The sequence below is a fragment of the Lynx rufus genome, unplaced genomic scaffold, assembly GCF_022079265.1.
Source record: "Lynx rufus isolate CCGP_SWC_20201006 ecotype Redwood Valley unplaced genomic scaffold, mLynRuf1.p SCAF_5, whole genome shotgun sequence".
NCBI lineage: Eukaryota > Metazoa > Chordata > Mammalia > Carnivora > Felidae > Lynx > Lynx rufus.
In genome coordinates, this window is record NW_025814867.1 from 65,243,268 (window position 1) to 65,304,215 (window position 60,948).

General features: G+C 41.1%; 1 protein-coding gene across 1 annotated transcript; it reads right to left on the reverse strand.

Moving 5' to 3' along the window:
- Nucleotides 1-1,907: 1,907 nt before the first annotated feature.
- On the reverse strand, nt 1,908-60,707 carry NCEH1 (neutral cholesterol ester hydrolase 1). Its single transcript, XM_047100092.1, has 5 exons — nt 60,512-60,707; nt 19,593-19,821; nt 17,632-17,701; nt 6,146-6,317; nt 1,908-4,277 (listed from the first exon to the last, which is right to left on the reverse strand). The coding sequence occupies exons 1-5, from the start codon at nt 60,647-60,649 to the stop codon at nt 3,660-3,662; spliced, it is 1,227 nt and encodes a 408-aa protein (XP_046956048.1). The 5' UTR covers nt 60,650-60,707; the 3' UTR covers nt 1,908-3,659.
- Between the last annotated feature and the right edge of the window lie 241 nt (nt 60,708-60,948).

Consider the following 60,948-nt stretch of genomic DNA (forward strand, 5'->3'; position numbering starts at 1 on the left):
TACTGATACATCTCCAGTGATATTGATACATCTGTGGATTGAATTCCAATCCAAATTCATCTGCCCTAAAATCATCCCTTTCTAATACGTGTATTGAAAGACCCAAAATAGCCCCAGGGTCTGCCTCACTTTTAAGAATATTCTAGCCAGACCAAGGCAGGTTTCCCCGATATGAGCAGCACATACTGTATCCAGACAAGAATCGATTGTCATCAAGGAGGCCACTGAACTACCTCTCAGTGATTGAAAGGCAGCTGGAGGATTCTGACCGGCAGGAGATTTGAGCAGAGCTGTGGCTAGGGATCTGAGATACAGAGACAGAGATGGGAACCAGAAAGGGAGACAAAAAGTGAAAGAGGCACATTCCCAGATGGAGCCATTTTATTTCCAGACTTGAGTCAAAACAGATACAGGCTTTCCTATCTCCACACTGGATTTTCGTCTTATAAAATAGATTTGCTACCAAAATCCTTCATAAAATCTGCCTTGCCCTTGGCAGTGGGAAATAAGCAAAAAGTCAAAAGTTAAAAGGTCATGCATAAAATATCATAGCCACCAAGAGAATGATACAATAGTCTCAATTTCTTCACAAATCAATGATAAAACATTAAGATCGATTTACACTTCACTATATTTGTAGCACTTCAAGATTTTTTTCTTCATATATTTATGTTCATATTTCACAAACAACATTACAAAAAGACTATCAACTTTTTCATAAAATAGAAAAACAAAACAAAGCCATCACTATAAAAAAAAATCAATCTGCAGAACATAAGCTTTTTTATTTAAGAACAAAAATTAAAAGAAAGCGAACTCACCCCAAACTAAAATATCTTCACCAAAAACTCTGTAGTCTTCCCAAAGGAGTTCTTAACGCTCAGATTTTTGGTTGGTTTAGCCTCTCTTGTATGTACTGGTTTTTGTGTATCCTGATTCCCAGATGTTATTCCAGGGAGAATTTCAAGAAAGAACTTCAAGCAAGGTCTGGGGTGGGATCCAGTGCAAGTCATTAGGCAAATCATTCACACATAAAAGCTTTAATGAAACTCACGTGTTTCATTAGAAACAGTGGTTGACCCTTTTTCTTTTACTCCCTTTTCATCCAAGAGAACCCTTTAAAGGTCTAGAATCATTTGTTGTCTGTACTTATGGCAGCATTTGGCTCACAATTCTGGGTGAAAAAATGCCATTTTAAGAAACTCTGCGCATGTATTATATTTTCTTTGCTTTCTTAGAGGTAGATAACCTCAAACTAAGGTCCAAACATTGGTCCCTTCAAATGATGTAAGAAAACAATAGTATTAAATGAGAGTAGCTGTCAAAGAGGAAGAACTAAAATCCTGTTGTTTTTTTTTTTTTTAGGAAAAAAAATCTTTAATGATGTTTGTGTCTGTGTATATATGGAAAAATGCCCTACCAACCCCCCCCCCCAAAAAAACAAAACAACCCAAAACACCGTAGAAGAAGCCAATACAATTTGTCAGTCCAACCAAATGGTTGGAATTGACTGTTGGAAGACACCTTGCAAATTAAGTAATTCAAATCTCTGACTTTAGAGGAAAGGGAAAAGAGGCTCAGAGACAGTTAATAACTTGTGTCTGTCCATTAGCATGTTAATTTGCATGATTATTTTTATACACATACAGGCACACACACATACACACACTGTTGCATTTACATCTGTTTTGTACATAACAATGCTACTGGCTTGTACAATAAATGAAAAATAAGGGGTGCCTGGGTGGCTCATCAGTTAAGCGTCCGACTTCAGCTCAGGTCACAATCTCCCGGTTAGCAAGTTCGAGCCCTGCATCGGTCTCTGTGCTGACAGCTCAAAGCCTGGAGCCTGCTTCAGATTCTGTGTGTCCCTCTCACTTTGCCCCTCCCCTGCTTGTGCTCTCTCTCAAAAATAAGTAAACATTTAAAACATTTTTAATAAAAAAAAAAGAAAAAGAAGGGTGTACACTTTCACTTATTTCTTTGCCAGAAGTAGGAAATGCCCATCTTTCAAATGAGTGAAAAGGTTCCTCTTCCTCTCCACTGATGAACTGGCTGTATCATGACCTGGCCTTGGCAGTCCCTGCAAAGAGCAGGGTGGGGGCAGTGGTAAAAGTGGCAGGAAGGAGGGCAGAGGCACTCAAACCACAACTGGAGTCCCTTGCTATGCTGAAGATGTTCCCACTGGCAGTGAAGGCTTTACACAAAGTCAAGCTTGGGCTATTGTAACTCCTAGACCAGGCTGGAAGGAGACAGAAAAGAGGTGAAGGAACCAGGTATGCATCACCCTGGAGAATATGAGCTAGCGTTCCTCTCACCACAGAGGGCAGAATTGAGCAGTGTGTGTCTTACCTAAATTCTCTGTCAACTTAGATGAATTTACTAAGTGTAGTCACAGTTTCTAATTACTTTAATTTGTATATGCATATAGACATCAAAATATTTAAGCCTAATGTACAGTAGTATTAATAGCTACTTTACCTCTTTCCATAAAATTACATGTGGATATAATTCTAAGGTAGTTTCTTAAAAAATATCGTTATTTTTAGTATTCATCATAGATGTTATTCTGAAAAATCTTAAGTTGAGCTGTATATATTAACATTAAATAACTTAAAAAAATAAACAATACATTTCATATATATATATGGTTATATATATACACCAAAATAGCCCCATTTTAAAGCCATGTAAGTGAAAAAGTTGAGTTTTCAAGAAAAAACTAGACCCTCTAAAGGTATTTTTTCATAATTTCAATATTAAATGTATCTTCTTTTCTGACTATGCCAAAAATATACACACTGCTCTTGGTAATTTATGTCAGAAGTATTCATTATGAAAATAAATAAGTTAGTTCATTTGTCTGTTTTCACTTGTTTCTGTAATGACAAATTTATCCTAAATCTAAATGAATTTGCTCCCAAAAGATCTCCCCTATGGAGACAGCATAACCAAAAAACTTTACAATGTACAGATATCCACTACATGCAATCGTATATTTTCTAATAATAGTGGTAGAAAGTAACCTTCAAGTATCGTCATCATCCAACTGGACTTACAGAGAGCTATCCCATAAAATTAACACTCTAAAGGAAGAAAGTTATTTGAGAAATTTGTCCTTGCTAGAACACCTTTGTTGAAATTCCCATAGGAAACAAAACCATCTATCCATAAAGCACAGAGGGCGCTTGGTATCTAGCACTGACCTTAATGTGCACACAAGTAACACTGCTCTGAATGTAAAGTAAACTCTACAAGCTAAAGAAGAGCCCACATATGCCACCCACAGCTGGAAGAATTTCTTCTGGAAAGAATTCCTTGACGAAGACAGAACGCAAAGCTATTTCAGCTCCTAGTCCTGCTTTCTGTAGCCATGAGTATTGGTGGTAGTTTGGCTAAAAACAAAACAAAACAAAACAAAACAAAACAAAACACAAAAAACAAACAAGAACAGAAAGACTGGTCCACTTGGAGAACCAGATTTAGACATTTTGTACTTACGTTAGTCAAACACATTTTTCAAAAATTAAATTAACATAAAGTCTGCAGGGAATGGAGATTCCATAACTCACAAGTAACAAGGGGAAAGTAATCAACTAAAAAGTGCATCTCTTTCCAAAGCAGGTGCAGGAGGTCAAGATTCTGGAAATTTTCCTCTTTTACAGGTTTTGATCCAGCCACTTGATGTAACTATTCCTAGTCCGGATTCCCACTGAGAAGTTGGTGGGCCAGCTGGTGAAAATCATGCATCCATGGAAGCCATCCTCAAAGTGATCCAGGGTCACCTCCACACCTGCGCTCTCCAGACGCTTTGCATACATGATCCCATCGTCTCTTAGGACATCATGCTCACACGTCAGAATGTAGGTCTTCGGGAGGTGCCGTAGGACTTCCTGGTCTGCAATGAGCGGGGCCGAGCGAGCATCCAACAGCTGAGGGATCTCCCTCAGAATCCTGGCATTGCCGGTGGTCTGCACCACAGGCTTGTAGTCCTTTGTGATGGATGCAGGCAAGAGGGACGTCCAGTTTAGACGGGCCCTGAGGGCAACTGCCTCTTCCACGTCCATCGAAGTGTGGTTGTTAACAATCATCGCCTGGACAAAGTCATAGTTGCCTTTGAAGTAGTCCACCCAGTACTTCACCATGACGTAGCGGGGCAGGATTGGGGTGTTCACATTTTGCTGGTAAGAGGGTGTGTTGAAATCTAAAGCTTGAAGAACTGGATAAATTAAAGCTTGCACTTTGAGCTTGTTTTTGAGGTTGGCATCTTGAGTAAACTGGAGAAGAGGAAGCAGACACATTATTTCCTGCTGCATGGCTCTTTGTATGGAAACCACACCTTTTAAAGTAGCTGAATGCATTACCTGGAATCAGTCAAAAGGTTCTAACTAGGAAATTTCTACCAGACATGGTATTAAGTAATACAGTTTATAAAATAAAAACTTCCCCACCACCAGCACCACTCCCCACACATGCATCAAGCTGCCGGATGTTTACTAAGAAAGTTATGATGTTTGCAACCCATGTTTTTAGTGAACACTGCAAATGCATGTGATCTCTTAGGTCTTTAACCCCCCGTGAACACTTCACTTGTATCTATCCTTCGGCACTAGCACACCTTGCTGGGTACTATGGATGGATAACATGAGAAATTTTCTTAGTTCAGTATTCTGTGCAAAGTGAAAAAAGGCAATGGCTTTCTAGGGAGAAACAAACTAGTCTAACTCTTCCAGAGGAGAAGGGTAGGAAAAGCTAAATGAACAGATGATGGGACTCCAAAGTGTTATAGCAGGACTTCAGGATATCTCCTCTGATGAGCATTTAGTCTTCATGCTGCATAAGTGAGAATTTAAATAGTGCTGGCAACATGCCCTCCATTCTCCTTAATGAGCATGTGCCCCAGAGTTGAGGTTAAATGGGAATGTGAACGCATCCTCTACCTCATCAGATCTCCATCCCCCCATGCCTTCACAAAATGTGAACACACTGCCTCATTTTCCAGTCCTAGGGTCCAAAATGGTACACATTTGCATGTAACATCTAAAAGGCAGCTAACTAGGTCACTGGGTTTTATAGGCAACTAAACAACCTTCAAGGTCACTTTAGCTGTACAATTTTGTTTCACATCAGAGTTTAGAACCCCATCCCCCAGGGAAGATGTAACTGCTCTGTAAAAGCAAAAGGAAATGATCAGTTAATAGTACTATTAATATGTGCCAGGAATTGCATATACATCATTTCACTAAGTCCCAGCAATAGTCCTGCAATTAGATGGCATTATCCTCATTTTCCTGAGAGTCAGAGATATTCAGGGGCTTGCCTGAAGCCCTGTAGCTTCCAAAGCAGGGAGACTGGATTCCATTCCACTGCTAATTTTAAAGCCCATGATCCTCTCCCCACTGCACCAGGACTTTCTTCTTACCACATCAGGACACATGTATAGCAAACCCATCAGTGCCCAACGAAGTTCTCTATGTACTGCAATTTGAGAATACCAAAAGAAATCTGGAGATGAGAAGACAGAGATGCTCTTCTAAACTTGTTTAATCCATCAGAGGAAGAAAATATACTTATCTTTGAATTTATACAGCCTCCCAAAATTTTGGGTGCTATTAGAGCTAGATAGTTTTAACCAGAGAATTTAACCAGGTAAGCTCAGGTTAACTGGTATTATAACACTCGAAGTGGCTGACCCATTTTAATTTTTTTTCTTTTAGATTTTAAAAAATATTGGGAAACACTTTTTAGCTTTTCAGTTTGACTCAAAGTTCTAAGGAAACAATCTTAGCAACTGGAATTTAAGCAAAAATATTTTGCAAGTCCAATATGGAAAAGAAGCTGGAGATACTTGATTTCCATGCATATTGCTGAGGAGCAAGAGAGCCCTATAAACTGTTAGCCCATCTTTCATATTAATTGTAATCAGGGACTTTCCAAGGACTCAGAGGTGGCATCTCTTTCAATTACCCCTTTTCCTACTTCAGAAAGATCTGAGAATTCTCCCAGCGCAGTCATCTGAATAACTTGGCCCCATACTGACCAGCCTACCTGCTAAGCCTTTGCCATACATAGCGAAGAATATGTTTGTAGGTCTGCAGGTTAGCAAGAATCCTCTTACCACCAGCATGTCAGGGCAATCTGTTACCTGTTGGCCCAGAGCAGCAGCCAAATTCCCACCAGCACTGTCACCAGAAATGCCAATTCTGCCCGGGTCAACCGAATACTTGTGTAAGACTTCTGGCTGCAGAAAATACTTCGTGGCACGTACAACATCATGAATTTGTGCAGGAAAATAAACCTTTGGAACTAGCCTGTATCTGTGAAGACAAAAGTTGTATTCATTTAAGGACTTCACCAAGTCTTTATAGGCCCTTTAAAGTTTATGGGGAAGCTGGTTCTTCTGACACAGAAGTAAACAGGTAAGGATTGAAATAAATCTAAAAATGAACCATTCCTTTTCTTTTTTAAAAAAAGTTTATTTTGAGAGAGAGAGAGGGTTGGGGGGGGAGCATGAGTGGGGGAGGGGCAGAGAGAGAGAGGGAAAGAGAATCCCAAGCAGGCTCTGAGCTGACAGCTCACGAACCGTGAGATCATGACCTGAGCCAAAATCAACAGTTGGATGCTTGACCAACTGAGCCACCCAAGCGCCCCTGAGCCATTCATTTTCTTGCAAATCAAATACTTAGTTTAAAAATGTAATGATTTGGGGGTATCTGGATGGCTCAGTCAGTTAAGCATCCGACTTTGGCTCAAGTCATGATCTCACAATTCGTAAGTTTGAGCTCTGCATCAGGCTCTGTGCTGACAGCTCAGGGCCTGGAGCCTGCTTCGGATTCTGTGTCTCCCTCTCTCTCTGCCCCTCCTCTGCTCACACTCTGTCTATCCCTCTCTCAAAAATAAATAAACATTAAAGAAAAAGGGATTAAAAATGTAATGATTTTGTATTAGCAATAATCTTTCCCCCCTTTTTTATCATCAGCCATGAAACACAACTTCAAAGTTAAAGGTGGATGTTGATTATTAAGATATGGGTAGAACCGTAACAGATTTGGGAATTTTATTTCTGGAAATCAGTGTTCAATTCACAACACTTATGGATTAGAAGGTGACTTGGCAACATCAACCACTTCATTGGTCTCCTGTTTAATGACTCCATATGGGATCCTTCATGATTTACTTGAGAAACATAGCAAAATTGTGTCAGATACCCCATCCATGATAACATCTTACAAATCCATAGTTGCTGGTAGTCTCTGCTTGGAGTGCCGTCTCGGCCTCCTCCTCCTTTCCCTATTAATTCTCACTCAGCCTTTAAGCCTTACTCATGGGTTTAGACTCCTCCAGGTAGATTTCCTTGACTATAATAACTCCACTTGCTTCTGGGGCTGAGCTGGATGCCTTTCCTTGATCCTTCTATGTGCTGGAGTATATTACTGTTCTTACTGCCTCATCTTAAAATGATTTATGTGTTTCCTCTGAAGAGTATGTTCTCTGAAATCAGGACTATGTTTTATTCATCGCTGTGTTCCCAGTGTCTATCAATGTGCTAGGCACATAATCATCCATCCAGTAAACCCTTTTATTAACATACCTTCCTTTTGCAGACAAAAGAAACTGGGGCACTAAAAAGTTACTTTATTTGTAAAATAAGTCAAACAGATAAAAACAAGGTGTAATAGAAACTAAGTACTTAATTAAAATCTAGTAATATTAAGAATTCAGGTCTCGGGGTGCTTGGGTGGCTCAGGCAGTTAAGCGTCCTACTCTTGACCTTGGCTCAGGTCATGATCTCACAGTTCATGGGTTCAAGCCCCATGTCGGACTCTGCACTGATGGTGTTGTGCCTGGTTGGAATTCTCTCTCCCTCTCTCTGCCCCTCCTCTGATCGTGCTCTCTCTCTTCAAAGAAATAAACAAACAAACAAAAAACTCAGGTCTTTTCATTTTCATTTTATAATTAACATACCTATTCTTAGAAACTTATTTTCTCCCATCTAAAATCCAGCTAATTATCTTGCCATTCAATGCAAATACAATCAAATGAACAAACATTTGTGAAATACTCTGAGAAGTAGTGAATATTGATTACTGCATTTTAAAAGTCCTAAATGTGACATTCCTTCAGTGGTTACCTTATAACAGATAAAATAATTTTTCTAATTTCTTTTTTATTTTCCTATCTGTGGTGATCATTTAATCATCCAAAATGTTTTTTGTCCCATTGAATTTCATTATGCCCTAAAGTGGCTGCTATGCTATATAGTACTACTATCCTACTGATCAATGAGTGAAAGGAGTAGGATTATACAATTGTGTCCACTAGATGGCGCCATCTTATATGATTCCATTTACCCCCAGTTTTAGGACTTGATCTCAATTTGAACTTCAGTTTACCAAGCTGAATTCTTAATTCTTTCAATGAAATAAAAACACATGTCCTTCATGAGTCAAGTTGTGAGAATAAGGGCTATTTTGTCTCAGCAAGATTCCATATATCATAATAAACTGTTTTCCTGGTAGCCCAATATGACAGAGCATATTCTACCAGTACACATACATGAATTGAATCTTCAGATGTTATTTCCCAAAAGGTCTAGTGACTTTGAATCAAGAAAAATTGGTAGGACACCTGAGTGGCTCAGCTGGTTAAGCATCTGACTCTTGATTTCAGCTCAGGTCATGATCTCACAATTCTCGAGTGCACACCTGCTTGAGATTCCCCCTCTTTCTCTTTGGCTCCCCTACTCACACTCTGTCTCTCTCAAAATAAATAAATAAACTTAAAAAAAAAAAAAAGAAATTTCTAATTAAGAAAAAAGATACCCTGCTACTGCTACAATCTTATCAGTTGATTAATAACTGGCTCAGATAACAGAGTAAACATACTTAAAAAAAAAAAACAAAACAGATTATAATACAAGCGTCTTCCTGGTGCCCTTAAAGATCTACCTCCTAAACCCTTCTCTTTGTTCAAGCTGAAAACTTTCTCTAATTTTATTCAATAAAAAGGGACATTATTTTCATAGATTTGAAAATATAGTGAAACTATACATTTCTGAGGTCACCTAGTTCAAGATAAGCCTTGAAAGTAACTTGAATTTGACCTGAGAAGTATAATAAAAGTTCTGTAATATTTTTGTAGCCACAGAACACTCAAGAGTCAGAAGAAAATTTATGAGTGCTATAGCCAAAGAAAGCAAGTATAAATGTATTTGTCTGCAGCTTTTGTTTAAAGATAGGTCTCTGCAAAGTACTGAAAGGATTCTGACTTTTTTTAATTTCACAATTATAGATCTTGAGTTAAAGCACCTGATGAATTTATGGCAGATATAGTCACAATTTGCCCAGCTCACTGCAGGGATAGATGACTCTGCAGTTCTGGCTTCTGCCTATCTGTTAACTGCACATGCCTCCTGCTATAGAAATACAAAATTTGCTTGTAAACTCAGGAATGAAGCTTAATCAGTTTAACAAATGTGTACACTCTATAAAAATTATCTTATTTCTGCTAGGTGAGGCACCTGCCAAATATGCTACAGATGTGTTTCACTCAAATTGCAGGGCAAACTCATGGATTTAAGAATGAGAACATGACGGGGCGCCTGGGCAGCTCAGTCTGTTAAGTGTCCAACTTCAGCTCAGGTCATGATCTCATGGTTCGTGGGTTCGAGCCCCGTGTTGGGCTCTGTGCTGACAGCTCAGAGCCTGGAGCCTGCTTCAGATTCTGTGTCTCCCTCTCTCTCTGCCCCTCCTCTGCTTACGCCCTGTCTCTCTCTCTCAAGAAATAAATAAACATTTAAAAAATAAAAAGAAAGAAAAGGATGAGAACATGAGGCTCCAGGAGGATGCATAACTTGTCTACAACAGCTGATAAGTGGCAAAGCTGCGTGGTGAATTCACCACTGACTTCAAAACCCACATGTAACCCCTGCCTTAAAAAATATTCTTATTCTTGAAAATCCACAGCCTTTTAAATGTGTGTGTGTGTTTTCTCATGACCTCATCAAAGCAGTAAATTCTCAGAACTATAGACTTCTGACATCCCAGGACACCCCTTATGATTTCAATGGTTTTGCAAAAATATTCTCAAACAAACCACCTAGCACAGTGCCTGACATGTGGTGCATCTTTATGAACATACTTTTATTTCTTCCAAACAAAACTTTAAAGATTTATTTTACACTTTTACATATAAAATATGTCATATGGCACCACCTGTGGCGAGGAAAGTGATAAGCCATATGGCTTTAAAAAAAACATAAAAAAAAGAAATTATTCCTAACCTACCTACTCTGGGGGCACATTGTCAAGGCCTCTACTTCCTGTATTCTATGCGTAGTTCAGGGTTTCTCAACTCAGCTTGCATCCTAGGATAATCCTGGGAGTTTTACAAAAACATTGAGGCCTGAGGCCATCTATGAAACATTCCAAAGTATTTGGTCTGGGGTGGAACCTAGCATGTCTATATTTGAAGGAAAATCCTCCCCACACCGCCCGCCCCCAATAATTCTAACGCACAGCCAAACTTGAGAAATATCACCGAGTCCAGCCCATACAGTCACTGTTCTCCGAACACATCTGCCGGTTGCCTTCCCCAGTGCTTTGGTCTCTATTCTCTCTTCCCTCCCCCCAGCAACTCATCAAATGTTCCGATCCTGTAAATTTAATCTCAAATGCCACTTCTTTCATGAAACCCTCTCCGAGTCCAGCCAAAAGTCACTCTCCTTCCTTGGAGCTCTCAAAGTCGAACAATAGGTCATAGCACAGACACCTCTATTTCCTCTAGAAGTAGATGGAAAGTCATAATTATGTACTAAAGACTCTGACGTACACGTACCTAAGATAAGCAGTATCATGCCTCTGGTCTGTTACTTTGTTACCTACTTTATTCACAGTACCAGGGAAATGGAGAGATGCTCAGAAAGACTTACAAGGTCTTTCTTAAGTCCAAAGCAGACATGCACACAAGCCCAGAGTGGGGGGAGTTGATCCAAACCCACTGAAGTTGAAGTCCTGAATGACACTAGCATTCTATGAGCATTGTGATACACGTTGTCCCTCAAAATAACCTCACCTGGCAACAGTGTGTACAAACTTGAGCTGTAGGCAAGGACACTGAGGTTCCTTCATCCAGTGCCACTTAGGTGAAAGATACAGGAGATATACTGGAATGAAATTATACTCCTTTAGATTCAGTAGGTTTAAAATAAAATCTCCTTCCTTTTTTTCTTTTTTGGCTTCCCCACGCTCCCTCTTACCAGCTCCTGAGAAGAGTCCAATAGATTCACCTTGAGAACATAAAAAGGTTAATTATGTTCCTCAGTCTTAAAGAATCCCTGTCTTCAGCAGGGGTTATCTGAAACAAATCAATTACATCCCTACTATGCTCTCTATTTGAGAGAGACAACTCCAGAGGAAGAATCTCTTTATTCCTCTACCAGGCAGATGCTTTTTTTCTATTAAAGAAACACAAAAATAAATAAATAAGATAAAAAAAATAATAAAATAAACATATAATAAAATTGCACAAAAGTGGAAGCATAAAGGTTAAGGTTAAGGAAAGTTCTTCCTTTCTGTTTCTACTCTCAAAATCTGCCCCTGCAATAGTTTTGACTGCCAGGCATTCAGCAAGGGAGAGCTGAGATCAGTGAAGGCTTGGCTGATTGGACAAGAATGACATTCAAAAGAATTGACAAGAGGTCAGGATGTTTTGCCAAAACTCTAGGAGTGACTGAGCCTAGAACTGTGATCCCACGCTCTTTCTCTCTCTCAAAAACAAACATTAAAAAAAGTTTTTTTTTTAATGAAGCGATTCTTTGATGCACAGTTCACAATTTAAGACTTTCTGAGACTTATCTATATACACAGCAGGGATCTCCCCAGGCTCTTGGTGTTTATCTAAACTGCCTCCTCCCATTCAGACCAAACCTTGCCTATACCCACAAGGGTAACAAAGGCGCCAGAGCACTCCCAGGTGGCCATGAAAGCCCAAGAAGGCTTAGTGCCTCCTCCCCCTGGCCTCCTTTCGCGATTTCAGAAGCTAAACGTAGCTTCCTAGAGCTCAGGTGTGGGTGGAAGCTGGCTTCACAGCCTCACTGTGGTTTGCAGTCAGGTGCTCTGCAGCTGCATCACAGGCTTTTTGTAAAAGCTCCAATTACCCCCTGCTCCCCAGAAATTCTCAAAGACCTAAACCACAAGAGAGCAACCAGTGGATTTTTCAGGTTACTAGAAAACACAGCCAAGAAGACATTAGTCGAATATGTCTAAACAGGAGAGATTCATTAGCTAAGGATAAGGAAGAAAAGAAAACAAGCTACTTCTTAAAAGAAGCACATTATCTCTCTCTAGCATTAAGTTATTTGTGATGTTGGCCTTTACATTGGCTAAAGTTGGCCTGGACTGAGTGAAAGGGAAATTTTCAAATCTTTCCTTCTTCAGAGGAGAACCCTCGGGAATCTGATCTGCCCACCGTCCGGTGCTGCCCAGATCGGAGTGATGCATGAGGATTTCTCTCCTCAGGACTCAGAGGAAGAGCAGGAAAAGGAACAGAGAGCAAGTCACAGCTAGGTCACCATCACTCTGTGTTCTTCTGAGTATCTTATTTGTACAACTATTTACTGAGATGTGTGGTGTACTGAGCCTCCTAAAAGCACTCTGATTTTGTCAGCTTGCACTCATCTAATTTTGTGGATTAAAAAGAGAAACATAAAGATCTCCTTCCTTATAACCCTGTTTGCCGCAGACTAAGATAAGTACTCCAGCTTCTTTTCTGTCTACATTAGCAACATTCTTTACAGCTCTGTGAAGTTTCAAGTGCTCTGTGCACAATGCCACCTGACATTTGGTGGAATGGGACTATGTCTCCACCTACATAAAATAGGGAGTTTGAGTGTAGAAAAGATTTAATTAAAAGCATAACACAACTTAAAAACCATTTGCCATACCCAAAAAAAGCAACGAAGGTGCCTTGTAGAAGTAATGAATTAAGTAGATCAAATAGAATTTAATCACATCCAACATGCCTCCTTTGCTATTATCTGACATTTTATCTTTAAAAAAAAGATGGGGGCACCTGGGTGGCTCTGTGGGGTAAGCATCCAACTCTTGGTTTCGGCTCAGGTCATGATCACACGGTTCGTGGGTTCGAACCCCACATCGCACTCTGCGCTGACAGCAAGGAACCTGCTTGGGATTCTGTCTCCCCCTCTCTTTCTTCCCCTCCCTGGCTCGCTCTCTCCTTCTCTCTCCAAAATAAACAAATAAACATTAAAAAAAAAAAAAGAAATTAGGGGCAGCTGGGTAGCTCAGTAGGTTGAACACCTGACTTTGGCTTAGGTCATGATCTCGTGGTTTGTGAGTTCGAGCCCCACATCAGGCTCGCTGCTGTCAGTGCAGAGCCCGCTTTGGATCCTCTGTTCTCCTCTCGCTACCCTTCCCCTGCTTGAGCACTCTCTCTCTCAAAAAAATAAACATTTAAAAAAAAAAGAAAGAAAGAAATTAAATCTTCCTTATGTCTTATGGTTCCAATACTGTGTCTTATATAAACTACAGGTAAAAAGGTACAGTGTTCTGGCTAAAATGCACTATGAAATAGGTTTATGAAAATAGGTTTAGGAACATAAAATAGGACCTTCCTAGATTATATAAATGAGCATGAATTCATGTATCTTACTTGCGTAGTATAAGATGAACTTTATTTGCTTAACAAATATTTGTGTGCAACTGATATGTAAGAACAGCATCGTATTGTAGAAGCAACTGAACAGAAGCAAGGTCTATTTTTATATCTTAAGGCTGTTATCTACCTTAGTTGCTGGGTCTGTTCCCAGAACTGTGAGCCAGCACCAGCAACATGAACTGAGGCATTGCACCTCCTGGTACTCGCTGCATGGGAGTGATTCCATTACCAGGGCTGCCCTCAACCACTGCCTACCAGCTTCCTCAGGCTATAACCTTCCCCGGAGCCACACCCCATGGGAAGCTAAGCCATGCTGCCACCCAAACCTATGGCCCTCAAGGATAAGGAGCAGTGGTCTCCAGACGGCCTCCCCACTAGAAGGTAGAATTCCAGGAGAACCAGGGGTCCATCATCCTCCTAAGACTCTCAAATCATCCACTCCTCTTTCTTATTTTCCTTATTCATGGCCAGAAATCTCCCCATCTGTCTTCTCTTGTGTTTTGTTCCCTTCACGCTCTCTGCTTTCTCCCCTTCCTCCCAAGCCCTCTCATTACACCACTCTGGACTCTCATGACCAACTCACTTTGTCTAACTAGATTCTGCTCATTCTTAGGAGCTCAATGCAAACATCACTTTCTTTAAGACATGAATTCTCTGACCCTTCAAACTAGGTAAGATCTTACCTATTTGGTGAGGTACCAGGATTTTTGCATTATTATTACTTTCACCACAATTGCTATAATTATTATTCACATTCTTATTAACACTATTAATAATAAACCCTTTAAACTAGGTAAGATATTACCTATTTGATGCCTTCTACTTCATATCACTTATCATAATTTAACCTTACTTGTTTGTGTTTTGTTTTTTCATCTAGATTGTAACCCCCAGGAGGCAGGATTATGATTGCTTTACACTGTTATGTCAGCAGAGTGTAACAGTAACTGGCACATAACAGAAATTCAATAAACATTTGTGGAATGGAAGAAAGAGGAAAGAAGTGAGCAGTGAGAAGAAATATGTTCCCAAGTTAGATAGCTGAATATACTTTCCAAGAGAAACAGCATGATCACGGACCACGTGGTATTGGCTATCCTTCAACTAGAGCATAGGTTATGTGACTTTTTGTGGGCTGGCTGGCCTAGATTCTAACCACCTTAGCTCTTGATTTCTGCAAAGGAGTGCTGTGAGTTCCAAACACACAGTTGATAAATAAATTTGTAAGTTGGGTCTTTCCATTCCATGGCTAGAGCACTGATCCTCCAGACTTGTCTAGTGCATTAGAGTATCTGAAGCCCTCTTACCTCCACTGTCCAAACTGATACTCATGACAATTCTCTGGAGTCACTGACCTAACTCAACATGTGTTTTACTTAGCCTACATGTTCTAAGTCTTGTACTAGGTGATGGGAACCAAAGGAAAGAAGACATGATTTCTCTTCCCAGTAGCTCACATTCTAGATATACAGGAAGGATTCTTAACTCCAGTTTGCACATTTCATTAAATGATCTGCCTGAGGTCATGCGGTCTTGAGTAACAGTACTTGCCTACTGCTGTGATGCCTCCCAGTAATAAACTTGTGGATAGTACACTACATAGATGAGGCACAATGGAAAGGTAAGATGAGAGCAGTCCTTCTAGATTTAAAAGAAATCTTAAAAACATCCTATCTATGTTTTATGATAAGCCTGGAATTAAAAGAACACCTGTTTTACTTGAGACAGATGGTGACGGGTAGAGAAGGGCATGTAGGAAGAATTTAGGCACGTTGCCAATTGCTTATATTGAAGCCCTGGATGGTAAGGCCTGTGTGGAGAATCCTCACGGTGCCAAGTTAAGTAAGCCCAGTTTCCCTCCTTTTCTCAGCCTTTTGAGGATTTGAGGAGCTGGCGCTACACAGGAAACCACTGAAAAGTCCATGAGGCTGGTTCCTCAGTTCTGAGCTGTAGGGTCTAGCTCTATAATGGGGCTCAGCTATTTAAACAGCTCCTGCTTTTCTCTGGCCAGCTGCCCAGGCTAGATGATACAATCCTTTACTTGAAGGTTCCTACATTATAAAACTGCACTGAGGGCCCTTGAGTGACCTGGGTGGTGTGTGGAGAGGCCAGGGAAGGCTGGGAGCTGTCCAGAGCTGTCTCGGAGGGCAAATCTGCTAAGGAGGAGCAATAACACTGCTCCGTGTGACTAAGTCTTCTGTTCCAGGATCACAGCTGCCCAAGTGACTTGGGACACCAGCCCTTCCCAGACCCTGCAGAAGAACAGATTCTCTTAGGTCTCAGATCTGGAGCAAGGGCACAGAGGGGATGAGCTATGGTGGAGAGAGGCAGAGGGAAGAAGAGAGCTGGATGAGCTCTGGGCGTGGAAAGTGGTTAATGTTATAATCTTGTGGCTCAGCATTATCAGCTTTCTTCAATACTGGCTTGATATTGGATTAAAAATGTATAGGGGCCTCAACACCTGGGTTTAATGCCTCACTCTATTTATGTAACTTGCTAGCTATGTAACCTTATGAAGGTTACTTAACTTCTGGGCTCTCAATTTCCTCATCTATGAGAAAAATAACAAAATACTTATCTTGGATGATTTATATGAGAATTAAGAAAGACTCCTTATTCATTCCTTCTGTAAATATTTATTGAATACTCACTATCTGCCAGGGATGTCTCCAGGCACTAATGATTAACAATGAACAAAACAGGGGCTCCTGGATGGCTCAGTCAGTTAAGCATCAGACTTCAGCTCAGGTTATGATCTTGCAGTCTGTGAGTTTGAGCCCCTCATGGGGCTCTGTGCTGACAACTCAGAGCCTGGAGTCTGCTTTGGATTCTGTGTTTCCCTTTCTCTCTCTGCCCCTCCCCCACTCATGGTCTGTCTGTCTCTCTCTCTCTCAAAAATAAACATTAAAAAAAATTAAAACAAACAATGAACAAAACAGGCAAAAATCCCTAAAATCCCTCTCTTCATGGAACTTACTTAGTCTATTTCAACCTAGCACACTACACACATGATAAGTATTTATTATGTATTAAATATTTATTATGGTCTGTCAGAGGTTGATGACAGTTCTGGAGGAAAATAAAACAGGAAAAGTGGGCTGCAATTTTAAATAGTATCAAGAAAAGCCTTGCTGAAAGGATGATATGTGAACAAAGGTCTGAAGGAGGAGAGACAATGTATGCAATAGCTCTGGCACATGCCTGCCACAGGACAGGTACCGGGATTTCTGTATTATTACTATCACCACAATTGCTATAATTATTAGTCATACTGTTATTAGTACTATTAATAATAATGACAATAACGGCATTGACTGAGATTTGCTGAACACATTACATTTACAAGGTCTGAGATACAGAACGGAACTCCAGCAGAATGACTTTTCCAACTCTTAATTGGTTTTTAAATTTTATTAAAAAAAATTTTTTTAACGTTTATTCATTTTTGAGAGAGAGAGACAGAGCACGAGCAAGGGAGGGACAGAGAGAGAGGGAGACACAGAATCCGAGGCAGGCTCCAGGCTCTGAGCTGTCAGCACAGAGCCTGAGGTGGGGCTTGAACCCACGAACCGCAAGATCATGACCTGAGCTGAAGCCGGATGCTTAACTGACTGAGCCACCCAGGCACCCCTGGTTTTAAATTTTAAAAGGTAGTAAACAAAATTATTTCCTGCAGATAACATCGTATATTTTCCTCAATTTCCGTTCTTTTCAGAACTTTTCCAGAAGTTTTCAAAACTAAAATAAAAAGATAATTCAAGGTGTTATAAAACTAGTTCAAGAAATTCTACGTTATATCAGAAAATCATTTTGTGTGACCTTGGGCAAATCCCTTCAACTTTCTGGATCTGTATTTTCCACTTTATTTTACTGGTTACAAAGTACAGTAACTAGATGGTTATCTAAGATCCCTTCTTAAAAATTATTTTTTTATGACTAGTATTAATTACTTACTCAATGGAGACAATGACAGCATTCAATTCTTCAGCCATTGCTGTGCACAGTTCATCATAATACCTGATTTCTAAAAGAGACAAAGGAACAATCATTATTAAACAAGTTACTTAACACTGTCCATTTTTAAATTCTGCTAATTGTGGATTGCTCTTAGACTTGCACTTAAGTTAATAATAAAAACCATAAAAAGCAAATATCGAAATATGTATCATTAATAGGGTTACATATACAAATGCAAAAATTAAATCTGGTTTTTGATAAAATGCAATTAGTATAAAATAACAGGACATCCATATTAGGTTACCTTTGAATGCGTTTTTTAACTAAGTAGCCATTGATTTCATAATAGTCTATGTGAAATGCACCAAATTCTGATTTTGTAGCTCTTCAAACATACGTGTTTTCAAAAAACACTGCAGATGAAGAGTTACCTCCTTAGAACTACATAATTTTTCTGTTTTAATATCTTTATTTGCTGCAATTCAATTGAATTCTTCCAATTTGAAGAACAGGATATTTTGTTTAAACCAACAAATAAAAAATAGAATTTTAGGAAGTCTTAGCATTCTTAGAAACAGGATCCAAAGGTGTGCAGTGACAAACAATTTTAATACATAAAAGTTGAATCCCTTAGCTCTTCTTTCAATAAACTAAGAGATGAATTTGCCTACAGAGAGCCAAATATTACTTTAATTATACATTTTCCAAGGCAGTCTTAGAACCAGAAGTTTAGTAACTACATAACCACCTGCAGAGAGCCCACAGCCCGAGCTCTTCCTCTGGCAGGAGTGATCAGTCAAAATTATGGGGAAAAGGCCATGTGAACTCATAATCCATGCCATTTCCAGCACTTACACTTCCCGGTCTCCATGGAATGTCTCACTGGGCAAGTGTCCGATACTATATAGATTGCAATCATTTCTGTTACTCCCTTTTGTGTTCTCAACCCCTAGCACACATTAGGGTAACCAAAAGTGTAAGATTGTACATAACTATTTGAGTTTTTCTACTGGAAGTCCTGTACCCCCAGAGAACCCCTCAGTCCTGGGCAAACCTACTTACTCAGTAAACATCTGTTGAAAACCTGAGCAAATCCATGAAATCAAAGAATAAATAATGAATATGAAATGGGATTACAAGAAAAAGTTATACTTCTTTGGCCTTTGCCACATTAAACAAATGTTATATAAAAACACAAACGGGAACAAGTTGTCATTGCCGTAAACCTAGGGGATGCCAAAGGCTTTGGGCTAACGATGGATGCGGTAGTAGCTCCATAATGAGAGGCAGAGATAAGGCCCCTACTTCCTCCTTGGTATTCTTTCCGCCAGGCTGCTCCACTTGGCTGCCTGCCATTTTGAATGTGTTCTGCTCATGAAAGTTATCCGACACCAACAAGAATATTCTTGAATTTTGCAGCATTGTTTCCTTTTAATGGTGGTACACCCTTTATAGCTTCATCTTTGGTTTCATAAGCAGATGGAACGTGGATGAGTTAATGTAGGTATTCAGAAACACTTGTCCTATTTCATAGAAAAATGTCTTCAAACACAAGTTGGCAAAAGAGCTGCAGATAATTTCCTCATATTCCGGCCCAGCGAAACTTCAACTTGTCTTGGTGGAGAAAGCTATTGTCAGCCCTTCACATGAGTTAGCCTATGATTTCGGTCACAGGAAATATTTTCAAAACAGTGGGCCTGAATTAACAAGCAGTAAACAGGTGGGCAAAACCTTTATGTATGTAGGGTAATCATAGAATCAATCATCAAAAACCAGGACCCTTTTGAGTGCGAAAAGGGGACACTATTAACAATCCTGCTGGGATAATAGAGGTAGCTGAGACTGTCCAGGGGAACCAAGTCAAATGGCCCTTACCCAATAAGGAAGTCAAACTCAATCACACATCCCTCCCAGGGCCAACCACAATCCCAAACAACCTGAAGGTGACCAGGACATACTTGCACTGGCTAAAGCCCAGCCTCCTCCATGGATGTAAACAACGCTGCGTTTCAAAGGCTCTTCTGGCTTTGGGGAGCCCTCAAACACTCTGACCTCCACACCGTCAAAGTCAGTATCGGTCACCTTCACCTGAGGAGACGACCAGGCGCTTTTCTTGCCAAAAGAAACGATGATAAAATTCAGTGCGAGCAGATGATGGCTCAGGCCCAGGTAGTGGATCAGGTTGCTCTGCAGGGAGAGGGAGGGAACACAGAGGGAGGGTATGAGTCAACTCCACCACCACCAGAGCCACACTCACCCACTCTTGGTGTTTGAATTCCTACAAGCAGCTGACAGTACTCTTGAGGACCCACTGCCCACTTTTAATACGATAACAGATTATATTTACTTTTTGCTGTTAGAGCCTGCAAAGTATTTTCATACATGAGATCTGATTTTTCGGATTAGCTCTGAGAGGGAAATTGGACAGGTATCATCAGTCCCATTTTACCAAGACGGCTTAGAAATTAAACATGACCGTTTGGCTGGATAAGTGGTAGTTCTAGGACTGAAAACTAAGACTTGTGCATTTTAGGATTTAGTCCTTTTCCTCCTCCTCTCCATCAGCAATCACAGGTCCAATAACACACTAGGAATCGAGGAAGAATACTTTATCTAAATGTAAATAAAAGAGAGAGAAGTTTTATATTTACTATAGGTATCTTTAAAGTGTTTTGTAGCTTATATACTTAAGTGTGTCGGTTGTTTTGAGAGTAGAAGAAAGAAATGAGTATGGGAGAGGCAAACAGCCAGTTAACTCTGGTTCCAGCACTGAGAAGCAGAACACCTCAGACGTTACCAGGAGCTTTTCAGAAATGTGCAAAGAACATACAGTCTGCCATCACTTGTCCTTTGAACCTGAGGGCATTGAGCTCTGCATTAAGTGTCTGCAGGAAGTTACTTGGTTGGAGAAAGAGCAAAGAGAGAAGAGACCCAAGTCATCCACCCAGCAAAGACCCTACAGAGTATATTCCCCTCTTTGTACTTTAAAAAAAAAATGTTTATTTATTTATGTTGAGAGAGACCAAGAGCATGAGCAGGGGAGGGGCAAAGAGAGAAGGAGAGAGAGAGAATCCCAGGCAGGCTCCACACAGCCTGAGCCTGGTGTGGGGCTCAATCCCGTGACTGTGGGATCATGACCTGAGCCAAAATCAAGAGTCAGACAGTCAACTGACTGAGCCATCCAGGCACCCCTCAACCTTTCCACTTCTTATACAAGGTCTTCCTATTGAGTAGACTTATCAAACTAACCTCTCAGTAAGACTTAATGGCCACGGTTCAAAGCCAGATAACTGGAAGCCTTGTGGCAGCGAGTGACTAGTCCAACTAGTGTCCAACAAGTGTCAAAAAGAGGCAGGAAACTTTCCTGACACTGGTGCATGAATTTAGATACTATATCTCCTCGAGACTCTCCAACCTAGGAAAGAAGGACAGCTAGAGAGTAACAGTGCCCTTCTGGAAAATATGAAACAGAACGCTGATGATTAGTGAAACCTTTCATGTCATCATAAGATCAAGAAACAATGTTACTATCAGAAATCAGGACTATATAAAGTCTGTGATGCACCTTAATACAGCTTCCCAGAATAGGCATGCAGCACACTGGTGTGCCTCGAAGAGTGTACACACGTGCTAGAATACTGATCCCCTCAGCCCCTGAGGAGCTAAGCTCCAGAGAGCCCTTTACCCCAATGTCCCATATAAAGTATTATTATTATATACGTATGCCTGGCCATGAAGTGAGCTGGAAAACGCTGCATTATAACACCATGAACCAATGTTTATGAAAAACAAGAACAAGAGGCCATTAATCTAACCACGAAGAGCTATTTCAGTAATTTCATTAATATTTGTTTGCTGGCAATATAGGCAGCAGAGCAAATAAATATTAATAAAATAATTCAACTTCTGTATGTATCAGTTGCCCAATTTACTGAAAAAGTTAAAACAACTGATAGTGTTTTTTTAAAGCTTATTTATTTTCAGAGAGAGAGAGAGAAAGAGAAAGAGGGAGAGAGAACACATGTGCGAGTGGAGGAGGTACACAGAGAGAGAAAGAATCCCAAGCAGGCCCTGTGCTGTCAGAGTAGAGCTCTATGCAGGAGTCATTTGCAGGAGTCAAATGATCCCACAAACTGAGATCATGACCTTAGCTGAAATCAAGAGTTGGATGCTTAACCGACTGAGCCACCCAGGCACCCCACAACTGATAGTGTTCTTGCTATGAAATAAATGTGTGATAGGAAATAAATTCACATGCACAGGGGGGCCCAGTTGGTTAAGCATCCAACTTCGGCTCAGGTCGTGATCTCACAGTTCTTGAGTTTGAGCCCCGCATCAGGCTCTGTGCTGACAGTTCAGAGCATGCATCCTGCTTCAGATTCTGTGTCTCCCTCTCTCTGTCCCTCCCCCATTCACTCACGCTCTGTCTTTCTCTCTCTGTCAAAAATAAGTAAACGTGAAAAATATTTTAATTTAAATTAAAAAAATTCACATGCACAGAATTCTAATTCTAACCAAATCCAATTTGGCAAATTGGATAAAGGTAATCATCGTTTGAGTTTTGTGGTAAAATGTCAGTCTTACTGAGGGTATACTGACTTCTGCCAGGACGTAGCCAAGAATCACTGCATTCACTAAGATTCTAGAGTTCACACAAAAAGCTCTTGTCAATATCGTTATCAATTAATAGAGAACACACAGGATCCATCCCATTTCTTGTAGGAGAAGTAGCATGATAGCATGGACTAAGGAAATATGAACAAACCAATGGCAGGCTTGCATCTGTTACTTTCTGGACTATTTTTTTTAAGTTGAGTGAAGACTATTCAATACTTTAAACAAATCATATATGAGTTTCTTCAATTATAGGAAAGCTGCAAAAGAGGTGAATTGTCTCTCTAAGACAGATTAGAGAAGATGGCTCATTTTATAGAGAACCCACCTTGGGTTTCCTTCATGCACTGCATGCTCTGAATGCATGCAATCTTGACTCAATTTGCCCATGCCTTTCCAAAAATACCTCTACCGTGTCAGATCGCTTGCACGAACAGAATTTCTCAACAACTATCTGCATTGTTCACCATACTGTCAAGGTGGCGCAGGGGCAGGAGGGTTGACTCAAGAAGGGGTGGTTTACATGGAGAAAAACAGATAAGCAGATAGGAATAAGAAAGGGTCAGAGAGGTGCTAAAATAAAATAAGTAAATACAATTTTATTTCTTGCATCCTTGCGTTTGTGAAGTGAGATTCAGATCCATCTCCAAAAACATTGCAAATTAACAGTTTCCTGAAACCTCTTTAGAAGTAGCTGGAAAATTTCAGTAGCACAAAGAAGCAGGCCAAGTGTTAAGAGCCCCACAGGTTAAGAATTGACCAATTCTTGGCAAGTTCTTGAAGTACTTTAGGGCAGTACTATAGATCTTAAAACTTGCCCCCATAACCATTCTAGGATTTAGGAGAGAAATTCTACCTGAGGAGATGGAAGGGGTGAAGGGTCATTACTCATTACACCTCAGTGGAACCAGACACAACAAAATAGGTGGGCCACTGGCTCCCTACCCAGGTATGATGGCCAAAGATCAAAGGACAAGCAAGAATCAAAGGAAGCCAGGTACCTGGTGGCTCAGTAGTTACGTATCTGACTTTGGGTCAGGTCATGATCTCAGGGTTTGCGAGTTCAGTCCCACGTCGGGTGACCTCAAGTCCCAGCTTCAGTGAGCCCTGCTTCTCTCTCACTTTCTCTCTGCCCCTCCTGGGATTCTCTCTCTCTGCCCCAAGCTCATTTGCTCGCTCACTCTCTCTCTCTCTCTCTCTCTCTCTCGCTCTCGCTCTCGCTCTCTCTCTCAAAAAACAAATAAAAGAACAAAGAATCAAAGGAAGCCAAGCAGAAACTGTACTCCGTTTCTCAATATACAAGTTAGTTATTATGTTTGTGAATGGGGTTGTTCTCTGTTAATTCATTCAACACGTAAATTATGAGATATATTCCAAGGGCAGGGAAGCTTAAGGTGGAGAGACAACCTTTCCGGAGCTTGGGGAAATAGAAGAGAACCAAGATTTGTAAATGAATAGCTGATGTTAGCTAAGCAATACGAGCACTAAGAGAGATCTAGATAAAGAATTACTTCTGTTTGTTCTTCCTGGGATGAAATCCAGTAAGGCTTCTAGCCTAAACGGTGGCTTAATGGAAGAGGAAGCATGGGTAGCAAAGAAAAGGGTTGGAAACCAAGATGGGAAAGTATTGGGCAAGTGCTCTAATTCAGATACATATGGGAAGGTCAGGTAAACAAGGGAAGCGAAGGCAGGGGGAGCATGGAAATAAAAGGCTAAATCTAAGAGGCATGGATAGCAGGCACCAAGGTCAACAGCACAGACTCCAGACCTAGAGTGCCTGAGTGAAAAGCCCAGTTCCTCCACTTACCAGCGGTGGGATCTTGGGCATCCCAATACTAAACCTCTCTGTGTCTTGATTTCTCATCTAAAGACAGAAATATAATACTAACTACTTCAAAAGATTGTTGTGAAGCTTAAAACAGGCAAAAACACCTAGAGTAGCACCTGGCACATACTAAGCCTTATATGGGTTAACTGTTATTATTATACCCCTGATTCAGCAGGTCATTGCATGAAGAAACGTGAGCCCAAGGACTGTCCAGTATCTCTAGGGAAGCTGGGACTATCATTTTTCCTATTAGGTACATTTGTTACGAGGACCACACTGATGACCAAGTTCTGAAATTATTATGGGTTAAACAGATGTAAAATAATTGTCTCTAAAAAGTTCATTTGTATGCTCACGTCAAAGGGGGAAAGGGGAAACTGGGGAAAAGCTATAGTACACTGACACTACCAATGCATCAGTAACTTAGCCTGGGTTTCAATTTCAACACGAACCAACCACATTAAATACTTAAAACATCTATTGTAACTCACTACCTGCCTCATCTCCCATATTCAAAGGTTTAAATTCTGTCAGTGGTTCTCCCAACTTTACCAGTGATGGCCATGTTATCCTGCAAACACCTTTTAAATTCTCCTAGGCAGATTCTGTTCAATTTCGTACTACAGGAGAAAAAAAAAAAATCATGGAATGTCTGCATGAAAATTTGTGGTCATGTTTTTTTTTTAACATGCTAAAGTTTGCGTGTATTTTTAAATGCAGATTTTTTATTGACATGCAAATTATATGCCTCACATTTAAGCCCTCTGTAGGGATCACATGCGATTCACTAATGCAGAACTCTTGTTCTACAGGAAAACACAAGGTCTGTGGCAAGAAACTACCGAAGGTCATATAAGTATACTTCAAGTATTAATCAGGCACTTACTGTATTAAAGACTCTGCTACATCCTCTAAGAATGCAAAAGTCGGTAAAAGATGGACTGAGAACTTTAGTTCAGAATTTAAATCTTGACTGATTCCCTCCCTTTCCCCAAATTTCCATCTCTCCTTAAAAGTTTCATAGTTCTCTGAACTTTCTCTAAGACTTTAACTTTTAAGAAAAATCCTCTGATTTTAAAGCACTGATTCAATTTTTCTTAATTTGCATATAAAACAAATCATGCCTGCAGGCCAGATTAGGACTAAGGACTACCAGACGCAAATTCCAATGTAGAGGTAACCTGGTCCTACGGAAGGTACAGCTGGAAAGATGTAGCAGGTAAATTAATTCCCTTAAGTACAGGCCCTAGTTGTCAATGGTGAAGCAGCAAAGATTTTTGGACACTTTTTTTTTTTTTTAAAGATTTGATTTTTAAGTAATCTCCACACCCAACATGGGGCCCAAACTCACAACTCCGCAATCAGGAGTCATATGCTCCCCTGAGCCAGCCAGGCATCTCGGACATGTTTTTTTGTAATGAGATTATACTTTGGGAAGAATTTTAGCTGTGGTATAGATAATAGATTGGTGAGAAAAGAGATTGGAGACAGAGGTAACAGCTGTAAGAATTTGGCAACTGTCTGCCGGAAAGAAAAATGAAGGTCTGCCCCTGGAGAATACAGAGGAGGAAACTATACCAAAGAGATCACTGAGGCAGAGTTGATGGAAAGATAAGTTCCATTTCAGAATTATTCCCCCTAAAGTCAGCAGAATATCTAGGCAGATGGGTCCAAAAATGCAGGCAGTAAATGTATAGTCAGAGATCCAAGGGGCTGAGGCCTGGAGGAAGAACTCAGAAGTAACTATTAATAACTCAAACAACCTACAAATATGCAAACATGGGAACATCCTAGGGATGTTCACAACAGATGATTATGAGAGGATACAGAAATTTCAAAAATAGAGATGTGGTACCTTTAGTACAAAGGTATGTGACCCAGCCTAGAAGAGAAGAGACAGAGGCTGTCCAAAGAGGCTGCCTGGGCACACAGCATCAGCTAAGTTGAAATGAGTTTTAATAGATGCTCAGTTGGCTGCAGACAGGGAGGAGGGCGGGAAAAGGCATGCAGATATATGTGGCTGTGGGGCAGGCGTTCCACACTTCCCTCTCCTGCCCACCACCCACACTTTCAGTATCACTTTCCTCCAACAGGGGCAGAAAGTCATCAAAGTCTTCTTTCCTAGTCCCACCCAGATTACAAAGGACAAACATATTCCCTCTCCCTTGCTGGGGCTGGATCTCCATTTCGACCCAACTCTGATGAAAGGATAGGGCTGTCTGAACACCATTCCTGGGAGGCTTTAGGCCATACAGTAAACTCCACCAGTAAATTCCATCAGGGAAGTCAGTTTTGCTGAGGGAAAGCAGGAATTGTAAAGCTGAATAGAATAAAGACTGAAATCTTGGGAACACCATCTGTTAACACAGCTGGGAGGCAGAAGAGAAAGAACCAATCATGAAAAGATTACTCCACCCCACCCCCTGCAAAAAAAAAAAAAAAAAGAGGAAGAATTCATTGTTAGCGTGGCAAGAGAGACAAGAGACTGAAGAAGTTAAGGGGGAAGAGAGTTTCAAGAAAGAGCAAGTTGTTAAATGCCTGTGGAAAGGCCAATTCAGTCACGGGTGTTGGCAGTGGGGTCATGGGATCATTGGCGAACCTAGTAAGTACTGTTTAGTCAGAGATAAGGGGCTGGGAGCCAGATTGTAATGGGTTGCAAAGTGAGTGGGAGTGAAGAAATAGAGATAGTGAAGGCAGAGGAGAACTTTCACAGCTGAGATTAGGGAAGCAGTCAGACAATAAACAGGCTGAGGGAGAGTAAACAAAACCTGTTTTGTTTTGTTTTGTTTTAGGTGAGAGACTTGAGCCTGGTGTAAGGAAAGAGCCTGTGAATAAGGAGAGATGAATGTTGAAGGGGGGGGGTGGGGGGGGGGAATGACAAGTGAATTGAGACCCTAGAGGAAGAAGAAAGGATCTGGCAAAGAAATGGAAGGGTTGGCCTTGGGGGAGGCCGTAGCAGGTGAGCTTAGAATAGGCAGGGAAAGAAGCGGAGATAAATCTCTCAATGGAAGCTATTGGACTTCTGTTGAGATTGATTCTGTCTTTACCCCAAAGAAGACAGGGGTTTTCATAGATCAACCTCTTTGAAGGCAATTCATTACAGCTTGGCTCGAAGCCCTGAATCTCTGGCAGAAAACAGGCCTTACTGGGTTCACCAATGACTTACCTACTTGGCCTCTCTGTAGGCAGTTAACAACAATTTGCTCTTCCTTGACACTCTCTTCTCCCCCTTAACCTCAATATCTTGTCTCTCTTACCATACTAATAATTAACTGACATCAGGGTCAGTAGCTTGAAATTGGCCATGATGGTAATATGCACATCACAGAAATCAGCAATAGCTACAAATCAGGGTTCCCTCAATTCCGGTTCCCCCTCCATCCCACAGAGGGCACTCCACCACTCTATTTCACCCCTTTCTCCTTCCCTACTCATCCAGAAGATAGCATAGTGTTTTACAGTGCAGACTATGAGGTCAGTTGGCCAACATTCAATCCTGGCTCTGACACTTACTAGTTGGGTTATTCTTAACAAGTCAGCAAACCTCCGTGTGCCTCAGTTTCTTTACCTGTAAAATTGGAAGTGATCATAATATCTACTCTACCGTGTTTTTTTAAAGGATAGCTGGCATAACAGAATATAAGTGTTCATAGTGTTGCCTCTTTTTATTTGCTTATGTCAGGCCTTCACAGCATTTCAGTCTGCCATATAATATAGTCTTGCTCCAACAGCGAGGAAGAGCCAGGCTAAATCACCAGCTGCATGTTCCTAAACTGGGGGATATACAAGGACTTCAAGGCAGCAGGGCTCTTTAAGTGATAGAAACCCCATCTTCCTAGGTATTTCATGCTTCTTGGTGCAACTGTGAATGGGATCAGTTTTTTTCATTTGTCTTTCTGTTGCTTCATTATTAGTGTATAAGAATGCTACTGATTTCTGTACATTGATTTTGTATCCTGCGACTTTGCTGAATTCATGTATCAGTTCTAGCAGACTTTTGGTGGAGTCTATCAGATTTTCCATGTATAATATCATGTTATCTGCAAAAAGTGAAAGGTTAACTTCTTCTTTGCCAATTTTGATGCTTTTGATTTCTTTTTGTTGTCTGATTGCTGATGCTAGAACTTCCAACACTATGTTAAACAACAGCGGTGAGAGTGGACATCCCTGTCGTGTTCCTGATCTCAGGGAAAAAGCTCTCAGTTTTTCCCCATTGAGGATGATGTTAGCTGTGGGCTTTTCATAAATGGCTTTTATGATGTTTAAGTATGTTCCTTCTATCCCGACTTTCTTGAGGGTTTTAAGAAAGGATGCTGAATTTTGTCAAATGCTTTTTCTGCATCGATTGACAGGATCATATGGTTCTTATCTTTTCTTTTATTAATGTGATGTATTGCATTGATTGATTTGCAAATGTTGAACCAGCCCTGCATCCCAGGAATGAATCCCACTTGATCATGGTAAATAATTCTTTTTATATGCTGTTGAATTCGATTTGCTATTATTGAGAATTTTTGCATCTATATTCATCAGGGATATTGACCTGTAGTTCTCTTTTTTTACTGGGTCTCTCTCCGTCTGGTTTAAGAATCAAAGTAATACTGGCTTCATAGAATGAGTCTGGAAGTTGTCCTTCCCTTTCTAGTTTTTGGAATAGCTTGAGAAGGATAGGTATTATCTCTGCTTTAAATGTCTGGTAGAACTCCCCTGGGAAGCCATCTGGTCCTGGACTCTTATTTGTTGGGAGATTTTTGATAACTGATTCAACTTCTTCACTGGTTATGGGTCTGTTCAAGCTTTCTATTTCCTTCTGTTTGAGTTTTGGAAGTGTGTGGGAGGTAAGGAATTTGTCCATTTCTTCCAGGTTGTCCAGTTTGTTGCCATATAATTTTTCATAGTATTTCCTGATAATTGCTTGTATTTCTGAGGGATTGGTTGTAATACTTCCATTTTCATTCATGATTTTATCTATTTGGGTCATCTCCCTTTTCTTTTTGAGAAGCCTGGCTAGAGGTTTATCAATTTTGTTTATTTTTTCAAAAAAACCAACTCTTGGTTTCATTGATCTGCTCTACAGTTGTTTTTTTTTTAGATTCTATATTGTTTATTTCTGCTCTGATCTTTATTATTTCTCTTCTTCTGCTGGGTTTAGGGTGTCTTTGCTGTTCTGCTTCTATTTTCTTTAGGTGTGCTGTTAGATTTTGTATTTGGGATTTTTCTTGTTTCTTGAGATAAGCCTGGATTGCAATGTATTTTCCTCTCAGGACTGCCTTCGCTGCATCCCAAAGTGTTTAGATTGTTGTATTTTCATTTTCGTTTCTTTCCATATATTTTTTTAATTTCTTCTCTAATTGCCTGGTTGACCCATTCATTCTTTAGTAGGGTGTTCTTTTTGTAAAATATCTGTATGCTGAAAACTATATAAAGCTTACGAAGGAAATTGAAGAAGGTATAAAGAAATGGAAAAACATTCCGTGCTCATGGGTTGGAAGAATAAATATTGTCAAAATGTCAATACTACCCAAAGCTATCTACACATTCAATGCAATCCCAATCAAAATTGCACCAGCATTCTTCTAGAAGCTAGAACAAGCAATCCTAAAATTCATATGGAACCACAAAAGGCCCCAAATAACCAAAGTAATTTTGAAGAAGAAGACCAAAGCAGGAGGCATCACAATCCCAGACTTTAGCCTCTACTACAAAGCTGTCATCATCAAGACAGCATGGTATTGGCACAAAAACAGACACATAGACCAATGGAATAGAATAGAAACCCCAGAACTAGACCCACAAAAGTATGGCCAACTCATCTTTGACAAAGCAGGAAAGAATATCCAATGGAAAAAAGACAGTCTCTTTAACAAATGGTGCTGGGAGAACTGGACAGCAACATGCAGAATGAAACTAGAACACTTTTTTACACAGTTCACAAAAATAAACTCAAAATGGATAAAGGACCTGAATGTGAGACAGGAAACCATCAAAACACTAGAGGAGAAAGCAGGAAAAGACCTCTCTGACCTCAGCAGCAGCAATTTGTTACTTGACACATCCCCAAAGGCAAGGGAATTAAAAGCAAAAATGAACTATTGGGACCTCATCAAGATAAAAAGCTTCTGCACAGCAAAGGAAACAACCAACAAAACTAAAAGGCAACCAACGGGATGGGAAAAGATATTTGCAAATGACATATCGGACAAAGGGCTAGTATCCAAAATCTATAAAGAGCTCACCAAACTCCACACCCGAAAAACAAATAACCCAGTGAAGAAATGGGCAGAAAACATGAATAGACACTTCTCTAAAGAAGACATCCGGATGGCCAACAGGCACATGAAAAGATGCTCAATGTCGTTCCTCATCAGGGAAATGCAAATCAAAACCACACTCAGATATCACTTCAGCCAGTCAGAGTGGCCAAAATGAACAAATCAAGAGACTATAGATGCTGGAGAGGATGTGGAGAAATGGGAACCCTCTTGCACTGTTGGTGGGAATGCAAATTGGTGCAGCCACTCTGGAAAACAGTGTGGAGGTTCCTCAAAAAATTAAAAATAGACCTACCCTATGACCCAGCAGTAGCACTGCTAGGAATTTACCCAAGGGATAGAGGAGTACTGATGCATAGGGCCACTTGTACCCCAATGTTTATAGCAGCACTCTCAACAATAGCCAAATTATGGAAAGAGCCTAAATGTCCATCAACTGATGAATGGATAAAGAAATTGTGGTTTATATACACAATGGAGCACTACGTGGCAATGAGAAAGAATGAAATATGGCCCTTTGTAGCAACGTGGATGGAACTGGAGAGTGTGATGCTAAGTGAAATAAGCCATACAGAGAAAGACAGATACCATATGGTTTCACTCTTATGTGGATCCTGAGAAACTTAACAGAAACCCATGGGGGAGAGGAAGGAAAAAAAAAAAAAAAGAGGTTAGAGTGGGAGAGAGCCAAAGCATAAGAGACTCTTAAAAACTGAGAACAAACTGAGGGTTGATGGGGGGTGGGAGGGAGGGGAGGGTGGGTGATGGGTATTGAGGAGGGCACCTTTTGGGATGAGCACTGGGTGTTGTATGGAAACCAATTTGACAATAAACTTCATATATTGAAAAAAAAATTAAAATTAAAAACAAACAATCCAAAAAAACTGAGAACTGAGGGTTAATGGGGGGTGGGAGGGAGGGGAGGGTGGGTGATGGGTATTGAGGAGGGCACCTTTTGGGATGAGCACTGGGTGTTATATGGAAACCAATTTGACAATAAATTTCATTAAAAAAAAAAAAAAAAAAAAAAAGAAACCCCATCTTCAAGGCTTCCTTACAAGAAAAGGCTATGATGAATCAGTTTGCATTATCCCTGCCTTGAAATTCTTTGAACAAGGGCAGAAAGGGTTAAGGAAAAAGGACTGAGAAGAAAGAACACAGACTTTACATAGAGACAAGTCCTGGTTCTCTTGTTTATTAGCTATATGACCTGGGCAAGTCCCAAGTTCTCTGGGTCACAGTTGCCCAGATAAAAAGAGGGGGAAAGTACACATGAGGAGTAAATCCACATTACCTATTGTTGTCCCCTCTCTCTGGAGGTCCTGAATTGACAGAACCCCATCTGGCTAAGGACCCTTCCCACGCCTGACCTTCCTCCAAGTTTCTCTCATTTCTTTTAGTCAGCATTATTTTTATAAAAAACAAACAAAAAAAGAAAAGAAAAACAACTTCTGTCTCACAGAGTAGGCATGGACCAAAAGAGTTCAGTTTGGGGCCCTGTCGTACTCTCTCCATATACCCAAACACTGGAGAGAATTATTAAGCAAACCTGTGAAGCACAAATATAATTATGTAACAGGACTCTGATGAGATTACTTCATTACAAAATTTCAAATTGGTTTAGTGTCATATCCAAGGATTTCATTACAGGCTACAAAGCAAACCTGAGGAGAATCTCACTGCTGCTAAATTAGCAGGGTAATCTAGAACCGCAGGGTCTGACACCCTAGCCCTTTCGCCCTAAAACCTTCACTTTGTTCTCACACTCCCAGGGTGGAAATTCAGTCTGGGGGAGCACAGAAAAGCACAGGCTTGTCTCTTTCCAGTTCCTCAAACCTTTTGTTTCTTTTTTACTATGACACAGAAGACAAACATTTCTTTAAAAAAACTTTTTCTTAATGTTTATTTTATTTCTGAGAGTGAGAGAGAGAGCAAGCGCACAAGGTGGAAGGGGCAGAGAGAGAGGGAGACACAGAATCATCACAGAGCTGATAAGCTGTCAGCACAGAGCCCGATGAGGGGCTCAAACCCACGAACCGTGAGATCATGACCTGAGCCGAAGTTGGATGCTTAACCGACTGAGCCACACAGGCACCCCAAGACAAACACCTCTACATCAGAAAAGCACTTGCTTAGCTCCAAAAGCCTCCTATATTCTCTCAGGGTATGTCAAGGGGAATAATAGCTCACATGTACTGATGTTTGCTCTCTGCCAGTCTCTGTTCTCGGTGTGGGGGAGTCTTGGACCAAGTGTGGGTCCTGTCAGTCACCCAAGGTCACACAGGCAAGAAGTGGTGAGCTGAATTTGAACTCGACATTCCGATTCCAGAACTCTTAACCTCCAGAACTTCCAAAGGACACTCATGAGTCAATGTAGTTTGCAACCCATATCATAAAACCATAAGATTTTACATCTGGAGTGAATATTTAGCCTCCCCTAAAACACAAAAGGAAACTAATCTCAGGGTCAGCTGCTCTAGCATAGTCTGGCCTTGACACTTGGGCTGAAGAGACACCCCCATCTTCCCCTTTCCTCTTCCAGCTCTCCCTTGCCGGCACATTTCTCTTGTGACATCTCTTTCTAGCTCACTCTTCTTTGCCTTCCAAACACATGCTTGTGAGAGTTGAAAGGAGACTTTAAAAACTTACTTTGAGTTCTTTTTCATTCACAATTCTGTTATCTCTAACAGCAATAACTAATTGTGAACTCCTTGGGACAAGGTCTGAGTCCTGGGGATCTAATTTCTTTTTGCCAGTGCCTCATGTACAGCTGGTCATAAACAAATGTCCTTCCTGAGGCTACTCATGCTGCTAAAAGCCTCCCTTGACTGCCAGGACAAGAGGCATTTGTTTTCATTGGAGTGTTCCAAATAGCAGCTGACTAAAGGCAACACAAAAGAATTAGACTTGGAAACAAAACCTCCCAGACTCCCTTCTGCTGTATGGCAATCCAGGGCTTGCCCACTCACACCCCTTGCTTGACTTCACAAGGGTGTTGCACAGGACACCCCAGAAGCTGGGGTCATCTTCTGCTTTACGGAAAATGCGGCCAGCAGCACATTAGATGTGACCTTTGAAAACGGGTTCTTAAATGGCATGTAAATCCAAAAGATAAGGCAAATGATTTTTATAGATATCTACAGACGTCTGAAGGGTCAGATTCGATGGTCATTATAGTAAATTAAGACTCCTTTGTGCACAGAGTGTGATTATAACAAATTAATGCATGCTATGTGAAATATTTAAATTATAAATATTATAATACTCTTTTGTACAACGCTTTACAGCTTAGAGCCGCTTGCACTTTCACCACTTTGATCTCACGAGGACCTGTGAAGTAGGAAAAGCAGGTATTGCGCTCATTTTATGCTCATTTGAGGCTGAAAGAAGTTAAAAGCCTTCACCAGGATTATAAAGCTCAAAGTGAGAAAGCAAGTACTAGAACCCAAACGCCCAACTGACTGACCCATCATTCTCAGGGTTATGACTCAGAGCTCAGACAAAAATCAGTAACCAAGCCACTACAGAGCCTCTCACATCACACAAGTTTTGAACACTTAAGAGTGAAAGGTTTAAAAGTAGGGTGGGGAAGGGAAGTAGGTCAGGAAAAGTATCCCAAACTCTACTCTGCCAGAGGCATTCTTGCCAGCAGATCTGCTAGGCTGGTTCACGGTCAACGTAAACAGTACCTAAGAAAACTAACAACAGTACAAAGCTTTAATAGCAACTGGAATTTCTACACCCAGCAGTTTCAAGTGAAGGTAGTTCAGTCCCTCCTTGGCCCATGTGTCCCAGAGGCTGAAGGAGGCAGGCACAGGCCATTGTGATAGAATGTGGAGTCCCTAAAAATGGAGGTTTCACATCTACCCCAGGAGAAGCCTCTCACTTTAACACTCAGGAAACAGGAAAAATTTACTACTCCTTACACACAGTCAAGATCCACAATCACAAATGTATTTAATATTTAAAATACTAAGTTAAAATAAAAATATCTATACAGCAGATAACTATATTGCCCTCCCGAGGTGAATTTATAGGTTAGATATCCTACTACAAGGAAAAGGCTATGGATCTATTTTTCATCTACTTGTTCAGCAAACATTTGAATGTTTACTGTGTTCCAGACACCAAGACTGGTAGGGAGATGAGGGGAAATACGAAGATAGGCTCCATCTTTAAGAAGCTGACGGTGTATAAGGTGGATATATACAGTGCAATGCAATAGTGTCATAAATACCAGAGATACAGACACAGAGAAAGAAGTAACAATTTCCACCCAGAGGAGTCTGCAATGGGTTTGTAGCGTGGGAGACATTTGGGCTGTGTCTTTAAGAACAAATAATAACTTGCCAGGAGAAAAGGGGGAAGGACATTCCACCCAGTGGAATAATAATGGAACACACAAAGGTGCAGAAGAGAAAGGCTTATTGGAAAGTTGGGATGGACTACTGTCCTGTGGTCCTGAGAACAGGGTTGGCCCTGTATTTTAAAATACCAAAATAGTCTTAATTTGATGAGCTTGCATCTGGTCTTTATGATACTTTTAAAGAACATCTGTTCCCTCACCCTTACCCTATCCTCAGGACAAAACCCAGGGAAGCCAAAGTATGGCTCCACTTAGAGAGATAGCTCCCAACTGAAGAGACAAAAGGAATTTGGTTCACCAATAGATTAGCAAATTATTGATTTTTTAAAATTTACCTGTTTTTAAGAGGTTTTTAAGAACTAGTTCTTTTATCTCTTAACTCTATTATCGCCATTAAATAATCACAGAAGCTGTCCAGTCCAAGGCTTCAAAGGGTGGTCCATAGACTGGCAGCATCTGAATGCAAATTCTTGTGTCAACTCTCCCTATTAGTGTCTCTGGGGGTGGGCCTTAGGAATCTCCCCAGGTAGTTCTTTTCCATGTGAAAGTTGGGAAATGCTGGCCTAGCTCAAAGTGTAAAACAGTGTTTCATTAGACAGGTTTTGTTTCAGGTCTTTTTGTTTTGTGTTTAATGTCAGCTCTACGCCCAACGTGGCACTTGAATCCACGACCCTGAGATCAAGAGTCATACGCTCTACGGACTGGGCCAGCCAGGTGCCCTTTCAGCCAGGTGCCCCTAGACAGTTTTATTGTTACTGATTTTCTTTGCAACAGTAACGGGTGAACAAATTTGAGACAACGTTGCTAAGATCAGGGCTTGCGGTGACAAGGCACCGTTAGGTTTGAAGGAGCACTGCTGGCCTCAAGATCGACTGGTCCCTTTTATCCTTCGAGACACCTCCACTGTGAAGTCCCCCTCCCACACCCCCAACACCCACCCCAGCGGCCCCTGCTCGCGGAGAACAAAGCTCTTTCCTCCCGGGCAGGCCAGGCGCTCTGTGCGACGACACCGCTTGAACGCATCTCCACTGCCGCACCTGTCCTTTCTCCGAGTGAGGTTTGCCCTGCGTCTGTCTCCCCCGTGAACTCTAAGCGCAGAAACCGGGTGGGGCCCTCCGCGCACACGAGCGCCCAGGCGGGCGCGCAGTGGCTGCGCACCGAGGAACGGCTGCGGAGAGGGCGTGAGGTCGCCTGAAGGCCGCGGGGACAGGGGGCAGGGGAGGCATCTACTTCCTACCAGCCTGGCTGACTCACAGCCACAGCAGCCGGCCGGGTTTGGTGCAGGCGCTGAGTCACAGGCCCACCCCTCCCAGTTCCCGCGTCTCGTCCGCCGGCCCCTCGCCCCGCCCCCAGCGGCTGGGAGGCCAGTGCCCCCTTCACCTCTAACCCTCATCCTCCAACGTGGCAGACCCAGGGAGCAGGAACCTCCGGAGCCCCGCCAGGAGGCGGAGGTAATGAGGGAAGGAGGCACGAGGAGGGGGGACTGACAGGGCAATGGTCACTTGTCAGAGGAGCCCAGGCCCCGGCAGAAGAGTGCACCCAAGTCTAAAGTGCCTTCAGGGTGAGCCGGCCGCGCTCTGAAATGCCCAGTCCTTGCCCTCAAAGCTGCAGAAGCAGCGTAATCCGAAAGAGGTCAGTTAATAAGGAATTTCAGATTCTGGGAAAGAAGTCCAATGACCTCTCTAAGATCTTGTCAAAAATCCACGAGCTCACCAAGGAGGGATACGCGTGGACCTGACAAGGTGGGAGCCGGAGGAGAAAGAGGAAGAAGATAAGGTGGAGTCTAATGACGAGGGTCTATCTCTGAAATGTCAAATAATGACACTCTGAAGTGTCTCAAGATGCAGAGAAATAAGAGGGGACAGAAATGGAGAAGGAGAAAGAAAATGAAAGAAAAGAAACACTAAAATAGTTTAAAGTATTGTTGAACTTCAAAGTAACAATAATATGACAATGTGATATAAACAATAAATATGATAATAAAATAACAATGTGAACCTATTCATACATTCCTAAATCATGTTAAAGGTGAACAATCAGATCCTGGCCAGCCCCTTGGTTTCAAATTTGACTTTCATTTTGTTTGTGTGTTTTTTTTTAATTTTTTTTCTTTATGTTTTTATTTATTTTTGAGACAGAGAGAGACAGAACATGAGCAGGGAAGGGGCAGAGAGAGAGACACACACAGAATCGGAAACAGGCTCCAGGCTCTGAGCGGTCAGCACAGAGCCCGATGCGGGGCTCGAACTCACAGACTGTGAGATCATGACCTGAGTCGAAGTCGGATGCTCAACCGACTGAGCCACCCAGGCGCCCCTGTTTGTTTTTGTTTTTAAAGTTTATATGTTTATTTTGAGAGAGAGAGAGAGAGAGAGAGCGAGCATGAGAGGGGGAGGGAGAGAGAGAATTCCAAGCAGGCTCCACATTGTCAGCACAGAGCCAGACACAGGGCTCAATCTCACATAGCAGGAGATCATGACCTGTGCTGAAATCAAGAGTTGAACACTCAACTGACTGAGCTGCCCAGGCACCCCTTGATTTTCATTCTGAACACAATATATCCAAAAGTGTTAAAGAAGGAGTTAAACTTGAGATGATTTTTTTCATGATCTCTTCTAGGAGTATTGGAAATTAGGGTTTATAAAGGTTATCAAGTAGGTATGAAGTGAAGAATTTCATTTTGAAATGCTTTTCCTGTGCTATCACACTACACATGGAATACCCAAGCCCAAACTGAGTAGGTTCTAAGTGCTTAATTTTTCAGCTCCTTTAGCCCTGAAATTTCCTAGTGCAGAAAAAGCGTAACTCAAGAAAAACGCTCTTTTTTTGTAATCCAGAGATCGTCAACTTTACACTGCGGAAGAGAGAAGGCCTGTGTTGGCGATCAGGACACTACCGTTAATGAGGCCAGGAAAACCACCGATCCAAGAGTGTGCCCCCATCTCCAGCTCAGAAGTGGAAAAGGTTTGTTTGCATTAGTTGTGCCTTCGTTATTTTCCTATGTAAATATAAAATGGTGCATGATCACATTATGCTTGAGGATAGACTGGCAGATAGCAGTTAAGGATTTTCAGGAAAAACATATTTAATTCAAAGCCCCTAGCTTTGGGAAACCTGGGTGGCTCAGTCGGTTAAGTGTCCAACTCTTGGTTTCAGCTCAGGATCTCACAGTTTATGGGTTCAAGCCATCACGCTCTGCGCTGACAGCAAGGGGCCTGCTTGGAGTTCTCTCTTGCTCTCTCTCTGCCCCTCCCCCACTTGGTTTCTCTCTCTCTCTCTCTCTCTCTCTCTCTCAAAATAAATAAACATTAAAAAAATTTAAGGGCGCCTGGGTAGCTCAGTTGGTTAAGCATCCGACTTTGGCTCAGGTCATGATCTTGTGGTTTGTGAGTTTGAGCCCTGTGTCGGGCTCTGTGCTGACAGCTCAGAGCCTGGAGCCTGCTTTGGATTCTGTGTCTCGTTCTCTCTCTGTCCCTCCCCTGCTCACGCTCTGTCTCTCTCTGTCTCAAAAATAAATAAAACATTTTGTTGATTAAAAAATTAAACATTTTGTTGATTAAAAAAATCAACAGAAGTTTAAAAAAATAAAAAAAGACTCTTAGTTTCTTTTGTGGGTTTGAATTGTATGCAAACAGCAATTTGCAAAGAAACATAAGTATAGGGGTTATTTACCACTGTGGTGTTAACAAGACTTTGTATTATCAAACATTTTCCTTCTTTCATGCAGTGTATTGGATAAATAAGGTGCCTAACGTATTTTCTTTCTGGTAAAGCTGTGCTGAAAGTTACCATTTCATCATTCTTTCATAACTTAAAATGAATAGAATAATTAAATAAAAATGAATGAAAAAGTTAATATTTGTGCAGGCGACAGTTCTTTGTCTGAAGCTATGTATGCAACCACACAAATCATGAGGATGCATTTGTTCACTGCTTCATATCACTGCCTGGCACACAGTGCGTATACAACAAACACTTGTGGAATGAATGAGTGTCCAAAATCACACTTAGAAGTATGTATTTAATGCTTGAAATGCTTGAAAAAGTGCTCTCCATACGTTGGAAACTATTTACTGAGACATGCGTTACTGGGTCTCCTAAGATTACTAAAACTAGTTTTACCAAGAATATCAAATCTAGAAAATGTCAGAAGACTGCAAACAAAATTGGAAACGGAGCACCAAAGTGTGATTATTCAGGTACTCTATTAACCAGAACAAAACAAAACAAACAAACAAAAAACTATAAATCTGGGAAAGCCAATCAAATAAATCAACTTCTTAGGACAATTAATGATAACTCAATCTAGTTCGGATGTCTGGTGGGTTTCATTGGAAAGTTAAGCCATGTTAACATAAGAAGTCAACCAAATACTGTCTAGTCTATGTGCAATTCTGTAGAGAAATCCCAGTAGTTGGAACTCAGTTTCACAGAGGACCATTAAAGATCCATCCCCCAGGTGCTTGTAAAGCACCTCTCTTGACCTAATTCTCTCTAATCTGGGTCTCAGCTCTCATTTGTTCATACATCTTTCCTCACCAAATCCCCTTCTGAAGGACTCAATCCTTACTAACTTATACGGGATACAAATAAAAGTGCAATTTTAAAACCTAAAGGGCCTACCTATAAACTCTCTCTTTTTGGAAAACTGAGGAAATGGATGCCCAGAGAGATGGGGAGACAAACCCCCAACCATCCAGGTCAGTGGATTACCAGCTACAAGTTTTTTCACTACATCTCTATTGAAAAAAGTTCCAATTCACCTCAAAAAGTTTCTGAGACACTAACTTTTCTGTCTTCCCCTTCATAGGGAAATTGCATAAGTCTACTTACTTTTGTTCGTTTAATGCCACCCTCCCACTTTATTGTTCCATCTGCCTCCTGAGCAGAGATCAAGAGTATCCACGTTTCAACAGCATCTTCCTAAATCCTCATGATCTGCAATCTTTTCAGCTGTGTCCGTCGACCTGCTCCTGAGCTGTCTTTGATATCTCTGGCTTTCTAGGGTTTTGCTGCCTTTTTACTTAGAATATTAGAATGTTGGGCTAACATTAGCTTTCCCCAAGCTGAGTTTTGTAAAACAGCAAGCAGCTTGAGGAGATAATTTGCACAGAGAACAAAGAATGAAGGGTTTGGTGATGCTGTGATTAAATAACCTGGGAAATGCAGCATATTCACTCTTCTCTCAGAGATTCACAAGGCACAACACTTGTTAAGACCCTGACAAGTCTCGGAAGTGAGAGAATTTAATTCCGCTTACTCTTTAACCACCTCACATCTATTAACATCCCTTAAAACTGGTTTGGGACCACCTTACCTAGTCCAGTCCTATTTTATAAATCAAAACTTAAACTGAATTCGAATGATTTACAATCTCCTTCTATTTGGGGGCCAGAGCCAGGGCTCCAATCCAGATTCGAGTCCCAGGCAGGGACTACTTTCTAAGTATTATTTCTCCTCTACTGGCTCCAATTCTGTCTGGTCTTCAGCATAACTAGTACCCAACCATTTGCCCTGGGATAGACCATAAATGTCACGCAGTGTTCCTATGCTTGATCTTACTTCAGCTTGATCCTGCATCTAACCAGACCAGAGGACTGTGCTGGGTCCTCAGTTAACCGACTTCTACGTAACACTAAACACTGTAGAACTTAAGTCTTAAACTCATGTCTTCAGGGGCCAGAACAGCTAATGCAAATGAATAAAGTAGGTTGTACTCTGTCAGGGGAGTGGTAGGCTTGTGGCAAACTGAAGAAACGAGGCCCCAAACAAGGAAGAAGCTGTGCTGCCCCTAGGTGATTGTGGGATATGGAAAGTCTGGCCTAGTGTTGCCAGATGATCTGACGTTTCAAGGGAAGTAGGAAGCCCAGATTGTTGTGTGAAAGATCTTGAATTTTAGGTGTTGGCAATGAATCTAAAAATACTTAATATATAAAGTGGACCAAAGATAACATATCTACAGATCAGTCTGACTCTCAAGCTGCTGGACTAAAAGTCAGAACACGTTTTTTTCCACACAAATAAGATGCCTAATTGACAGTGTTCTACCCCCACATATCCAGATAGTGATAACTAAAACCGAGACATAAAATTAGAAATATTTGATTTTGGGATTTTGTTTCTTTTGCATTTTAAATTGCAATGATGCATAGAAGCAGTTTAGAGAACAATGATAATGGACCCGGGAATTATGGACAATCTGAGAGCAATGATAATGGATATGGCAATTATGGAGAATCTGAATGGGATTTATGGGCTCTCTAAGGACTGCAGAGGCTGATGCACTTGTTTCTTTTTAAAATTTCTTTTCCCTTCAAAGCAAAAAATAAATAAATAAAATTTATTTTCCCTTCAAAGCATAAAAAGATTTCCTTATCCTTGATTTGAGTATAGTCTCCTTGTCAGAAGTAATTAAGGTATCACTGCTTGGGGATTACAAAAGAAATAGGGGATAAAGATTCATTTTTCTGAGATAATAAACTGGGTTAAAGTTAGAAGACAAAAGGAAAATATGTTAAAGAGACCATAAAATAATATGATGTAGTGTAAGAATGAAAGAAAGTCCAAGTTGCCTAAGTACTGTCTCCTTCACTACCATCACCTCCAAGGATGCTGGGAGGTGGGCTATTTGTAACTGGGTGTTATAATGATAGGTGCCCGGTACTATGCTAAGGGTCACCGGTCCTTCTCCTTGAGGCTGACAGATGTGTTAAATGCTCAGAGGTACTCTGGATGTGCATTGCCCTACAACACAAGCAGGGGTGGAGGTTGGCAATCCTCACAAACTGAAAACCAAAGCAATTTCTAGAGCAAGTAAATGACTTCACCCTTGCAAAGAAGCAGGAAGTTCATATGTATGATCCAACGTGGCTACCACTAACGTATTTCTTTAAAACTGCTTCCAGAGACTTTCGCTCACTCCTTTATAGACTCTTAATAAACACAAGTCTTCTTTCCCTGAGGCTGAGTTAAAATACATTTATGTACTGTACTGAAAAAAAGATCCATGTGTAAAGTAGAGCTGCGCAGTTCAAACCTGTGTTGTTCAATGATCCACTGGACAACTGTCCGTGCTGGTAAGGGCACAGCACAACTGGCATTCTCTCACACTGCTATTAATCACGTACAGGAAAATAACTTGGAAATGGGAAATAAGGCCTGTAAAATATTTACACCCTTTGATATGGTAGTTCTAACTGGGGGCAATCACTCAAGGAAAAACCCTAAAAACAAAAAGATTATGTATTCAAATATGTTCACAGTAACATTATTTATAATAGCAAGTAACTAAATAGTCTAAATATCTGGCAACAGGGGAACAGTTAGGTTAAAACTGGCACCTGCTCTTTGATACATCCATTCTAAAGGGAAGGGAATATTATGCAGTGATAATGTGACAAACCCTTCTGGTAAATGATAAGTAAAATAAGCTGTGCATAAAACTGTATATACAGTGTGATAGCATCCAACAAAAGTAAGCCAACATATACACAAAAGGAGAGACTGAAAGGAAATATAACAAAAAGCGAGTGGTGGCTGTGTTAAGGTGAGACTGTAGTCAAGTTTTTCTGTTCTGCGTTTTCCATAGCATGATTCTACACCTCTTATGGTATATAAAAAATAATTCAGTCCTGTAATTTGTTCAAGGAATTATGCTTCTATGGGAAAAAATTTTTAAAGCAGCTGTAACAGCTAGGGATTATACAGCTTAAAGAACATTCTCCATCTCCTGATATTCACCTACTGTACAAACATACCTTTTATCTACTCCTATTACTACATACTACTTCCCTGGACACACTTTCGCATGTACAACCTATCTCGCCCATATACTATATATACCGTCCTCAAAGTTACAGAAAGCTAACCTGTAGGGTTCCATCTGCTATTGGAATTTCTCCCTCTTCCTCTCACAATCAAACTCCTGTTCATCCTTCAGTATCCATCTCAAATGCCGTCTCCTCTATGGCACCCTGCCCTACTCACTCCTCAGACACTCTTCCCTTTGAGCTCTCCAGTTCTTAGTTCAAGCTTCTACTTTTGATACCTGTGGAAATGGATAGTGATAATATAACATCTACCTCCTTCCCTTTTGTTCCCCTAGGACTGGTATACTGTCTGGTACACTAGTGCTCAATATAATTGTGAACAGATTAACATAGTGTAGATTATATTTCTCTTCATTGTTGCTTTTAAGTTCATGCTTTTTTTTTAAATTTTTTTTTTAACGTTTATTTATTTTTGAGACAGAGAGAGAGCGTGAACAGGGGAGGGGCAGAGAGAGAGGGAGACACAGAATCCAAAGCAGGCTCCAGTCTCTGAGCTGTCAGCACAGAGCCCGACGCGGGGCTCAAACTCACGGACCGTGAGATCATGACCTGAGCCAAAGTCGGACGCTTAACTGACTGAGCCACCCAGGCACCCCAAGTTCATGCTTTCTGAAAAGAGCAGGCACCTTACGTGCCCCCTATCATTTTTCTCCTTGGGCTCTTCATGGAGAGGAACAGGAATCTGGGAGAAAAGCAAGCACATTTTGGTGCTGATCCTACTGACGATGCCTTATTTGAGAAGTGGGGTATATGGGGAAAACTTCCTGTCAGGACATCTTTACCACACCTCTTTACAGTAAAAGCTATCATGGATTTGCTCAACAAATATGTGAGTGTTTACTTTGTGCCAGGTACTTTTATGAGTTGGGTGCATGGTGATGACACCCACAGACATGCTCCCTCCCCTCACAGAGCTTCCAGCTGGCCAGGAAGACACAATTACTTAGGAAGACAAATTACTTAGGAGTAATTAAACAGGGTGCTTGGGTGGCTCAGTTGGTTAAGCATCTGCCTTCAGCTCAGGTCATAATCTCATGGTCTGTGAGTTTGAGACTCATACCGAGCTGCATGCTGGCAGTAGAAGCTTGCTTAGGATTCTTGCTCTCTCCTCTCTCTCTGACCCTCTTCTGCTCATGCTTTCTCTCTCTCTCAAAATAAATAAACTTAAAAATTTTTAAAAAGGAAGTAATTAAACAGACAATTCCCATCCATTGACAGATGAATGGATGTGGTACATATACATACAATGGACTATTACTCAGCAATCAAAAAGAATGAAATCTTGGGGCACCTGGGTGGCTCAGTACGTTGAGTGTCTGACTTCAGCTCAGGTCATGATCTCATGGTTTGTGGGTTCAAGCTCCAGCATCAGCCTCCATGCTGACAGCTCAGAGCCTGGAGCCTGCTTCGGATTCTGTGTCTCATTCTTTCTCTGCCCCTCTCCCACTTGTGCTCTGTCTCTCAAAAATAAATACATGTAAAAAAATTTTTTAGGGGGCGCCTGGGTAGCTCAGTCGGTTAAGCGTCCAACTTCGGCTCAGGTCATGACCTCACGGTTCAGGAGTTCGAGCCCTGCATCAGGCTCTGTGCTGATAGCTTGGAGCCTGGAGCCTGCTTCGGATTCTGTGTCTCCTTCTCTCTCTGCCCCTCCCCAACTTGTGCTCTGTCTCTCTATGTCTCTCAAAAAAATAAATAAATGTAAAAAAAGAATGAAATAAAAAAAAAAAGAATGAAATCTTGCCATTTGCAACTATGTGGATGGGGGGCGCCTGGGTGGCGCAGTCGGTTAAGCAACTATGTGGATGGAACTGGAGGGTATTATGTTAAGTGAAATTAGTCAGTCAGAGAAAGACAAATATCATATGACTTCACTCATATGAGGACTTTAAGATACAAAACAGATGAACATAAGGGAAGGGAAGCAAAAATAATATAAAAACAGGGAGGGGGACAAAACAGAAGAGCCTCTTAAATATGGAGAACAGAGTTACTGGAGGGGTTGTGGGAGGGGGGCATGGGCTAAATGGGTAAGGGGCACTAAGGAATCTACTCCTGAAATCATTGTTGCACTATATGCTAATTTGGATGTAAATTTTTAAAAATAAATACATAAATAAATAAAAGACAATTCCCGATAGCATCTGTTCTGTGGAGGGAAAGAACAGGGTGGAGCAGGACAGGGAAATAGGGAAGGACAGCAACTAGACTGGGTGGTTCAAGCAAGAAGTCCCTAAGCGTAGACCCACCCCCTTTGATGTGCGTGCAAGCTTTTGTCTCAAGTAAGGCACCATAGCTGTCAACAACTGCAGTGTTTTAAACTTTAAACAAAGAATGACTTTTCTGAAGCAGTGCACTGGGGACACAACAAGGAAGACTGACTTAAAGAAGTTTTTGTTTAAGATGGAAAAACAAACTGCTAAATCCACATAACAGTAACAAACAATTTTTCAATCAAATTATATATTTGGTTGCCCAAATTTAAAAGCTATTCTACAGGTTTGTCACAGAGAATATTTTTAGTAAGTAGTTTGAAGCTTTTCTCACTAAGCCATACTTATTCTTGAAAACTCACACTTTTGTTATATGTTTTCATAATTCTATTAGCTGACCTGGAGTTAGCATAATTAAAACAGTGGAATATATCTTAACACAAGACTGGGCCTAGTTCTACATAAATTACATAAATATTAAATTAAATTAAGTAGTTCTACATAAATTATAGAAGTTACATAAATATCTCCATCAAACTTCTTATATATACCTTACAGAGACTCCATAGAAGGAATCCCCTGTAGGTGCCATGCTATCTCACCTCAGAACTGTGCACCTGCTCTTTCCCTGCAATGCCCTTACTTCCCCCTGTCTGGTGTTGTTCTTCATATGCTTGCTTTCAGACTCAAAAGTGGGTGGCAGGGGGAATGGCATAAAGACATTTAACCACTGACAACACCCAAATGAAAGTCCAACTTTTGAAGCAGTTAACATTCTAGGATTTGCCCCCAAATATGCTTTTATGGAGTAGAGAAATCTTGTTGTTTTTAGAGTAACTGAAAATCACACCACTCAGCTTCCTTCTGTAGACATGACCAATAACAATGTTTCTGTTTTCATCCAAAATGTCTTCATTTAATTTGCAGAATTATGCCAATTTGGATTTGCTAGGTGAGGAAATGGAACTATCAAGTTATTGGTTTGGATCAGTAAGAGCTTCTAAGGCAAGCTAGCTAGCAGTAAGAGCTGCTAACTAAGGCTCAAATACAGCATATGGTGTGTCCTATAAAATATTGGCCCACTGTTTTTGACAAAAGTATAGTGTGTGCATTTACATGGTATACTGTTAACCACAGAATTAATAGGCTTCAATCTACAAGGAGAAAGTTGAACATTCGTCTGATGTGAACCTCATTGTGAAGCAGATAGAGAAAGCTACTTTGTTCACTCATATGAGGACTTTAAGACACAGAACAGATGAACACAAGGGAAGGGAAGCAAAAATATAAAAACAGGGAGGGGGACAAAACATAAGAGACTCTTAAATATGGAGAACAAACAGAGGGTTACTGGAGGGGTTGTGGGAGGCAGGATGGGCTAAATGGGTAAGGGGCATTAAGGAATCTACTCGTGAAATCATTGTTGCACTATATGCTAACTAACTTGGGTGTAAATTAAAAATATATATAAAATAAAAATTTAAAAAAAAAAGAAAAAGCTACTTAGCCTATAAAAGTCCAAATTTTAAGATACGTTTCCACATAGATAAATTAACCAACATAAATTTAAAATTAGCTATTTGGGAAAATTAACCATTTTACTTTTTCCCCCCTCTTAAAGTATTTTTTAATACAGGGGTGCCTGGATGGCTCAGTCGGTTAAGCATCCAACTTTGGCTCAGGTCATGATCTGACAGTTCACAAGTTCAAGCTTTGCGTCGGGCTCTGTACTGACAGCTCAGAGCCTAGAGCCTGCTTAGGGTTCTGAGCCTCCCTCTCTCTCTCTGCCCCTCCCCTACTCACTCTCTGTCTCTCTCAAAAAAATAAACATTAAAAAATTAAAAATTTTTTTAAATACACATTTTAAAATGTACTAAATGGGGCACCTGCACACAGTCAGTTGGGTGTCTGACTTTGGCTCAGGTCATGATCATGCGGTTCGTGAGTTTGAGCCCTGTGTCAGGCTCTGTGCTGACAGCTCAGGGACTGGAGACTGCTTCTGACTCTGTCTCCCTCTCTCTCTGCCTCTCCCCTGATGGTGCTCAGTCTCTGTCTCTCAAAAATAAATAAGGATTAATTAAAAAAAAAAAAAAGAAAATTAGTTTAAAAATAAAAAAATAAAATATACTATATATAAATATGTATACATATACAAATACATAGTATATTTTATTACATTTAAATGTGTATATATAATATACAAATATATAATAAATATACAATAATATAATGTAATAAATATATATTATATATATAATATATAAATATATGTAAGTGTATATATAATATACTATATATGTATATATAATAAAATATACTATATAGGTATATGTGTATATATACACACATATAAATATACATATATATACATATATATGCATATATACATATATATGTACATTTACATATACATATGTATATATGTATGTATACATATACATATATGTATATATATACATATGTATGTATATAGAGAGAGATTTAGTACCTCAGTAATATCCATCAGTAACCTCCATCTGAGGTTTTAATCACAAGCTGTAAAATTTATTTTGGCTACTTCCTGTCAGAAATGATAGCTCAATACGATGAGCATCACCAATCAAAACATTAGTTTTGGCAGACATCCTTGAAATCATTCTAAAAATCAAGCCACAGGTTGAGACCCTGAAATGTAAACTCCACAGCTGCTTGGGAATAGATTTTGTGGCTGATACTTTGAAGAGTCCACCAGGATACAGGGTTGAGGAACTCCATTCCATCCTCACGTCCCTCCATCTCTTAGGGAAATTCAACACAGTTGACTACCCTTTCCTGGTACTGCTCTCTGCTGGTTTCTTTGACTCTACTTCCCCCCACCTCCCCCCCACCCTCCGTAATTCTTTGTTCCCTGACTGCTCTGTCCCCTTTGTTGGTACCACATCTTCTCAGATCTAAAACTACTCTCTTCTCATCCAACGTCATTTCCTAAGAGGATTCCATGTCTTCACAGGATTTCAATCACCTTTGACATGCCAAAAAATTTCTCAATATTCACATTTTCTTTTATATAATTACTTGCAACATATTTTTGGCATGTGATTGTAGCACTAGGAAGGCCAAGTGCTGTTTTTGTGTGAATTGCTATAAGTGCCCAATATATGGTTGTTAATGAATGATAGAAGCCATTGTGAATTTCTTCTGTTACGGTGGTCAGCTGAAGATACCTGCCTTTAATAACTTCAGAAGTCAAAGTCATCTTTTCCATAGGTATAGGCCAGATCTCTAGGCCCAACAGATGGCAATCATTTGAGCAAATCCAAAGCCCTCTGTTGAGAAAAATATCAGCCCTACTTGCAAGTACTTCACCATTTCACAGCATGGCAAGATGGCCCACCATTGGGACAGAATTCAAATAAAGGACTTTAATTTATACAACAAAATGTCATGTCACTAACTGTACCTTAGGTACCTGAAGTCTAAGGAACTCTTTCCAGGTGACATCATATTCTAAAATGAATTGATACCTTGACAAACTCCAGTGGAGATCTTTGATATAAGACAGTGGAGGCCTAAGAGACATTCAATTTCTTTGGCTTTTAGAGCACTAACTGTAAAGCCAGAGTCCCTGAATTAGAGGTTTGGCTCTGGGTGTGTGACTTGGGCAAGATATTTAACCCCTCTGTGCCTCAGTTGCTTCATTTACAGTATAGGAATAATAGTACTTATCTTACAGGATTGTTTTAAAGACTGAGTTATTATGTATGTAAAATGTAGGAGTTAGCTATGATGATGAGGATTCATAGATCTACTCAGGTAGAACACCAGCAAACTAAGGCCATGGACTCCAATACTTTAACCATAAGAAGTTTTTAGTTCTAGCTTTATACCAAGCACTGTGCCAAGAATTTTATATATGTAGTCACATCTAGTCCATATCAAGCTTTGAGGGAAGCACTATCATTATCCCACTTTTATAGATAAGAAAACTGAGTTCAAGTAACTTGCCCAACTAGTTTCAAAACTAGTTAGTGCTAATGCCAGGATTTAAATCCAATAGCCAAAGCCAACAGAAGTTCAAGTTAAAAAGAGCTATACCTGTATAGAGCCAGTCTGCTAGTAAGAACAGCAACAGATTGACAAGAATAACGGTAAAAACAAAAGAATACAAAACAGCATGTTACTGCTGGAGTATACTGTAGACAACTGTAGACAACTGTCAAAATCAGATCTGAACTATATAGATTTCTTATGTCAGATACTGTTGCAAGTCCTTTACATATTAACTTATGTGTGATAATGACGACAAACAATAAAACTTTATACATATAACCTCAGGCAATCTTCATAACATCATTATGGGTTAAGTATCATGACCATTTACATGATCAAGAAACAAACTCCTAGGTTAAATATGTTAAATAGGTCACACAGCCAGTAGAGCTCAGAGTCTGGATTTGAACACAGATCTCCCTGATTCTCAAATCACTTAAGCACTTAAGCACTATGAAAAATTTCCCCCAAATTTGGTAAACACACCATCAGTATCATGAAGTTTTTTGTAAAGAAGGAAGGATCTATAGTTAAGTTTGGGACTCACTATATATTTTCTCATTAAGATTCAAAACACATGTTAGTATGGCAGGGATTCTGAAATGTCTTACAATTAAAAAAGAAATCCAAGTTAACTCTATTTAACTCATCATTCCCCAGTTTATTTAACCATGGAACTTCAGGTTAAATCCTCCAGGACTAAATTTTATTCATTCATTCATTCTTTCTTTATCTATGATGTTATTCTTAAGCAAACTCTATACCCAACATTGGGCTTGAACTCACAACCTTGAGGTCAAGAGTCACACGCTCCTCTGACTGAGCCAGCCAGGCATCCCCAGGACTAAAATTGTAAATGCATAATACATAAAATCCTCCAGGACTAAAATTTGTAAATACATGATACATCCCTGTGTGATGCTTTCGTAATGCGGATCATACAACTAATACAAAACATTTCAGAGTGCAGGGGATTGAAGGGGAGAAGACTGAACAATCATAATAAGAAGCTGTGGAATATAGTTGAAAGGGCTATGGAGCCTCCTCAGACCTGTTCACAGCCAGCCTCCCCCATCAGTTATTTAACTTTGCTATTGGTTGTATTTATAACTCAGTAAATAGATCCATTATTTTTTTTAATATTTGTTTGTTTGTTTGTTTGTTTGTTAGAGGGGAGGAGGGACTGAGAGAAAGGGAGAGAGAGAATCCCAAGCAAGCTCAGCACTCTCGGCACAGAGCCTGACATGGGGCTCAAACCCATGAACTATGAGATCATGACTTGAGCCAAAATTAAGAGTTGGACGCTCAACCGACTGAGCCATCCAGGTGCCCCAAACAGATCCATTATTATACATATATCTGACAGTAATCTTTTCTATTAAAAGCAGATCATTTTCCACAAGCAGAATTGATTTGCCTTGCTAAGAAAGTCAAGGAAGCAGGGATTATTGCTACCGTGGACTTGCTCCTCACTAACAGGGAAGAACAATGCCATGAAATGAAAGGAACTGTAATGCTGGGACAGAGTGAGCCATTAGAACTGAGGCATAAACTAGGAATAAACTCAGTGAGGCATTAGAACTGAGGCATAGGGGCGCCTGGGTGGCGCAGTCGGTTAAGCGTCCGACTTCAGCCAGGTCACGATCTCGCGGTCCGTGAGTTCGAGCCCCGCGTCGGGCTCTGGGCTGATGGCTCAGAGCCTGGAGCCTGTTTCCGATTCTGTGTCTCCCTCTCTCTCTGCCCCTCCCCCGTTCATGCTCTGTCTCTCTCTGTCCCCAAAATAAATAAACGTTGAAAAAAAAAAAAAAAAAAAAAAAAAAGAACTGAGGCATAAACTAGGAATAATGAGATAAACATCCTGCATTTTAGAAAAGCAGACTTCAGAACAAAGCAAAGGTAATTTGAGTCCCAGGGCAGGGATGATATTATGGGACAGGCAGTGCAGAAGACGGTCAGTGAAATCAATTTTTCATGAAATATTTATCAATTATCCATTCAAGAGGAAAACGGAAAGGTAGAACGATATCAAATGAATGTGGGAATCCACCAGCAATCTTTTAGGGAGACGGCCTAAAGTGTTGTTAGAAACAAGCAGATAAATTCATTACAAATTCAAAAACAAGCATAAATCTGCAAAAATAGCATGAGGAAGTTAGAAACCCAGAAAACAGTGGGGCTTGCAAAAGAGAAAAAAAAATGTTGCAAAGGGCAACAAAAAACTGTTCTGGGGTAAGTTCAGGGTCACAGGCACATAAAAGCATTAAGTCTGCCCTTTCAGACAAATGATGTCACAGAAGACTGAAAGAAAGCAGAACCAAGAATTCCTGTTTTTCTATAATGAATGATCTTCCAACCACAAACAAACGCTAAAACAGATAGGAAGGAAATTGTGTCTATGATAGCTGAGAAAGCCTAGAATATGGGGGGGAGCTTGTACATAAAGAGACAGCAACCTAAGGAAAGAAACATACAGGGGCCACACACACACACACAAATGCTAGCAGAGTGTAAAGGAATCTTAATCACAAGAGAGATTAAGGCAGACTGGGGAAAAAGGTAAAGTTTCTAAAAGAGACAATTTCTGAGTAGGTGTTGAAAGATGAGTGGAATGTTAGCCAAAGTCTGCATGTGGGAGGGCATGAGAGGCAGAAGTAACAGGAAGAAAGTTGTCAGATACAAACATGCAGACTGTCATGGGAACAGGGAGACTGGATTCAGCAGTGTGGGACAGGCTGTGGCAGGCTCTATGTGCCCATTAAGGAATGTAGTACTTTTATTCTGTGACTATTGCAGGGGACAGGAGGCCAGGGGTGAGGCAAGGGATGGGGGGGGGGGGTGGGTGGTGGTGGTGAGATCCACTGGAGGGTTAACAGTCAGATTTGAGCAGAACAGGGAGTCCAGAAATCATTCTACAACTTTGACTTGATTATGCTGAATGTTGACAAGCCAAATAAATGTAGACGGAGCATCTGTCCAGATTTGTCTGGGAATAATTCTGGTTTAAAACCGTTGTCCAAGCATGATTATTAATAGCAGCCTCTAGCACTCTCAAAAATGTCCTGGTTTTGACAATAAGTTATAGGATTACCTAGATATATGTAACTTGGGGACTGTTTAATAGCAATAATAGTAAACTTGTATTTAAATAGCTACAAACTGTAGAGGAGAGTTTGCCAACAGGTGTGACACAAATGGATTACAGGTGGACCATGGGCCATGCAACATTGATATTTAAGTGTTTCATAGAAGTAAAAATGCAAAACCATTTTTTCATAGCCATTCAAAATTTATCAGAGTTCATATTCTGCTTGAGAATCATTTTTTAATTTCTTATATAAACCTTTTGAGTTCTAGCATTCAAGCCCATACAGACCGATTTCCTCCTTATTCCCCCCAGTTTCCTCTGGAATACTTCTACAAACATAATCAAGTCTAGGGCATGAGAACAAGATTGGGAGACACTACTGTAGATTAATTTAACTGTGGGGGTTCAAAAAAAGGTCAGGATACAGTCAACTAGCATCAAGTTATCACGAGCATTCCCACAGGTAGGCGTTGGTCACAGAGACAGAACCAGAGGCAAAAAGGAGAAATCCATCACAGAGGACTTTGTTTTCAGGTCAGCCTGGCTCAACTGTGAGAGTGTCAAAATAGGAGCCCAGGACATGTGACTCTAGTCTCTGCTGAACTAATCATGTGCTCTTGGGGATGTCACTGACCCTTTCTGAGCTTCAGTTTCCTCACTTGATAAGTGGAAGTAATTCATGCCAGCCAGTTATTTATTATAAAAATCAAATGAGGGGTGAGACACCTGTGCTGGTTCAGTGGGTAGAACATGTGACTCTTTTTTTTTTTTAACTTTTATTTATTTTTGAGACAGAGAGAGACAGAGCATGAACGGGGGAGGGGCAGAGAGAGAGGGAGACACAGAATCGGAAGCAGGCTCCAGGCTCTGAGCCATCAGCCCAGAGCCCGACGCGGGGCTCGAACTCACGGACCGCGAGATCGTGCCCTGAGCCGAAGTCGGACGCTTAACCGACTGAGCCACCCAGGCGCCCCTGGAACATATGATTCTTGATCTTGGGGCTGTGAGTTCAAACCCCATACTGGGAATAGACCCTACTTTAGAAAAAAAACAAAACAAAACTTAAAATATAGATTTTGAGGGCAAAAATGAGATAGGTGGAACCTTTATAAAATCTAGACTGCTGGGGCACCTGGGTGGCTTGGCCAGTTAAGCATCCGACTTCAGCTCAGGTCATGATCTTGCGGATCGTGGGTTCAAGCCCTGTGTCGGGTTCTGTGCTGACAGCTCAGAGCCTGGAGCCTGCCTCAGATTCTCTGTCTCCATCTCTCTCTGCCCACCCGCACCCCATTCTCTCGCTCTCAAAAATAAATCAACATTAAAAAAATTTAAAAATAAAAAAATCTAGACTGCTATATAAATGTAAAATAATGAAAAATTGTTTGTCAGGATCTCATTTCTCTTAGGGCTGGCTTCCTCTTCCTATGTTGTCACTGGTGTCCCCTTCGGGTGTCCCCGGAAGGATCACACAATCTTACTCTCACCCTATGCACATCCTTTCCCACTAGTTCCACTACCACCCATTCACCAACCGCTCCCAAATGTGTATCTCCAGCCCAGCTCTCTCTCCCTTCTGGGCTCTGGTCTTGTTGCTGTAAGCTATTCGTGAAAAGCTGTCCTTGGACTAGTCCCATGGACACCTCAAAACAAGGTCCAACATCTATTATCTTCACTTTCAGATCTGCTCCTTCCCCTAAATCAGGATCATCACCACCATTCACCCAAGTTCTCTAGAGTCTGTGCCAGGAGCTACCTTTGGCTCCTTTCTCTCTTTGCCCCGTACAATCCCTTCATCAGCAAATCTGGTTCAGCTGCACTGCCAGCCAGCCTGGCTTTATTAGTTCATGCTCCCACCTCTCACCTGGATTGCCTTCTAAGTGAACTGTCTCCTTCGCCTGCTTTCTTAAACTCCAGTGTCTCTACACTGAGAAAAGACTGTTCTAGAACACGGGCTTGATTATGGGGTTTCCCTGTGAAAAACCTTTCAGTGGCTCCTTGCTTGGCCCACAGAGCCCTTCATTATCTGGCCTGTGCTTCCTTCCAGCCTTACCACTCTGAGGTCTAAGCAACTTTTAGTTCCTTGGCTCTATCATCCTCTTCCACCGGAATGTCCCTTCTGACTGGAATGCCCCTTCTTTCTCCCTCCTGTTCTCCTACCCCACCTCCTTCACTAAGGTCCTGTAGAAAGGCAAGCTCGTACAATGGTTAAACTCTGGAGTTCAGAGTGAGACAGGCAGGAGTTGAATAGTGATTCTACCTCTTATAAATTGTGTCAGCTTGAGCAATTTACTTTTCTTTGCATTTCAGTTTCCTCCTTTGTAAGATAAGGAAAATAAGAACACCCACCTCAAAGAATCCTAGCATGGACTAAATGAATTGCATGCCAAGCACATAGCACAGTATCTGGCACAGGGTGAATGCTCACTATATGCTTAATAGAGGTTACTGTATATTTTTACTGTAAACACTTAACCTTGATGACTCAGATTAGATGCCCGTGTGAAAGGATAACAATCCTCAATGCCCGATGACCGGGTGCATATTACAGGTCCTTTCTAAGGCTCTTGCAGCAACCTATAAAGCCTCTGTCAGAACTCTGTCATTCAAGTGCTACTCTGTAACTGTCCATAGGCTTATCTCCCCTTCACCCCACTGGAAACTCCTCAAGATCAGGCATGTGTCTTTCATTTTTGTTTTGCCAGTTGGTGTTTGGTCGATTTTTCTTATATGAGTGATGACTTCCAAATGGTAGTATTTTAAGTTTATTTTGGAATACTGAAAGGTAGATTGTGAAAATTTCATAATATGACACAAATTAGTTAGAATATAGCTGGGTTTGCCACTTGGAAATTCAATTACATTTCTTAATTCTTTATAAACATAAAATGGAGAAAATAAGTAATACACATTTCCCACATCAGTTCATTTGGCAATAATATATACTCATTATTTTAAAAGATGTAATTGTGTATTAACAGACTGGTTAAGGGGAGCCTGGGTGGCTCAGTCAGTTGAGTGTCTGACTTTGGTTCATGTTGTAATCCCAAGGTTCAGGAGTTTGAGCCCCAGATCAGGCTCCCTGCTGTTAGCGCGTGGAACCCGAACCCTCTTCGATCCTCTGTCCCCCTCTCTCTGCACCTCCCCTGCTCACGCACTCTCTCTCTCTCTCAAAAACAAACATTAAAAAAAAAAAACAAAAAACAACATACTGGTTAAGAACGGTTACTGTACTTCCACACCTCACAAAAATGTCTTTAGATCAAGCTCAAGCCACATGTTAGAAACAGAAGGTCCCACTAAAATACAATAACATTCCTGTGCTCAGGGCTATATTTGTAGGATTCTCAAATAACAAGGAAAACTGTAAATTAGGCATTATCTAACAAACCTGGTAGCTGAGTCAATCTGACCTTAATGTTTGATTGGATCCATCAGAAGGTGTCGCCTGTGTAGCCCAACTCAGATTGCTCACCTGTCAGGATTAATACCGATTAAATATTGCCCCTAAAGCTATTTAGAGCCTTTCTGCTGCCATGTGTTTACAAAAATTCCATCAAGTCAACTAAAAACTATTGAGCTTGGTGAAATCTCTAATTTACATGAATAAATATGTATCACAACAAGTCTAGAAAATGGCAGACAAAACTTAAATATTTACAGTGTTCTCACATTAAATTTACCAGCCATTAGTAAAAGTCCCAGTTCATGAATGGTTATGAAAAAGGTTAACAAGTTGGAGTTCTTCACGGCATGACAGTGCAGCTGTCATTTAAACCACCCTCACACAGCCTGAAGGCACATGCATCATGCACAGAACATCCAGGAGGAGACATGTTGCATTTTGATGTTTGGGGGCATTTTACAAGATGAAAAACCTTGCTCAACTTGTTCGAAAGCACTGACATCCATAAGAAATAGGGGGAACATTCAGCAAATATGCCAATTTCAACAATCTTTTACATTATGTCATCAAAAAGATACACAGTAGAACTAGTAAGCTGGGAGATGATCAAGGTAAGCCAAGCCACGCCCCTGCTCTGAACTCCCTTAAGATTCCTTATTGCCTTTGGCCCCTCCTCTAAACAGCGTATAACCCCTCCCTCCTATGAGCTTCTGGAACTGTGCCTCTTCAGTAATGCCTATCAGCTCTTACCTTTTTAATACCTGTATAGTAACATGTCTTCTCCATTCCACCAGGCTGTAGGTTCTTTTGGGTCATTTTGGCATCTCCCTAACACCTCACATAGTGGTCTTTTGATCTGTGTCACATCTGATTGAGCATGAAGCATGGCACTGTGACAGCTCTGTCAGGGGATCCAGGACGCTTCTTGTCAAGAAATCTGATGTTCTTATAGAACAATTACTAAAATATTAATCACATTGGCATTGTGTACACATCAATTCCACTTTAGAAGTAGGAAATCTACAAAATTTTTTTTAAATCGTTTATTACTACATGTTCATTGTAGAAAAGCTAGAATATACAGATATGAAAATTGAAGCTATAACCTTATGGCCTAGAAAAAAATTACATTTTAAATTAGATCCTTCTACTTTTTCTCTAAGTATAGATAGACAAATAGATATACATAACTATAGGTTTTGGGATATAAATATTTTAAGCAGGATAATGGCATGCGTATATGCTGTTTTGTTGCGTTTTCCCACTTAACATACAGTACAAATCTTCTGTAAGTCATTAAACATTATTTTATAACCTAAAGGTTTTGAATGTATAGTATTCCAAATTATGTGTACCATAATTATGTAATCTCTAATATTACTTGCTTTCATTCTTTTAAATAATGCTGCAAAAAAAAAGGAAGAAAGAAACCTAGGTTGCTGAATGTTCCCCCATATTTCTCATAAAACAGCAGTACTTTTTGACTAGTTGAGCAAGGTTCTTGACTCTGTAAAATGTTCCCATCTCCACAGCTATAGCCTTGCCTATATCACTGAGTACTTAAATTCATACTGGGGCACCCACCGGGTGGCTCAGTTGGTTGAACATCCAACTCTTGACCTCGGCTCAGGTCATAATCTCCCAGTTCATGAGATTGAGCCCCAAGTCCAGCTGCGCTGACAGCATGGAGGCTGCTTGGGATTTGGTCTCTCTCCCTCTCTCTCTGTCAATCCCCCATGTACTCCTGTGTGCGCAGACTTCCCCTCTCTTTAAATAAAGAAATAAAATATAAAAAATAAATTCATACTGAGGGATTGTTGGGTCAAAGAATAAACATGCTTCTACTGCTTTCAATGAATATTGCCAAACTCAGCAGTGTGAACTTCTCAGGATCTTCACCTGTGTTGGGATTACTATTTTAAAAAAATCTTTCCTTGCACAGCATTCTGAGATCAGCCTCCAGAACCTGCCCAACTCCCTACTTTTGTCCCTCTAGTCTCTGGCTGACCAATCTTCATCTACACCTCTCTCTCCTCTGCCTTTCCCAGACCTTTTTTGTGTGCTGTTCTGCTCACATCTTATGAAGGCTTTGCTATAACCCTGAAATTTGCCTAGCTAGTATTTTATCCCCTCTAGATTCTTACAGCCAAAGTGTCAACCAACTAATCTGATAAGCTAATCCATGCTAATGTAAAAGGGCCCATCCCCAGCAACATGTGTTCAGTTTAAGGAATACATATTGCCTACATCTGTAATGCATTTTATTTACCTTAAAGAGCATCGTTCTCAAATTTTACTGCATATTGAAATCACCTGGGGAGCTTTTAAAACTGATGCCTGGAATTTACCTCCGAGGAAATGTGGTATAGGCATAGGATAGGACTTAAGCATTAGGATTTTTAAAAACAAATTTTAATGTTTATTTATTCTTGAGAGAGAGAGAGAGAGAGCACATGAGTGAGCAGGCAAGTGGTGGGGCGGGGGGAGGGTCAGAGAGAGAGGGAGACAGAATCTGAAGCAGGCTTCAAGCTGTCAGCCCAAAGCTCAACGCGGGGCGTGGGGCTCAAACTCACAAACCAGGAGATCATGACCTGAGCCGAAGTCGGAAGCTTAACCGACTGAGCCACCCAGGTGCCCCCAAGCATCAGGATTTTTAAAGCTCCCTAGGTGATGCTAATGCAGCATCTGTGTTTGAGAGGACTTTAGAGAAAGATCTCCAGTACCTTCTTCTTAGGTAATATTGGAGGACCCCCCCAGGAAAAAAAGCACAATGAACATAATCTCAATAATCTGACTCACCTGCACAGGGTAAAGGAGGGAAGAATTGGCATGAAAGGGTGCAGTGTTTGCCAATGACACAGAATAAAAGCAGCATTCGTATTTCTTGATGCTGGGCGCGAGCCTACGGTGTTAAGAAGTAGGCCAAGAGGCCAAGCTTCACTTCTGAAGTAGCTTCAGTTGCTTTTGTAATTGAGCAAGTCAGCTCTAACTAAAATTGTCTGGGTAAAAAACTTCATGCCATGCAATCTAGTGGTAGCTCTCCACATTTCAATGAGATAAGTCATGTCCAGTTTACATTTGTTTTACCATTTGAACAAAGTTGGGCAATCCAACAGATCTTCATAATCCATAGTGGACCTTTGGAACAACTCTTAGAAGAATAACTACAAGGTCCAGGCATTTAAATGCATTACTAAACCTCACAGCAACCTTGTAAGGTAGATATTAACCCCATTTTACAGGGAAAACTGAGGACTAGTAAGGTTAGTAATTGCCTGGCCTCGCTGCCAGCAAGTAGCCTGGCTGGAACGGGACTCAGGGAGGCAGGACTCTACCTGTCCTGCTCTTACTCACAATGTGTTAAGTCACATTGCCTTGTCCTCAGGATGATGTGGAGTGACATTGGTAAAATGCTTTATTGGGTAGAATGTGCTTCTGTGTGGTCTGAATGATCTTTCTAATATTTCACAATTTAGAAGAAAAGTGAAGAGAGCCACTTCTGTGCAAACTGACTCCCAAGCCACAGTGTCAGGTGAGGATACTTGGTTACCTCATTTATCTTGTGACCTGGCTTTACACTCATTATCACTCCCAAATACCAGCTGAGGGCACATTCTAGCTAGAGGACCATAGGGCCCAAAGGCCTTGCCCTTGATGGGTTGACAGACCATAGTTAAGGAAGAAAGGCTTTTCTCCAAACCTGGCTTTTCCCAAATTACATATGATGAGGAAGACTTCTTTGGTGACCTGAAAACCATCTATCTCTGCAGGCAATATAGCCATTTTTCATGTTTTTCTTATTCTTACTAGTCATTATTCTTATTGTTGAAGGCCATTATAACCCATCCAGGGTAAATGCCATTGTACCCCAAAACCTTAAAAGGATATCACTCCCAAATTACAGAATTTCTGAAGGAAGAGAGGGGCCGTAGGGCTTGCTACAAGAAGATTGCCTTTCTTGAAACAAACGCTAGAGAAGGGGATGGTCACTCTTTCACCATGTCAGTAAGCAGGAGGGAAGGAGGGGGTCTGTAACTTCATAGACCATCCCTAAGGGACAACAGGGGACTTTGGGATTGAAAACATGGCTGGATTTAAGAAAAACAAATCCCTAGTAGGAAGGTGCTACCATACCCTACTTAAGGGGCTTTTTGATAGGACAAAGCCTCAGAGACTCCGTGATCCTACACACAGAACAGACAGGGGAAAAGGAACATCAGCCCTCTAGGAAAAATCACGATTTTTTTTTCTCTTTGTTTAGTCACTCCTGGAAAAAAAGGAGCTTATAAAAATAACCTACGATTGAGGAGGGTTAGAATAATAAGGCCCAGCTTTGCAGATTGGAGTTCAGATTTCAGATTCTCTGCCACTAAAACGAATGCCTCTTACTATAGAATAAACTCCAGTTCTATTTTACTGTCTATGGGGAAGAGATGCATCCCCATGATACAAGAGACAGAAATGTCACCCACCAGGGTAAAAGCAGGAGTATCCTGGCTCGGGTAAAGATTGTCTCCTTGACAGCCGAGGACATAAAATAAATGCCGCAGGGCAGGCAGAAAAGTGCATCATGCTGCCGCCCCCCTCCACCGCCTCTCCTCTAACCAGGCTGCCAGCCCTCCTGGCCTCCTCCGTGGGCTGAGCTGATAAGCCCCACGCATGAAACGGGAGATCCCTGCGGTTACTCAGGTGCTTAGACGAGCCCTGCCTGCAGCCCCCGGGAACGGAGAGCTCCACGGTCTGAGGATGTTGGGAGGCCGCCCGTGCCGGCTTCTGCTTTTAAGGTGGCTGCATTACCAGGAATCAGAGACTGCCCCCCCCCCCGCCCCCCGCCAGCCTTCCTAAAACATTTAGCTCACTCTCTCCTGGCCCCTACGGAAGAATGAAAATGGGGGGAAGGGTGGCTTCTAAAATGCTGTAAGGTGGTTTTTTTGACGTTGCAAACCAAGAAGGAAGGGGGGCGCTTAGGACAGACGAAGGGTTAAACAGTTGTCAAATTCGATTCAAGAACTTCACCTTCTCGATCACCAACGCAGAAGAGAAGACACAGATCTAGCCTGCTGCTAGCAAGGAGGCGAATGCGACACCCTGAAAAAAAGCCCGACTGAACCACCTTAAAAATCGATCGCCTAAATGCGTTAGAAAAATATGCGTTCTCGTGGGACGCGGTCCGGAAATCTTGCTTCCCCCTCCAAATACTGCTTAAGAGGGAGAGAGAATCAGCGCTGGGCTGCATCTCACCACTTGCTGTGCGCTCCGGAAAGTCGCGTCCAGCAGCATCAGCTTCCAGGGATCGGACACGGAGCTGGGCAGGGGGATGTAGATGTAATAGGCGGCCAGCGCCACCAGGGCGGTGAGCAGGACACAGGACGACCTCATCCTCCCCCGGCTCGGCTTGCCAGCGGATGGACGAGGGAGGAAAGGTATACGCCACCCGGAGACCTCCAGCAAGTTTCTGCAAGGGTCAGCCGCTCATTCACCGTTTCTTATACGCCCAGCAGCCAATCAGAGGCGGCGTAGGGAGGAAGTCGGAGCGCTGACGTGCCCTGTCTTCGGTGTCCTTGCAAAGTGTTGCAGACGCTTCAGGTTTGAGAAAGCTCGGGGGCTGAGCTGGGCGAAGCACAGCGGACTCTGGAGGACACAGGTCTGTATTGCACGCCTGTGACTAAGGCCTCCCT

Coding starts and splice junctions, on each gene's coding strand:
- NCEH1 (XM_047100092.1), bottom strand. CDS start 60,649: ATGAGGTCGTCCTGTGTCCTGCTCACCGCCCTGGTGGCGCTGGCCGCC. Junction 19,822..60,511: donor TCCGGAGCGCACAGCAAGTG/GTGAGATGCAGC, acceptor CTCTCCCTGCAG/AGCAACCTGATCCACTACCT. Junction 4,278..6,145: donor CTGCTGCTCTGGGCCAACAG/GTAACAGATTGC, acceptor CCTCTTCTCCAG/TTTACTCAAGATGCCAACCT.